Source organism: Chenopodium album, chromosome 7, assembly GCF_948465745.1.
Source record: "Chenopodium album chromosome 7, dcCheAlbu1.1, whole genome shotgun sequence".
Lineage (NCBI taxonomy): Eukaryota > Viridiplantae > Streptophyta > Magnoliopsida > Caryophyllales > Amaranthaceae > Chenopodium > Chenopodium album.
In genome coordinates, this window is record NC_137840.1 from 8,209,832 (window position 1) to 8,281,920 (window position 72,089).

The 72,089-nt window shown below is 34.8% G+C and overlaps 2 protein-coding genes, 2 long non-coding RNA genes, 2 other non-coding genes and 1 pseudogene across 7 annotated transcripts; all 7 read right to left on the minus strand.

Moving 5' to 3' along the window:
• Positions 1-7,976: 7,976 nt before the first annotated feature.
• Positions 7,977-15,947, minus strand: LOC145640871 (uncharacterized). Of its 2 annotated transcripts, XM_081692104.1 has the most exons (6): positions 15,493-15,940; positions 14,784-14,832; positions 14,636-14,687; positions 14,194-14,369; positions 12,215-12,328; positions 7,977-8,396 (listed from the first exon to the last, which is right to left on the minus strand). In XM_081692104.1, the coding sequence occupies exons 1-6, from the start codon at positions 15,885-15,887 to the stop codon at positions 8,229-8,231; spliced, it is 954 nt and encodes a 317-aa protein (XP_081548230.1). In that variant the 5' UTR covers positions 15,888-15,940; the 3' UTR covers positions 7,977-8,228. The 2 variants fall into 2 exon arrangements, with proteins under 2 accessions (XP_081548230.1, XP_081548231.1); XM_081692105.1 differs by lacking the exon at positions 12,215-12,328 and having other exon boundaries at positions 15,493-15,947.
• A 48-nt stretch (positions 15,948-15,995) lies between these two features.
• TRNAV-AAC (transfer RNA valine (anticodon AAC)) lies at positions 15,996-16,069 on the minus strand. The gene has a single exon. It is a non-coding gene; the product is annotated as a tRNA-Val (tRNA).
• Positions 16,070-17,713: 1,644 nt separating this feature from the next.
• On the minus strand, positions 17,714-18,791 carry LOC145640873 (uncharacterized). The gene is made up of 2 exons (XR_014114992.1): positions 18,265-18,791; positions 17,714-17,918 (listed from the first exon to the last, which is right to left on the minus strand). It is a non-coding gene; the product is annotated as an uncharacterized LOC145640873 (long non-coding RNA).
• A 308-nt stretch (positions 18,792-19,099) lies between these two features.
• On the minus strand, positions 19,100-30,763 carry LOC145640872 (uncharacterized). The gene is made up of 3 exons (XR_014114991.1): positions 30,285-30,763; positions 29,922-30,097; positions 19,100-19,328 (listed from the first exon to the last, which is right to left on the minus strand). It is a non-coding gene; the product is annotated as an uncharacterized LOC145640872 (long non-coding RNA).
• On the minus strand, positions 21,555-21,661 carry LOC145641127 (small nucleolar RNA R71). The gene has a single exon (XR_014115192.1). It is a non-coding gene; the product is annotated as a small nucleolar RNA R71 (small nucleolar RNA).
• Positions 30,764-35,948: 5,185 nt separating the features above from the next.
• Positions 35,949-36,894, minus strand: LOC145638884 (chaperone protein dnaJ 11, chloroplastic pseudogene; annotated as a pseudogene).
• Positions 36,895-47,990: 11,096 nt separating this feature from the next.
• On the minus strand, positions 47,991-54,839 carry LOC145638885 (protein PSK SIMULATOR 2-like). Its single transcript, XM_081689938.1, has 12 exons — positions 54,249-54,839; positions 52,678-53,003; positions 52,502-52,594; positions 52,312-52,402; positions 51,988-52,081; positions 51,222-51,319; positions 50,678-50,744; positions 50,052-50,155; positions 49,853-49,969; positions 49,521-49,597; positions 49,322-49,366; positions 47,991-48,870 (listed from the first exon to the last, which is right to left on the minus strand). Exons 1-12 carry the CDS (start codon positions 54,486-54,488, stop codon positions 48,372-48,374), a joined length of 1,851 nt encoding a protein of 616 aa, XP_081546064.1. The 5' UTR covers positions 54,489-54,839; the 3' UTR covers positions 47,991-48,371.
• Positions 54,840-72,089: the final 17,250 nt, after the last annotated feature.

The following is a 72,089-nucleotide window of genomic DNA, read 5'->3' on the forward strand; positions in this document are numbered from 1 at the left end:
TTTAGGATTTAGACAAATTGTGGGGCCTGAATTTCATGATACATATCGATTGACATGTTTTGTTCATGGTTGAATACTAAGTTGTATACCATAGTCCTGTAGAAACACTGACAACCTTCTTGGTTCCTTGGGGCTTGGGCTATTTAGTTTGTGCCATGTTTACTCTGTTTGGATAGCATCAACCTGCACTATATGTGTAATTATGTTGGAATAGGGCAAGTCAATTAGGATTCTAATAAGATTTGGAACTTTTGCCTTTCTATCTAGATAAGTGTCCAAACAAGGCAATATTTTTATTTTTTTTTTTTTTTTTTAAAGTAAAGGCACTGCATGATATATTGATATAAATTATTCGGACTACTTAGGGTCAAGAACAATGTAATAGGATATATTGGATGAACTAATCAATATACGAAGTATAATATAATTCCTTTCTAGTATTGTATTTTTTTTTTCTTTTCTAAACCTTGGAAGAGGGTGATTGAGAGTGATGAGTGTTTTGGGGATTGAGGAATATATGGTGTTGGATAGGGCGGTGGGGAGGGAGAAAATTCACGTCAACAACGTGTCATGATTAGATATGTATTTTTTTTTTTTTTTTTTATCTTTCTTTTATTATTTTACCAAATTCGTGTTTTATGAACTATATTGATTTCCTTTGCTGAAGTTTTCTCAAATCTTAATGTTTTTTACTAACACATTTTTACCACTCATATAAAACTTTCTTGTTTTTTACTTGGATGCTCTTTCTTTTTCTCACTTTACACAAGGCAACTTTTTCTACTGATTATCTTGTTATGTCCCTTTTTCTATATCTGCAATTCCTTATGAAGATTCATATTAGATTCTTAGCCGACCCCGAATTATTTTGGGACTAAGACTTTGTTGTTGTTGCTATTGTTATTGAAAATTTTAATTAGAAATTTTTGTACTTGGTCCTTTTGGTTAGATTTTAGTGATTCAATTTTGTTGTTCACTGATATTTTGATGTCTTTATGACTTGATTCTCTGCTTTGGATGATTTTATATATACAAAACTAAAGCTTCTTACTAATGGGGTTGACTTAGTTGCAAAATATGATGTAAATCTAATATATCTAATATAAAGGGGAGTTTTTTTTCCTAGTTTTTAGAGCGCCACGTAAGATTTTATTTTTTAAAAAATTATTAGAGCGCCAATTAGGATTAATATTTTTAAAATGCTATAATCGGATTATGCCACGTAAGATTAGTTTTTTTTTAAAGCGCTATAATAACAAACCACCACATAGGATTGATAATTTTAAAACACTATATTAGGATTATGCCACGTAAGATTAATTTTATAGCGTCACATAGGTAAATCTTATATTTTATTCAATAAAAAAAAGAGTTGCAATTTACTTTAGATTAAAAAATTTATATTAATTATAAAAATAACATCACCGTGTTTTTTGTGTAACTGATCATATTATGTGGTCGGCTGAGACACACCCAAACACTGACCGAGTAACCTCTATCAATAAAGTAACCCCTATCGATTGAATAACCCTTGACTAACCAAGTAACTAACTCCTGACTAAGTAATCCCGACCACACTGTATAACTAGCCACATATGAAACTTTGTGAAATAAAATATTATCTTTTTAGATTACGAATCTTATCTAAATATGAGAAACAAAGTTAATAATCCATTTTTTATAATAGAAATTCAAGTAAAATATATATTTAGTAAAATATTTTATTTGAAAAAATACAAACAAATCGTGCGTCGCATGGGCCTCATCTAGTTAGCCTATATTCTGCAGTTTGGGAAGTCTAGATATGAATAAGAATCTAGGGCAGAATTTGAAGTTGTGTTTGGATTTGGATATGAGGTTGACTAGAATTTACTAGGATAGCCACACCCCTAGCTTCTTGGTCTTCCATCTTTGTAATTCTTCTTGGCTTCATGAGCTACTTGGCTGTGCTAATATGATAGTTCTTTTTGTTCCAGGTTTGTCAAATTCTGAAGGATTAGTAGTTGCAAGTGACCCTCTTTCTCCCATTGTTTTTCTACAACTATCAAAATCCACAGGCTCTTCAGAAAAGGACCTGCAGTTGCTCGAAGATATCGTCGATGAGGTATACATGCCGCTGAACAATTTATTTATTTATTTATTTTTATATATATATATATATATATTTTTTTTTTTATTATGCATAGATTTAAGATTTCTGAGCTAGTTATACTTCATGCAGCTTTTGGAGAAGCACAATATATTCGTTGTAACTTCTAAGCGGTCAACACTTGATAAATGTCCTATACCTGTTGGTATAAAACTATTTGTTTCTGCTGGGCATGGTGAACCTGATATAATGAAAGTTTGTAAAGCATTGAAGATGGTTGTGCCATCAGTGCTAAATAACCCTGCTGAAAGTTTGGCTTCTGAAAATTGAAGTCAAATTGATTTCTGCTTGTGGATTCAAAGCTTAAGATATAGTTAGGAAGACCCCTATTAGAGACTCCTACAAAAAGCTTTATCTATCTGAAATTGCTGAAGAATACATACTTGCCATTTAACAAGATGTTCTCTGGAAGTAACGGAAACATGGGGTTGGTATCGTGCTGTGGAAATTTTAGGGAAACTCGCAGTTTTGTAAATCTGAAATGCTGTGCTACTGCACCTTGATTGAGGGAAGTAGCTTCTAGTACAATGTTGGCATAACTTGTCATACTTTTGGGTTTGGCTCTTTCAGGACTGGCATGTTATGTAGATTGATTCTTCTTCCTACAGTCCAAGAAGCATGTAAGTATAGTGATTGTGTTTTAGAAAACCATCTTAATAGTCTTTAAGTTCTTGACCAGTATTGTTTATTTTTTCACATTGTGTCGTTAATGTATAAACTATAATTCATTTTAGCAATTTGTTTATCACATAATCTTTTCTGTTTCTGGCTCATTACTACTGTTGGTGGTGAAATCTGATTTTGTCGGCAAGAGAATAGTAAATTCTTATTACTCCGGCAACACAATTTCAGAAAATGTATTGTCAAACAGAGTAAGCTCATTTCTGACATTCTGAAAAGAAAATTTTAATTCGTCCAGAGTACGAAGAGAGAATGCAGATTGGAAAAACACATTGTTTTTGCACTTGTAGACTTGCAGTGATTACTTGTAGATTGAATATGTGTTGTAATTTACTAAATAAACTTAAATATTATTCATTGTAAGAAAGGAAAAAAAAAAAAAGAAAAAAAAAAAAAGAAAAAAAAAACCCTTAAATATTGTATTATATTTACCCAACAAATCCAAATACAAAGTTCACTTCTTGCAAATTTAGAAAGTATTATTTATCACTACGAAGAAGAAAAAAAAATTACTCCCTTTATTTTTTAAATTGCTCCATTTCTCCATGCGCGGAGTAGAGATAAACTAAAAGTAATAAAAATTGGGACTCACTAATTGAGAGAAATGAATTAATTATTATAAAAGCTTTCCTAATAAGGAAATAGAGCAAGTACTACCTCCGTTAAATGTTTTCTGCAACTTTTGCCATTTCGGAATGATCGGGGTTATGCGCAACTTTTCATTTTCTTCCTATTTTTAGTAAATAAAAAAACTGGAAATTACTATCTTACCCTTAAATTTTTTTATCCTTAATCATTACCCTTATTATATCATAATCTAATTAACCTAAAACTAATCAGTGACATATAATCCAATGATTCCCTCCCTTTATTTTCCCATCTCCCTCCCTCTCTCATCATTTACTCACTTTCCCAACCACCAAAAATTAATTTCTAATGGTTGTTTCTCTCTTTAATTTCTGGAGGCTTCTTCATAAGATGAACCCTAGTTCATCCCCTGTCACTTTCTCTCTCCTCTTCTTCTTTGATTCTTCCTCTTCCTCACTCCAGATCTACTCTTCACCACTCCAATTTCTCCCAAAAAAAAGTCCCCTACGACAATGGTTGACCTTGATCCTTTAAAGGACGCGTACATGGCCACAAATGATAAAAGTGAGGAGAATTTGATCTAGAACCTCATCCATTGCTTTGAGACTGGTTCTCCTTTCCCTCGTCAATTCTATGAGTCAAGTGAAACAGGTCCCTACTGTACTTTGTATACCTACAGAGCTTTGGGTCAAGTTCTTAAGAGTATCGACGAGGAGGAACGAATGAAGAGGGATGAGGGTCAGGGTGAGTCCCGAGGCAAGAAATCGCTTGATTTTTCTGATGTTGCTATAGATCTGGTTGCTGAATCTGCTGAGGGGAGTGTTCTGGCTCCCAAAAAGACCAGATCTAAGAGGCCAAGGCCACCCCCTAAGGTTCGTGCTCCGAGGAAAGCGGCGCGTGTTGCTCTGAGGAGGATGTGTGGGCTTCTAGACCATGAGCACATCGTCCTCTCTTCTGATGAGGATACTGAAATGGAGGAGGCTTCACCAACTCCTTCCACGAAGCCTGAATCAACCTCCAATTATGTCCCTGTTGTCAAGTGCTATGTGAGGCGGATGAACCCTACGGTTCAACCCTCTGAGTGACTACATTCGTAACGATTTCTAACCCTACCTTCTTTGCTTTTTAATTTTTGAGTCCCTCATTTTTGTTGATTGTTCGAATTATAAGTGACACTTCTGTTCTGGGCTTGTTGGTTTGTGTATTGTTGGATTATGTTGTTGATTGATGAATTATGTGAGTCCCTGTGCGCATATGATGTTGGATTTTGTTGTTTTGTGAAAGATCTGTTGGATTATAATGCATGTGCTTCAATTATTTTGCATGTGGTGTTGGATTATTATGCATTTGTTGTTGGAATTTGGGTGCTGGTAATATTGTGAGTTCCTTGTACTCTGTTATTGGTTGATTATCCTGGATGATGTTGTGTATTGTTTGATGTGTGGATGTGATCTTGTTGCCTTTTGTGTGGGCTTGGTTGAAAGTGTGTTGTATGCCTTTTTTGAAAAAAAAAAAGGGAACAAGGGATTATGATTGATGAATGATGACAACAAAGTATAGTTTGGTGTATTGGTTTGAATGTGTGGTGTATATAATGTTCTCAATGATCATATGATGTAGAGAACACTGAATTTGCTTTTTGGTTTGTGTTTAAGTACATTCATGTGCATTAAAGAGTCCCCCTTTGTGTTATGTGCAACAGTGAAGGTGTGGAGTCCCCCTTTCCTGTGTGAAAAACAATTTACTTTTACTTTCATGAGTCCATATGATGAAGGGACTCCAATGAATTTCATGTCACACATTTGTTTTGCTATAGCAATCACCTTTTTGAGATTGTTGTTGAAGTAACAATGTTGTGAAGTGTGATTACAAAAGTTCATGCACATCATCAAAAGACATTACATTTGACTGCCTAACATGTTAACTCATTATAAATCAACAAAATACACCTAACCACCTATTCAGAAACATAAAAAGCAAAAAAAAAGAGTTAAGTGGTTATGTGTGATAGTCCATGTTGTTCATGTGCATTTGCTGTCTTGATTGGGGTCTCCTAGTCTGCATCAACCTCCATATCCTCTGCTGCTTCTTGAGTCCCTTGAGTTGCTGGCCTAAACATGGTGTTTAGGTACTCTACACTGCCCAACACTATGTCCTTCTGTACCGCTACCATGTTTGGCAAAATTCCCAAATTTTCCAACTTCTTTTTGTTCATGTGAAGGATTTTGTACTTGTTCCCCCCTCTGCCTGCAGTATCTTGATCATGAACTTTTACAAAGTAATCCAAATGTACTTATTCACCTTAGGTTTGAATGCTTGAAAAGATTCAATGACCTTGTCTACTAGCTTATTTAGTTTGCTAGGAAATGATTGATATTGTAGTGATTGAATAGACTTGAATAATCCCAAGTCTAGCACATTCAAATCTGGTGACTGTGGTGGTTGGAAAACTAGTTGAACATTAAATCCATTAGCAGTTGCTGCAATGAATTCTTCATCTCTTGGTATCTAGTGTGGTCTTGCATTGTCCCACTGTATTGTGACATTTTTTGGTAGACTTTCTGGCCATTTTGAGATAATTGATGGTATGACTTTTGTGAGCAACATCTCCCTAATGACCTCCCTATTCACATTTTGGACTGCTTTGGTTTCCAAAGTTCCTGCTGGCCTGTTTTTGCTTGATTTCTTAGCTCTTTCCTTCAAAGTAGATGGGAACATGTAATATTTCCCATCATGTAGCAATGCCCCATTTCTGTCATACAATGGCTTCCCAATTACTGCCATAAACAGTGCCTTGAGTTTGAATCTTCTTGATTGTTAAACCCTATGTGGATCTTCTTCACTTGGAAGGAGATAAAATCTCTTTTTATCAGGGTTGAGATAGAACCATTTCTCATCTATGTGGATGGCATGGTTCATATCGTGGGGTCTTCATTTCCTGTGATTGGATTAATGTGTGACAATATCCATTTCAGTCTTGCAACTTTGTGGTCTGATGTGAGTGTTGCCTTGTTACTGCTTGTATGTGTTCTAAGCCTGCCTTTTTTTAAAAAAAATTGTGAAGAGTCAAGTGAGAAATTTTCAAAGCAGCTGCATAACTTCTCTCTGTCTGCCTAAGGTGCAGAGGTACTAACTGTAGGAATTCATTAGAAATTCCCTTGGTTTAGGACCTGTTTTGCCAAACTTTTTAGACCTGACATCAATCACATTACCTTATTCCAACTGTTTTTTGATGTGCTTGAATACCCTTGTGATTGTTGACTTGTGTACACTGAATTGGAGTGATAGTTGTTTCTTGTAACCCCTTGGTAAATTGTCATTTTGCATTTTGAGTAAAATTGCATCAACAATCTCTCTCTTCTTTTGCAAACTGAGATATGTTCTGCTTGTAGCTTCATTTTGTTGCATTTTGGTAGTTTGTTCTTCTGTTCCTTGCTACCCTTGTTGTGCAAAGACCTCTTCTTCCATTTCTTCATCATCAGACTCATAATCATACAAGCCATAATCTTGCATGTGTTCTTCATAGTCATAGTATATCTCTTGCAATTGTTCCTCACTTAACAATTGATCAACATCCAAAAACACACCTTCATCTAATTCAGCCATGTGTGGTGCTTAACTTGTTTTTTCACCTCAGAATTGATGAAACAGGGCTGACTGCTTTTTTTTTTTTTTTTTTTTTTTTTTTTTTGGAGATAAAGCTGCCTGTGGGTTTCTATGGATGATGGAGGTGCCAAGCCAATGAAGCATCTGATTTGTGAAGATGTGCAGCACTAATTGTAGTTAGGCTAATTTTTTGGGTAATTAAGGGGTAATCAAATGTGTTTAGTGATAAATTTTGGAAAACTTTGTAATGTTTTGAACAATTTCATGGCTTGTACTTTTGGGTAAACATTGAATGCTTATAGTTAATGAAGACTGCTTTTATAAGCCTCATAAATGAAGATTGTCACTTGAAACAAGAGACAAGACTGTTTTTTTTATAAAAAAAAAAATCAAGTGGGAAATTTGAATCTCCCAAATTTTAAAGACTAAAAAATTTGGGTGAAAATTTAAGTGGGAAAATCCCAGTCCCTCCATTCATGACAAATTTCCCCACTTAAATGCAAGTGGGGTGGGGGGGGGGGGGGGGGGTCCTACTTTATCTCCCCTCAACTTCTAATCAATTATCTTAACTTTCTCTAATTTTTGTCATCCAAATTTTGCTTCGTGAACCGCAAACTCATTCAAAGTTGCAGAAAACATTTAACAGAGGTAGTATTTAAAAACGGCCGCAAAACAAAAGTGGAGCAAGTATTTAAAAACGGAAGGAGTAGATAACACTAAGACAATATGAGAAATACTACAGGGGAGAGTCAATAAGGTAATCTGAATGCCTGCCAGCCAGAATCACCAAATTGAGGCAGCCACCGCCACCACCACCATCTGATAAGCGGAGAAGAAAATTATATGGCTATGGTTTTTTAGAGAGAAAAGAAGCAGCCTTGGGTTTATGGAACCACAAGAATAGGCAACTCAGTTTTTTTTTTTGTTTGGTAGAAATAGGCAACTCAATTACTTGTATATGCAGACCCATTTAACATGGAAAAAATAGTTTTCTGCTGCCTCTTCTTGTTTTACTGTAATGCATTTTTATTCGGGCAAAGGATTAGGTTAACTATCATTTCAGCATCTTGAGGATGGTGTCAGCAGCCATGCGGGTCAGGGCTGTCAGGCAACTGAAGAATCTACTGTCTTGAGAGACCAAAACTGACATACTATTTGGGAACTCAAGTGAATGAACTAATGATGTTGCAAAGTCTAATTTTAGCTATACATCTACATTTTGGGCACTTGAGTGACGTTTAGCTAGAGAACAAAGGAAACGATTAAGCGACTTCTTAGCAGCAATCAATCCGGCACTCTTTTCTGCGTCTTCTTCTGTGCTATTTAGGCTTTCTTGCACACTGTGCACTTTCCGGACAAGTTTTCGCAACTCCTGCACACACGATTCATGTCACAATATTATAATAAAAAGTAACAAAACATGTACAACTACTGAAACTAAAACAAAGATGAAATTGTTTCATAAAGTTTCCGAACATGACGCAAATTTAGCTAAAAAGCCTAATTGAAAGTTTAGGGCATAAGAGTATAAGACCCACAAAAACCTGTTCAATTAGGAGATTGCAAATATTTTCAAATTAATGCAGTCATGCTCAGATTCTATCCTATGTTTCAACTTACCCAACCACTCACAAAGTCACAAGCAACCATTGACAATTATGAGAGAGTATTTCTAGTTCTATGTGTATATATCGATAGATTTCACTTCATAACAACCAGTGGCGGATCCAGGATTTTCGAACTTATGAGTCACCATCAATAATTGATCACTTGTTTCAATCCAAAAATTATATAAAAAAATTATATTTCACCAAAATGATTTCAATCCAAAAATAGGATATAAAAAAACATAATATAAAACCATTACGTTAAACTAACTTTATGATTTTTTACTTAAAAACAAGAATTATTAAAAAAAAAAGTTAGATAACTTAAGAGACCGGTCTCTTTAATGAAATATGAAAGCAGCGCAAAAAATTATTCTAATTCAATGCTGACAAAAAAAGACCTGCTATCTAGATAACAGGTTTTTAATGGCGTGGTGGCAATAGCAGCAACAAAGAGACCACCTATCTGATATTTTAATAGGCGGTCTCTTTGATATTTAAAAAACAGACAGTGGGCTAATCTCAAATAGAAGCTACAAAGAGATCGCCTATCTGTAATAGGCGGTCTCTTAGATTTTTTTTTTCTTTTTTTTTTTTTTTGTGCTGGTGAGTCACGTGACTCATTGTGCACCTTAATAAATCCGCCCCTGATAACAACTAGTTACACAAATAGAAGTGCCTTAACAAATTTAAAATTGCATGTATGTGCATCACTGTGTTAACAGGAAATAAATTTCAGATTTTTTTTTTTCATTTTCTACTTTTGATTTTTAAAAAGGTAGAAATAGTGTCCCAAGGACGGAGAACCTCTTCCTTTTGAAAGGAAGGAATGCCAAATTTTTCTCCTAACATCTCCTCTCATCCAACTTCTACATTTCACTCCCATTTTTCTCTTCCTTGTTGATAATTTTTTTTAAAGAAAAGGAAAACTATTTTTAAAACTGTATTTTACCTTGAAAATTTTTCCAATGGAAAATCACTTTCTTGGAAAATATTTTCTGTCAAAACAAACGAAGCCAAAGTAATAGCCCTGGGGAAAAAAAGTACACCTCATGGTGCTGCTAACAGCTAACTGACCTTCATTTATATTACTCAGAACAGAATAACAAAAGATTGTGCCTCAACTGAGACCAGATCAGGTGAGTCACATGAGTGTTGCTATTTCCTCTCCTCTCAGGCATATGAATTTAAGGAGTATCCCTAAATAATAAGCCACACAAGCAGAAATAATAGTATAATTCCGCAGGTGGTTTCCAAAAAAAAAATAAAAAAAAATAATAGTATAATCTATTCTACCTTTTGATAGATATAAGTCCAGATGCAATGCACCCACCAACAGTCACCTTAGTTTACAGCAGGTATAGCAGAAAATTGAAAGAGTCCAAGACAACGGCAGCAGGTGTAGCAGAAAATGGATATGAAATTGAATTCTACCAATGTTACAGACTACAGAATTCTTAGTACCTACTTCTGCAACTCTCTTGATGTTTTTGTTCAGTTAGTAAATATTTTTAAGAATGATTAAGTGGGGCCCAAGTGACTAGAAGACTTCCCCTAATCAGACATCTAGGGCTAGGTGATCTCATTGGTTACAGAGGAGAACCTTGAGGTGATTATCTTCTCCCAAAGCCTCATCTTAAATTGGTAAGTGGTGTTCACTTCCTAATTTTTCATAGCTAGACCACCAAGGTTTCAATCGCGAAAAGATATTCAAGAAACATTAGATGGAAAAACAAGGATGGAGACCAGCAACAGCATAGAAGATGAAAGAGCCACAGTGATGAAGAAGAATCTCACAAGACTGATGAGAGGAAGGGAACAATACTGTGGAAGGGTAATGATGGTTGGTTTTGGAAGAAATTGCAGGGGCATAAGTTGAAAAATTTTCAGCAAGTAGCTGCCAGGAAAACATTTCCACTGTTATTGCTAGCAGATTGACTTTGGTCAAATAAGCCGTAGTTCATTGATCTTTTATTTGATCTTTTGGGTTTTCCAATTCCTATTTTACCCTCTTTTCTTCTTTAATTTCACCTAAATTTTCCTTCCGGTCTTTTAATTCACTAATCTAATGATTTTAACACACTTTTACTATTTTTGGTTGTGTTTCTCGTTGTCCTTGTTTGTGTAGTGATGAAGAGAGGTAAAACTAATGACCTTTAGAAAACTTTTGACACTCCTTATGCGCAATTTGGAGGCATTTTTGTGATTAGCACAATTGCACTCAACTGCAACTGCTTGTCCATGCCTTTACTTCACACAAATACAAGAAAAAGAGGGGAGGCAGACTACTTCGCACAGGCATGCAAAACACGGCAGGGGAGTATTTCGGGCCTTGTGCGGCCGCGCAACTCCCATGGTGCGTCCACGCCTGCCCTGTAGTTCCGCAGCTTTATTTTCAAGAGTTATATCGTAATTAATTTCTATGTTTATATAAATAGAGTGAGACCGCCAATGAGGAGAAGTAGTTAGTCTATCACACAATTCTAGGTCTAGCCTCTACTTTGCTTTTTTCTCTACCTTTTTCTCCTTAGTTCATGTAATTCTGGATTGGAATCATCGAAGTTAATCAAGAAGTGAATTTCAAGTATTGAAGCTCTTAGTAATCTCTATCTCTACTCTATCCTTTGTTATCTAATTGATTCAGATTGCTCCCCTATCATATTAAATAGTGATTATGCTTGAATAAAACTTAATCTTGGTTGATCATCTTGATTGCTTATAATTGATCTATAGAGTATCCATGGAGATCAATTCTGCTTGTATGTTGTGTTAGATGACTAAGTATGATTAGTAAGTAGTTGGGGTTGGGTGAAAGCTCAACCATTCTATGAGTCAAGATCATCTAAATATCGTGGAATATGTATGGTTGGATGTTGTTTGTTAAATTGAGAGTTGTTGGTGGATATTATGAACATATGGATGCCTAGTTGCTACCTTAATCATTGACAGATGATGCTAGATTGTAGGCTCTTGGCTTAACAATTAAGTTTGGTTTTTGATTGTTGATTTTGTAGCTGAATCATTAGCATGACATGGTGAGAGATCCCAATTATTTGTGCTTAAACTTGCTTAAAATAGAATCAAGAGATTTAATCGAGCAAAAGAGTCCCCTTACTATATCTGAATGCTATTCGGTCTTGCTTTCATATGCCTAACCAAGTTATTGTTTATGAATCCACAAGATAAGACATGAATTGAGTACCAACTTATATGACTATGCTTGTTCCCCTTTCGTATGATCGAATTGGCTTGTACATTGGTTGTGTTAGATCCCTTGCCCTCCTAACATTTCCCCTTACTTATGACCTTCGACATTATTGTATTTTCTTAATTCTAGATCCTTGTGTAGCTTTATATTAGTGATTCTACCAATTTGTCATACTTGATTGAGTTAACTTGTTGTACTTGCTTATTCCAGTGTCCCTGTGGATTCTATCTTGTGCTTTCCAATTGCTTGTTTAGGTAGTATAGGTTGTTAAAAGTGTAGCATTGTCCAACTACCGTTTTATCACTAATCACTCGTTCGCCACGACAAACAGGCTCTAAACATTAACAATGGTAATAATTGGAAAGATCATCTTACTTGGCGGTCAAAATCCACGCTGTCGAGAGAATAGACTTCATTACTTGTTTGGATATCCTTTCTAATAAGACCGTCAAACCATTTTCTCGCTAGCAAGACATGATCATCCGACTCCTGTAGAGATAGGAGTTGAGCAAGTTAGATACATAGAATCTTGGTAGGTTCTAAAGACTCACAAAAAAGGTGTGCCATCTTAATCTCATTTCTTGGGTTTCTTTTGAATTTACAGATGTTCCCAAATATACAAGATTTACTACCATCCTTCATGCATGTGATTGAGGACTCAAGCTCTTACTAAGGTATCTAAGTACAAAAATATAGCAGAAAGATTACAAGAAGCATATTGTAGTTTAAGATAGTTACCCCACAAGAAGGTAAAACATGCAGTAAGGAAAGTTTAAGGAAGAATTCAAAACATTATATTTTGGAATTTTCAATTCTAAGGAAATTTGACGCCGACAATCCTAGTTATGAACATTCTGCTTTACATGGTCCCAACTTTCAAGTAGTCAAAAATGAACCCAACAGTACTGGGTGTCTTCATCCCTTTTCTCTCTCTCTTTCTCTCCCGACCCTACTCCCTCCATCTGCTGCTCTAACCCACTCGACCACTAAACTCGGAGCACACTCCCCTTTCCCTTCATGGTCAGCTCCAAGTATTATTTAAAATAACAAAACATCTATGACTCATTAAAAAACTCACATGCAGGTGATACAGTAACTAATGCATACTACCATTTAGCACTAAGAAGACTCTTATTTCCATTTGACAAGAATATCACTAAAAAATTTGCATTTTTTTCCCCCAATTTAGCAAACAAAATTAGCTAAGGTTGCTGAAATCAGTTTAACACAATCATTTCACACAAGTTAATAAACATTAAACATCTACACATTCCTAAATGCTCTTCCTAAAAAATGCCCATAGCTATACTTTTAAACTCACCCAATAATCCTATATACAATCAATCAACTATTCACCGGCACAATAATGACACTTAAGTAAAGAACTTCAAATATTCAATACTCACATTTAATACAACTAAAATTAAAGAGGTAACAAGCACTGAAGATACATTGATTAAATCGACATATTGAAATAACTGTACAAATTAGGAAGACTGAATTTTGCAACATGAACTGATGATGATAATCAAGTGGCAACTTGGCTTAGTTAAACTTTCTTATTGATGAATAACAATATAATAGGGCTGATGCTTCTTTTTAATATGATAAGGTAAAGGAGATCATGGGTTCAAAACATGGCTCAATCATTATAATTTGATAATATACTAGAGGGTGAAATTTGTTATTTGGTGTTGTGTGCTAATGATTACATAAGTTGTTCAAGGTGTCAGGGCTGCGTCCGCTGTGGTGACTTGGTGGGTAGGAAGGAGACAATGAAGGAGGAGGAGGATAGGATTATAATATTTTTGACAAATGAAACTCAGTTGCCAATTATTCTAAGTTGAGGACTAGTATGAGAACAAGGCTGCCAAAGTTGAGAGTTTGAGGCCATTCCTAGTTAATAAAACTTGGGTCTGTTAATGCTGTTAAGAGCAGAATGATCATAGTTGGGACTATTGAACTCACTTTTACTTCAAATCTAAATCCATAACAAAGTTCCTCTTTATCTTTCTTCACACCATATTAAGTTTAAAGTTAAACATTGTGAATGCACATTGATAGTTATCCATCAGAAAGCAAATAGATGTCACTTTGTGGTTAAATATCTTGGCAAATTTCATAATAATCCAATTACCCTTATCACATTAAAATCTATATCAAGAAATCAGAACAAGCTTGTATTAAAAAAATCAAAATAAGGTGAGAAACTGATTCTATAAATGCTTGTAGTCACATGATAATTTATTAACCCTATCAACAACACCTAGTTTGACAAAAATATTTATCAATGAAGTCAAAGGTGTAGTTAATTTTCACAAATGCTTCACAAGCATCCTGTGGACGTTAAATACCTCATCTTCCTGCTCAGATTCAGATTCAGATTCATGGAGCTCCTCTTCAGGACCTTCATCAACCAATTTCGCAGAACCTGCTAAGGCCTGCAATGTAGACTGGTCACCATCTTTGGTAGCTTGAATCAAAGCTCCAAGCAATTCGGGCTGTGCATCAGCATCCCGAAGCAATCTCCCTGCCACACCCAGTCTGATTATCAAGCATATCCATGAGAATATACAGATTGCATTCATCGAATATCTACTGTAATTAACCTATCAAATAATCATCCTGTCATAATGAATAAGCACACAATACATGACATTCTCAACACACTCTCAAGATAACAAAGCATTTCATACACCAAAGCGCACAAACAATTAAATAACTTAATAAATTCGGACACATTAGATAAACAGTTCCAGGATCCTATTTAATTGAAAAAGTAATGATAGCAATTACCTATATAATTGAACTGCCTGCGCTTCCCTTCACGAACATCAGATCCTAGTCTCTGCAGCACAAATTCAAACACATTAGTACAATTTGATCCTCAAATTGATTGCGCATCCAAACACTTATATTAACTACATTAGAACATCTCCCCCACCTTAACCACCATCAAAGCCTCAAATACTTCTTCCTCTAATGAAGCCGCCCTGCAAACAAATTCCACCCAAAACAACAAATAAATACACTTACATTCATCACTTAATTACTATTACTTACAAAAACATAACACCACTTCAGCATCTGCACTAACTTCCACATAGTATAAATAATGGGAAAAAGCCTCAAAAATAATCATCAGTGCAAAATAATATAAATTCTATTCCATTCCAAGCACCAAATCAATAACAACCCAAAAAAAAAAAAAAAAAAAAAAACACATCCGGCAACTAACTTAAAATTCACAATACCCACTTCATAAATCCTCATTGATCTCAATAAGCATAATAGTTAAGTCTATTTGGGTAATACCCAATTGACTAAAATCAAATTCCGTCTACATCACTGCATTTCATATCATGCCAGCTTAACAATACAGCAACAACAAAATAAATTATGTTATAGTCCAAACACTAAATCAATTTCTCTAAAGAAAAACATATCTGGCAATCACCTAAAAATGCACAATACCCACTTCATAAATCCACTCTTAAACTCACATTGATGTCAATTAGCTTACTAGTTAAAGTCAATTCGAGGTAATACCCGAAAGACTTAGGATTAAATCCCGTCTACATCACTGTCTTTTATGCCATGCCAGCCTAATTCCAACAACAACAACAAATAAGAAGAAAGAAGAGAAACTAAACTTGAGAATACGTTTAATTTGAGGGGTAGAGAAAGAAGCGAGGTCCATGCCCCAATGAAGAGTTTGACGGGCTTTACGCTTCATCTCATTACGACTCCTCCTCTGCTTCTTCTTCTTATCCTCCGATGTTTCATCATCATCAGCTTCATCTTCACCGTCTGATTTATTAGTGTTTATCTTTTTGGTGCGGTTGTCTTTTAGAAGGTCGAGTTGTTGCGGAGGGCGGAGAGCGCGGGGTTTGAGGTGGGCGTTGCGGCGGTGAGAGAGGAGAGAGAGGCGGGGAGGGCCGGAGATTGCGGCGGTTGTTGTGGTGGTGATGGGTGGTTGAAGGGAGAGAAAGTGGAGTAATTGACGGTGATAAAGTGGGGTTACTGCTGCTTTTACCACCTGCGCCATTTTTGTGAGTGTGTGTTTATCTGTTTCTGTAGTTTCCGGCGGAGAAGTAAGTAATTTGGAATTGGGAATTTAAAAAAAAAAATGTGAAATTTTGGAAAGAAAGAAAAATGGCGTCGCCTGGACTCGAACCGGAGACCTTCAGTGTGTTAGACTGACGTGATAACCAACTACACCACGACACCGAATGTTGCAGAAATTATTATGAGTAGATTTGGTTTTCGGTGCTAAGATAGCTAAAATTATTGCGTGTTACATAGTTACATCTGATTCAAGGCATGTTCACATTTATTAAACTGAAATTAAGCTGAAGTGAACAAATCCTTAGATAACGTGTAACGAGGAGTTTTATCTTTTAAGGACTGTTTATAATTTCCTGCGAAATACTGTCTGGATTCCGATATTAGGTTTCCTTGTCCTAAGGTTAAGGCAAGTACTCCTTACTTCACTAGTGCAAGCTTCCCTCCGAAGTAGGCTAGTACTCCATAAATTATATGATTATTCATATGGATTATGGAATACTTTTGAAAGATAGTACAGGTAACTATATAAATTTATAAAACTACTTCATCCGTTTATAAATACTTGTTTCATTTTTTCATGTGCGGAATTTTAGGATAAATTAGAGAAAATAATAAAATATGGAGGTAGTGGAGTAGGTGGAAAAATAATAAAAGATTGTAAAAAGCAAAAGTAGTTGAGAAAATTAGAGGAGAGAGAATATGATTTATGTTGGTTCCACTAGTTAAGATAAATGAATTAAATATTGTAAAAACTCTTTGTATAAAGAAATAGAGCAAGTATTTAAAAACGACCGAAAAAGGAGAGTGGAGCAAGCATTTAAAAACGAAAAGAGTATATTAATTTGTTTAAAAAAAGGGGGAAAGAGTATAAATTGAGCTTATTTGAATTATTTCAAATAAAAATATGTTTTGATAGCAATATTTTATGAATTCATTAGCCTAAGATAAGAAAATATAATTAAAGAAGTAATTTATTCGAAAGAATTATAGCAAATTAAATATTTTTCAACCAATGTGCACAAATCCAGAGTTTTATTGCTTATCTATCTTACATTTTACGTGATTTACAAGTTTAAACTTGCTGATGATTCATATCACTAGTGGAAAAAACCTCATCCGTAACGGGCAAAAAGGGGTCATCCGTAACGGGCAGCGTTCGTTACGTATGCGGCCGTTACGGATGGCCATTGTTATTCGTAACGGGCACTGTCCGTTACAAATAATGAGTTATTCGTAACGGACATTTCAAATGTCCGTTACGAATAACTCATTATTCGTAACTGACATATCAGATGTCCGTTACGAATAACCCATTATTCGTAACTGACATTTCAGATGTCCGTTACGAATAACCCATTATTCGTAACGGACATTTTAAATGTTAGTTACGAATAAGGGGTTATTCGTAACGGACATCTGAAATGTTAGTTACGAATAATTTTTTTTTGTATTAAAATAAGTCCTTATTCGTAACGGGCACCTAAAACGCCCGTTACGAATAAGTGATTATTCGTAACTGACATCTTAAATGTCCGTTACGAATAGAGTTTTATTGTATATAATTTAACACTTATTTGTAACGGGCAACAAAAGTGCCCGTTACGAATAACTAGTTATTTGTAACTGACAATTTTGCTGCCCGTTACAAATAATTATTAAATTAAATTTTCATTTTATTTAATTTCGACAGCATGTATTTATATATAATTAATATATATTAATTAAAACCTGTTATAATATACATGTTCCTGTAAATAAGCAATTATACCGAACAATCTTTCGTAAAAATTAATACGACGTAATATATAAAAACTGAAGTAGTAACACATTACAAATAAAAACTTGTATAAATTTATCCAACATATACAACAACACTAAAAATATTACGTTGTTCTACCTAAGCTAATAGTTATGCATTCAATAAATATTTACTTCTAAAGTATTGCGCCCATTGTTCTCGAACCACATTCAACTCGTCAACATCATACGGGGCGGTCCTTGGACAAAAATCCTATTGAAAAAAAAAAACATATGAAAGAGGTTACAAAATAAAAACAATCCATAATAAAAACAATCATTAGAATAAATGTGATGAACCAAATTATAGAAATAAAACTCATAATATAGAAACAAAACACATAACATCCTTAATTGACTTATATTTTGATTTCTATGAGTTGAAATCAATAAAAAGTTAACATTTACTCACTTTTGGGAGCGTATAGAGCAAAAAAGGCTTCAAAATTGTGCTAAAGGACTTCTATCTTTCCCATCTTTCAAGTATTGGTTCAAATTAACACAATGTAACACATAACATCCTTAATTATCTTATTAAAGGTGATTCATATAATGGATACCTGCCAACCAGCTTCAATACTATTAAGATCTTCACCGAAGGAGCCTCCCAAAATCCAGACTTGAGACAAGCTAAACTCATTGGGCTGCTGAATTTTAGGTTCCCAAACGTTTATGGTTGCCTTTGCTCCGTAATACTTGTCTCCTTCAACATATGCAATTGCATGTTGTTAACCAAGTCAAATGAAAATTAAGAATTACGAATTAAGAAATAAAATGAATATACTAGTATTTATTTAAGAAAAAAGAGTGCAATGTAGACATATAAGAATAGCAGCAGTACTAGAATTAAAAAGGAAGGAAGGAAGAATAGACATGATGGCCGCTTTTGTTGACAAGGTCGGGATCTGGAGACCTGGGCTTGGCAAAGCGGTGATACTTCTTCCTTCCATATCTCTTAACAGAAATGGCCCTTAATACATCCTCCTTCTTGGTTCTCCTAATGGGGATAGTACCCTCAGGACATTTACCACTGGCGTGCCACAGCTGAGTGATTGGATTGCTTTGCGGTTCAGTTCTAGAATTAATATTGACCTTGCTCTCACTAAAAAGCCCTTTAGGATGGTAATTAGGCCTCATCTATGAAGGGAAAAAAGGTGTTGGTGTCCTTAAGTATTATTTTAGAATATTATAACCCTTAGGAACCCAAAATCTCACCTGAAACATATTCAAATACTTAGAAAAAAGTACAGGCAATAAAGGCTCCCATGTAAGTGCGTCATACTTCAAAAGTTAAAGAAGCAGAGAATCTCCAAGATAATAGCAAGAGGAGCATGGAGCATACCAAAAATAACAAGCCTTACTGTGAAAAAGGCTTAACAATCATGATATATCACCAACAACACCAACGGTATAATGAAAAAGAAATCACATATAATCACAGCAGCTGTTACTAGAAGCAATAATGATTATAATAAGATAAAGTCAGCTCTGAAATGTAATAATCATAGAGTCTTGTTTCAATAACACAAGATAGGATGCACTAAACTATATTTCTGAATATTACCAGATTTAGGATGGCGAAGAGAGAGCAACTGCCCTGCATCTGTCCCAGATGTACCATTGTCTGTAGATGGATGTAAAAAATGTTACACCATGAAAACAGTAGAACAAATATTTTATCAAAGGTATCATATTTCCAGCAACAACACTTTGAGGGGGAATGCATTGTAGATAAATGATGTGTCTATTTTATATAGTATTTTACCCCCGTCCCTTGGTCGTAATTAGTAGTGTTTTTGGCTCTTTAGAGCCACTTTTATTACTAATTGGTGTTTTCTAGTGTTTTCGTAGATTTGGTTGACTTTTGCAGGGATTTATGCTTTTGGAGTATTTTCCCGAGATATATTGGAGCAATCACGAGCATTAGAGAAACACGACCAGATTTTATAGCCCAGGGCCGGTTAGAGCCATCGAACCGGTGATTAAGGGCTCGGTATAGGTGATACCGGGGCATTTGAACCGAGTATTCAAGACCAGAAGAGGAAACCCAGATTTGCCCGAAGAATTGGAGCCCAATCGTAGTCCAAATAGTGGCCCAATTGAGCCGCCCGGCCAAAGAGGCTGGCGCCCGGAGGCGCGCCCGGCCGGGCGGGAGAAGCTTAGGCTGGAGCCCGGTAACGCGCCCGGCCGGGCGCGAGTTTAGTATTAGGGAGCAAAAAAGGCGCGCCCGATCGGGCGGTGCCTCGCCCGATCGGGCGCGTGTATTTATTAGTTGACGCTTAACGTCGTTTTAATTTGTTTTAGTTTAGGATTTTTGTACGGAGTATAAATACTCCTCCGTAATACGATTTTAGGATATCTTCTTCTCCTTTTTACTCTCTTAATTGTTCTCTTAGAATTCTTTCTCTCAACTTTTGTTCTTAATTCTTCCATTAATTCCAGATTACTTTTTGGTAACAATTTCTTCCCCTCTTAATCTCAGTTATTTTATTTGCTTCCTTGATTATGCTTTTATTTATTTATTTGATTAGTTTAGTCATGATGATTTGTGAGTAGTTTAATTTCTAGGGTTTATGGGGATCTAATAAATAATATGAAGGGGTAATTTGTTGTTGTTAATTATCAATGCTAGATTAATTTCCTATTGATTGGATTAATGCTCTGTGACTAGATTAGGCCTGATCTTTTATGCACGAGTTTGGCAATATTAATTCGAAATTCGACAGATGAGAATTAATGTTTAGGTCTAGTTTCAATAGGCAGGTTAATTTATAAATGGTTAGGTCGAGATTCGAAAGATGAGATTTAATACCGGTAAATTAATTATGTGATTATAATACGTAGCGAAAGCCCTTTATAATCTGATTAATATATGCTTTGATGAATGATTATTATATCCTACCCTGGAATATTATTTATTGGTGAACCTATGCCCTAGATCCTTTCATATATTGTTTTCTCCCTATTCTTAACTTTCGTAGTTTAGTTTCACATTCAACTTATATATTGGTTACCTAATAATCTAGATTATATTAGTTAATTATGAATAGAAAGACTCGTTTCTCTGTGGATTCGACCCTACTTCCCTATCTACATTAGTTAGAGGATTTAGGAATTGTTTTTGATTAGGGGATACGACTTTACCCTGTCAAAATTTGGCGCCGTTGCCGGGGAAACGGTTTTATTTTTATTTCTGATTGTTTTTGTAGTCTAGATTATTTTCCCTTTTGTCTCAGAGAGCGTTAGTTCTCTGAGACAAATCTCACATTTGCTTCTAGTTTTTTTTTTTATGCCCAGGTGTTCCAGATCAGGTTACATCCCATTCGATCCTGAGATCGAACGCTCCTTCCATAGACAGAAAAATCTCTACAAGCAAATCCTGGCGGATTCTGGTGATAATAATAATAATCACCGAAACCCTCCAACTGGTTCTAGCGATTCAGAGACATCATCATACGCATAATCAGAGATGACGGCTCCAAAGAAGCTTAGTGATTATTCACAACCAAAGCTTACGGATTTTCCACATCTCACCCCTACTCCGGCTCTTGATGGGGTTCAATTTGAAATTAAACCTCAATTTATAACGATGATAGAGAGGAAGCAATTCAGTGGAGCCAAGGGTGAAGACCCGAATCTTCACATTGCCGACTATTGTCAATATTGCAACACCATCAGGCAAGTCGGGGTCACTCAAGACCAAATCAGGGAGATTCTCTTTCCCTTCTCTTTAACTGGAAAAGCTAAATTATGGTTTAATGGCTTAAATAGAACTACACTTGGTATAACTGACTGGGAAACTCTTGTTTTAAATTTCTATAACAAGTATTACCCTGCAGAGAGAACAACCGTACTACGAAGTGCAATCCAGAACTTTGCCCAAGAAGCCGATGAATCTTTATATGAGGCTTGGGAGAGGTTCAAGGATTTACAAAGATATTGCCCCCACCATAATTTAGCGCAATGGCAGTTAATCCAAGCCTTTTATAATGGCCTTGGAAATTCTTCTCGAATAATTTTAGACTCTGCAGCTAGTGGGAGATTTATGAATCTTGATGTTGATGATGCAGGTCAGGTTATTGAAGACATGGATATACACAATTCCCAATATGGGAACCCTAGAGGATTTGCTAACAAGGGGAAGCATATTGTCGACTCTGTATCCTTTTTGCAAGCTCAACTAACCTCTATTTGCCAAAAATTAGATAATCTGAGTACTGCTAATGTAGCTAATGTTTCTGCGATTAATAATAATTCTAATGAGGCTTTCTGTGAAAATTGTGGTATTGTAGGTCGTTGGGAGCAGGATTGCAGGAGTTCCATGGAGCAAGTTAATGTCTTCCAAGCTTATAGGCAGAATAACCCATACTCCAACACTTACAATCCTGGGTATCGGAATCATCCATACCTTTCCTACCGAAGCACTAATGTTCAAAATCCACCACCACAAGAGCCACAGGCGCCGCAGCAACAGCAGCAGAAATATTATCATCCCAATGCTAGCCAGAAGAACCAACCACAACAACCCTCCTCATCTTCTGACCCTTCTCTGGTGGAAATTAGAGCAATGTTGGCCAATATGCAAAAGCACATGGAGAGCAGAGATGCGACAATTGATCAAATTCTAGCGCATAATAAAATTGTAGATAATCAAATTGCGCAACTCTCCGCTACTTTACAAGCCCGCCAACAGGGAGCTCTGCCGGCACAGCCGACTAGGCCTACGGATCAACCATTTGCAATTACTCTGAGGAGCGGTTCAAACTATGAAAGGCCCTCTATGCCCTGAGTTGATGAACCTGTTTTATTAAATAATGCTAATCTTAATTCCGTTAAACCAAACAATGTAGTTGATAGCCCTGCAGGGCTAAAGGAGAATACTAACATATCTAATTCTACATTGCAGGGTACAACTCCAGAGAAGGTGGCTACTCCAGACAAGAATAATAATGCTCCAAAGCCAATTATCAAACTTCCTTTCCTCAATCGTCAATTGAAGACAAACTTGGATAAGCAGTTTGGTAAGTTCCTGGAGGTGGTAAAAGACTTGAAGGTAACAGTTCCTTTTACTGAATTGATTACACAAATCCCATCGTATGCAAAATTTATGAAAGAAATATTGACGAGAAAAAGGTCTATTAGTGAGGTAGAGACAGTAGCTTTCACTGCAGAGTGTAGTGCCGTACTTCAAAATAAGTCTCCACCTAAATTAAAAGATCCGGGTAGTTTTTCTATCCCTTGTCATATTGGCAATCTCTTGATTGATAATGCATTATGTGATTTGGGTGCTAGTGTTAGCGTCATGCCATTATCTGTGTGTTCTAAGTTGAATATGGGTAAATTAAAAGCCACCAATATAACTCTATAAATGGCCGACCGTTCTTTCAAATACCCCTTAGGTGTTTTAGAGGATGTCCCCGTTAGAGTAGGTAAATTTTATATACCTGTAGATTTTGTTGTTCTTGACATGGCTGAGGATATGCAAACCCCAATTATTTTGGGTAGACCATTCCTTAACACTGTAGGAGCAGTCATAGATGTACGAAGTGGTAAGTTAACACTATCACTAGGGAACGATAAAGTTATTTTTAATCTGAATAATACCCCTAAAAGCTCCATGACTGAGGAGAAATGTTTCAGTGTTAATATGGTTGTAAATTATTCTAACAAGCCCCAAGCTCTTGAAAAAGATCCCTTAGAGGCGGTATCTTGTGTTGCATCCTTTTCAGATGAGATAGACAAATGGCAGAAGGAAGTCGATGCAATAGAAAGAGCACTCTACAATGTTGGTCTTGGTTTCGAGGATGAACAAGTGGAACCGATCGAGCAAGTTGTGCGAATCGAGCCTACGGTAAGTGTTCCGCCAAATCGATTTGCAAGTGTTGAACGCAATGACAATTTGAAGCAACATTCGATTGAAGGAGGATTTTTAGTGCATAACATTGAAGATCCCCCAGTCCAAGTCAAGGAGGATCCGCCAGATAAGGAGATTTGGCGTCCCACAGGGTATTTCAGGAAGCCGTATCGCAGCCTAAACACCGCTAGACCGGGTGAGAAACCACCCGATCAAGCGTTAGGCCAAGGGTCCTAGAAATTGTACTTGGTAAAAAGGTCGTGCGGGACCTAGATAAACCAGCGCTTTGCGGAGGCAACCCGTATTTTTAATGCTTTTTAGTCTAGTTTTCTTTTCTTTTTCTTATGAGAGGAGAGATGAGGGAATTTAAAGAGTTCTATGAGTGTTTGTACAGGTTTGAAGGAAAAGAGTTAGCCAAATTTCGGAGAAAAGAAGAAAATTAATATTTTCGCCGATTTAGTCTCGGGCCCGACCGGGCGAAGCTCACCCGATCGGGCGCGAGAGCAAGGATCTGAAAATAAGTAATTTCGCCCGACCGGGCGAGTGGCTCCCGACCGGGCGCGAAATTCGTCGTATACGGACTAATTTATCCGCCCGATCGGGAAAGCCTCGCCCGACCGGGCGCGAGAAGAGCCAAAAATACGATCGATAGATTGCCCGATCGGGCGAAGGGCGCCCGACCGGGCGCGAGAGTTGGAAGAAATCGGATCTTCAGATCGCCCGACCGGGCGCGAAAGGGTACGAAATTTGAGTGAATTAGATCGCCCGGCCAGGCGAAGTCCGCCCGATCGGGCGCGAGAACCAGCATGCGAAATAACCCAGATCGCCCGACCGGGCGACCCACCGCCCGACCGGGCGCGAGCGGATCCGGCATTCTTTTTCTTCTTTCTCTTCTTCTTTCTTCCTCCTTTTCTTCTTTCTCCATTACTTTGTCTCTCTAAAACTCAAATTCTCTCTACCTTCTCTCTAAGATTTCTCCTCCATTTCTTACCCAAATTCAAAACTCTTCACATATTTGTGATCCTCTCTTCATCCTCTTCACTTTCATACAAAAAATTTTCAGTTTTAATTCAATAAATTTTCATACCCATTTCTTGAACATGGCTTCAAAGAGGGCTAGGTCCATTTTTGGTAGGAGCTCCAGTTCGAGGGAGGAATACGACCCGGACTTGCAACTCCCGTACTGGCCGACGATCCGGATTGTGAGTCGGGAACAAAAGGAACGGCTAGAGCATTTGGTCGGTCGTGAGGTAATTCCTTCTCGGTGGTTACACCGCCCTACCCTAGAATCATTTGGTTTGTATGATTTTGTTAAACGATTTTTGAATGACATTGGCATGAGAAAATTTGTTGACATGCACTATCCTACATACCGAGAACTTACTTGTGAATTCCTGTCCACTTTCCATGTTGTTAGTAGTAGAAATGGGCCAAATTTATTTTTCAGGTTAAATAATAGAAATATTAGTTTAACTTTTGTAGAATTTTGTAAAATTTTTGAATTAAATTCTGAATTATCTCACCAGTGGCATGCGGACTATAAAATGGGTGACTTATATTATGCTTTGACTGGTTTACCTACCCCCGACCCCCAAAATGCTAGTACCAAACCTATTCACCACCCTGTCCCAAAAATCTGGCAAAGATTTGCGGGTTTGTGTTTTTTAGGTAGGGCCGAGCCTCATAACGCTCAATCTAACGAACTAGCTGTCATAGGACACTATGTGTACGGGTACGGGAAATTGAACATAGGTAGGTTTATAGTTCACCATTTGAGTAGGCATGCCACAGCCAGCACTACTTCCAAGTCCCCTATCCGTTTAGGTAGCCTTATCACTCGAATAGCGGTGAAAAAGGCCGGTTTTGTAGTAGACGGACCCCACCAGCTGACCAACTGTGGACCAGATACCTACATGACTGCTAGGTATTTTGAGAATGTGGGGTGGGTTAGACCGGATAGCGAGCAGACACCATTTTGGTGTATTCGGACTGGGAACGAGCAACCTTTGCCCATTTTTCCCCTACCCAGTCCAGACTTGACCGCCTTTTCCCCAGGGCAACCTTCTTACACTTATGATGTTTTAGTTGCCAACGCTAGGGGGCATGCACCACCACCACCAGTTCCACCGCCCCAGCCTCAGCCTGAGGTGGCTCTCTCTCCACCTCGTATGTCCCACTCCATCCCTCATGTTGACTCTGACCCAGTTTGGGATCTTCAGAGTATAGGTCAGGCCCTATGACGTATCGAGCATTCACATACTGACCTTAGGAGGATGGTAGGCTCCATAGACCAGAGGTTAGGGTACCTAGAGAGGAACCAGGGTAGAGCTCTCTACCCTATGTACGATGATTATGCTCGTCGGGGCAACATTCCCGACGACGCTATTCACCCTGACTGGTTTCAGCCTCCACCCCAGGGATACGATAGGGATCCCACTGCCCGTGGTATTTACACTGACTATTCTTCTTTCTTCGGGTACGGGTAGGACATTCCTTTCGGGGGACCGGCGGGGGGGGGGGGGGGGAGTTTTCACGCTGATTATTTTGGTGGTAGCTCTTCTGGTGCAGGTGGTGCAGGTGGCAGTGGAGGTGCGGGTTTCGGCTCGATGGATGAGGATGATGAGGACTAGCTATGCAAGGCTAGTTTCCGAGCCAATGAGGACATTGTCTGATTCTGACTTGGGGGAGATTTTGGTTTGGTATATTTTTTTCTCTTTTCTTTCATTTTTGGTGTGTTTTCTTAGGTTAGATTTCTCGCTTTCTAGGTTAGTTTTATTGCTTTCTTATATATATAAAAATACAAAAAAAATTGAAAAATAAAAAAAATCCAAAAATACGTTCCAATGAATTGTAAATTATGCTTCCCTGTGCCCCTTACTTGAGAAAATTGTTTTGATTCTTGGTATTTGATGATAAGCATTGTGGATTAGTTGATCATGATTTGATGTTTGATTGCCCTGAAACCTTTACATGCGTCAATTTTGTCCAACTACTTGTGAATATAGTGCTTGACTAGTTGATTTGGTAAGGAATGTGTGATAGTTCCATAGTTCCTGGTATGTCAATGAATTTGAGTATTGGTTTGCAACTATATTAGTAATGTTTATATGATTCATTATTATGCACATTGAGGAGGACGAAGGCATTTGTTCTTTTAGGTAGCCTCCAGATATTGTAGATACATTTGTTCCCTTCTTGCTACCCATGTTGTTGCCTTGACCTTTTATTGTTTATTAGCCGCATTACAAGCCTATTTTGCCCCATTGGTTACTAGTCCCAAGCTTGGCTTGGGGGAGCTATTAGTGAGTGAGGTGAGGGAGCTTGTAGTGTGCTTATTATTTGCACAACTTGAGTGGGCTTTTGAGAAGTTGTTTTGTTGTTATTCATGTTTATTTTTGATGAGTTTGAGAGTTATATTTTCTTGAAAAAATAAAGCATGATATTATAAAAAAAAAAAAGAGAGAAGTTCAAGAAAAAATTGTGAAAAAATAAGTGAACTTCGAAAAGAAAAAAAAATGTTCAAATGTTCTAGTTGGAGGTTGATCAAAAGAAAAATAATAGAGCTTCAATGAAAAAAATTCAAGTTTGGAAAATAAAGTTTGTTTATTCACTCTACTTCTTCATTATTATATCTTATGAGTGAAATTGTAAGAGTTGGGATTATTTATTATGATCGGAGTATATTTGGTTTTTGTTGGAGTTGGTTATGTAGGAGATGTATGATCATTATTTATTCTGATCATGGGTTTTATTAGGATATGGCTCCTTTAAGCATAGCTTTTCTCTCACTTATTCCCAAATTTATCCTACCCTTTACCCTAGCCTTACATTACAAGCTTTAAAGACCTTCCGACCTTTGTGCATAGAATTGTATGAATGTGAAAGTGTTGTTTATCAATGCAAGTTATGATTTGGCATATTTCGAGTCGACTAGTAGGATTGAGAGTTCATTGTTTTATACACACGAGAGTGTGAGTTGGGAGGGCATTGTTCACATAAAGGGGTTGGATGGAGAGCGATCGAGTACATCTTTTACTCGCCACAAAAATGAGAGTTTAGTGCGTGAGCACTAGTCTTGAATTCTATATGCTCTTGTGGTTTGCTCTGTTTGACAATTGTTAGGGAAGATTGGTAATTAGAGGGATTTGATTGGTTGATTTTGAAACATGTTTATTGGATTTACCCTGGATTGTTTGTGCTTGATTTTTACTTTTTGGGGTGAAGCATATTTATTGATTCATTGATGAGATCTTTGCTTAGGGACAAGCAAAGGTTTGGCTTGGGGGAGTTTGATGTGTCTATTTTATATAGTATTTTACCCCCGTCCCTTGGTCGTAATTAGTAGTGTTTTTGGCTCTTTAGAGCCACTTTTATTACTAATTGGTGTTTTCTAGTGTTTTCGTAGATTTGGTTGACTTTTGCAGGGATTTATGCTTTTGGAGTATTTTCCCGAGATATATTGGAGCAATCACGAGCATTAGAGAAACACGACCAGATTTTATAGCCCAGGGCCGGTTAGAGCCATCGAACCGGTGATTAAGGGCTCGGTATAGGTGATACCGGGGCATTTGAACCGAGTATTCAAGACCAGAAGAGGAAACCCAGATTTGCCCGAAGAATTGGAGCCCAATCGTAGTCCAAATAGTGGCCCAATTGAGCCGCCCGGCCAAAGAGGCTGGCGCCCGGAGGCGCGCCCGGCCGGGCGGGAGAAGCTTAGGCTGGAGCCCGGTAACGCGCCCGGCCGGGCGCGAGTTTAGTATTAGGGAGCAAAAAAGGCGCGCCCGATCGGGCGGTGCCTCGCCCGATCGGGCGCGTGTATTTATTAGTTGACGCTTAACGTCGTTTTAATTTGTTTTAGTTTAGGATTTTTGTACGGAGTATAAATACTCCTCCGTAATACGATTTTAGGATATCTTCTTCTCCTTTTTACTCTCTTAATTGTTCTCTTAGAATTCTTTCTCTCAACTTTTGTTCTTAATTCTTCCATTAATTCCAGATTACTTTTTGGTAACAATTTCTTCCCCTCTTAATCTCAGTTATTTTATTTGCTTCCTTGATTATGCTTTTATTTATTTATTTGATTAGTTTAGTCATGATGATTTGTGAGTAGTTTAATTTCTAGGGTTTATGGGGATCTAATAAATAATATGAAGGGGTAATTTGTTGTTGTTAATTATCAATGCTAGATTAATTTCCTATTGATTGGATTAATGCTCTGTGACTAGATTAGGCCCGATCTTTTATGCACGAGTTTGGCAATATTAATTCGAAATTCGACAGATGAGAATTAATGTTTAGGTCTAGTTTCAATAGGCAGGTTAATTTATAAATGGTTAGGTCGAGATTCGAAAGATGAGATTTAATACCGGTAAATTAATTATGTGATTATAATACGTAGCGAAAGCCCTTTATAATCTGATTAATATATGCTTTGATGAATGATTATTATATCCTACCCTGGAATATTATTTATTGGTGAACCTATGCCCTAGATCCTTTCATATATTGTTTTCTCCCTATTCTTAACTTTCGTAGTTTAGTTTCACATTCAACTTATATATTGGTTACCTAATAATCTAGATTATATTAGTTAATTATGAATAGAAAGACTCGTTTCTCTGTGGATTCGACCCTACTTCCCTATCTACATTAGTTAGAGGATTTAGGAATTGTTTTTGATTAGGGGATACGACTTTACCCTGTCAATAAACTTTTAACATTTAAGCATGATGTAACAGACCCGAGGTAAATAGTTTTAATAAACATAATGGAAGGTGCTAAAGTAATAGTTCCAACACCCCTATAAAGAGATCAACAAGTGCCAATCACAAAACAAAAATACAATATTCTGTTCTAATACTCCCTCCATTTTATTATATTTTTATTCTATCCATGTTCCATTTTAGGTTTTTCTTTTGTTCTATCCACTTCTACTTTACTCCAATTTTCGTAAACACTTTTTACCATCATCCCCTTTATAGTATATCGACAAGAAAAATGGTAGTTTGAACTGCTTAGTGTTTGAATTTGTGCTTTTATAGTAAATCAAAATAAATTTTGCAAAATTCTTTAGTAATTATTTTGTTCGGTCTATGTTTTGCTAGTTTGATTAGTTTTGATTGTGATTGAGGGAGATAAAAGTAAAGTGTTCATTCCAAGAAGAGTTTCAAATTAGGGATAATACTGAATTTCTCCACAAAGGGTCTTCAATTATTTTCATATTACTATGATAAATATGTCGCTTGAATGAAGAAAAATGCAGGAGGGGTAAAATGCTCTAGTTGACAAGTAAACAAAATTCTGAATATTACAGTTTCTCAACTAATACTCCAGTATAATCCTAAACAGCTCCCAATCACTCACCGGAGGGAAAAGCATCTCAGTAGTGGGAGTTTCATACTCTTCAGTTCCTTTATAAGGCACATTCAGATTCAGATCGTGAACAGGAGTTATGGCAGCTCCCGGCCCGGCTTCGCCACTATCGACCTCTCACTGGGCTACAACACACTGTCGGCTTGCATCATTTTGAGTTCCCAAATCTGTAAACAAACCGCATAAAATAACACATCAATTTCACGAAAACACATCTGAATAATTTGTAACAACACCAATCTCACTCCAAATTAACACTAATGAAACCGAACACCCTAATTAAACACCAAAATCACATTTAAAAGTAGAAAAACGAATTCATTTCTTCTAATTAACAACACAAGTTACATAAACCTTGTAGTTCTTGGAGGACTTTTTCGCTGGGACCACCATCGGCAACGAACTCTTTGCGAACTTTCTCGATGACATCCTCAATGACATGGATGTAAACAACGCTACTAGTTGAGGCCGTCATTTCTCAAAAACTTCAAAAAAAATTCAAAAAATCCGAGATTCTCCGGATATCTCCGCCCAAGATAACCAAATCGGAGCGATTTAATCGAACTCGGACATAATTTCTCAATGACATGGATGTAAACAGCGCTAGTAGTTGAGCACCGCTGGATTTACGAACCCTAGCAATAATAGAATTTCCCACGATTTGGGGACCCTGGAAACCGACTTTGCTTCAACGGATCTTTGCTTCAATGGAGAGAGAAGGGAGCTGCGATTCAATGGAGAGAGAAGGGAGCTGCGCTTCAATGGAGAAGGGAGCTGAGCTTCAATATTGGAGAGAGAAAGAGAGGGGAAATATTTTGACAGTGAGAGTGAGAAAGGGGAAAATAAAAAATTAGGGCTTTGAAACTTATTCGTAACGGACACTCTTTGATAATTACAAATAATTGGGTCAAAATTCAGTTGACTTTTCTATTTGTAACGGGCAAAAGTTGTTGGTTACGACTAGTTGGTTATTCGTAACGGGCAGTATAGTGCCCGTTACAAATAACAACTTATCCGTAACGGGCACTAATCCGCCCGTTACAAATATGTCTTTTGCTGCTCAAGTCACTGCTTTTTTGTAACGGACATTGATTTTTCCCGTTACAAATGATGTAATTGTAACGGGATATTATATGTCCGTTACAAATAGCCTGTTACAAATAAGATATTTTCCACTAGTGTATGCAAAACAATACCATCAATCCAATATCAATTCAATCAAGCAAAACAAGTTTCCAATTTCAATTCTTGATTTATTAGTGACAAGCAACATTTATTATTTATTCCTTTAACTACCTCGGTGTATAAATACCTTGAGTACATAAAGCACCCCACAATCTTAACCTCGTCTTATAAGACTTAAATTCTTCCTTTACTCATTGTATCCCCATAATTATGAACGAGTAACAAATGAATCATTTCACCAAATCACATACTTTTGCCTCTAAGCGCATCTTGCATAATTAAAGCATAAATAATACTTGCAATATAGAATAGTGCACAACATACGGAAATCACAATGTATAACCAAACAATTTAGCCCAGTCTTCTCTATACATGATACTAAGTTCTTGATACATCCCTAAACATGCATATAAAGGCAAGGTTTCATAACTACTTGTACGTACCTTGAGTAAACAAATTGATTGGCCACTTTACTAACTAGAAATCACCTTCAATAATGTCCTCTCCTAAACCAAACAATAACATCTCAATCAATACCCAATCAATCAAATTTACAGCAATACTAACTTACCTTAAAACCTTCAAAATCCAATTAAACAACACTTTAAAACATCCCCTTTAATTAAAATAAAAAACTTATATATAGTTCTTTAAATTTCCTTCATAGAAACCTTAAAATACACCCTTATACATGAAATTACAGCAAGTTTAAAGCTTTATAAAAATTTGAAAATTTACTTTACACATGAAAACTCAAAATTATAGTAATCTTCGAAACTACTTACATTATATGTTAAGTTAGTAGGCTTTAAACCCAAAAATTCATCAATTCAATGCATTTAGAGACTTCAAGAACAATAACCTAAAATGAAAATTTGATTAAGTAATAGAATGTATAAATACAACAATATAAACTTGAAATATATAATTGGAATTCAATTAGTTTCATAAGAACTTAATCAAACCTTCAAACTTCACAATTTAAACCCTAAAATATACACAATTAAAATCTGAAAATTTATAACATAAATAAAATCTGAAATTATAAGTTTAAGCTATAAAAACATGAATTTGATGCTAAAAATATAATCTTTATACTATAAAATCAAAATCCAAAACTAATTATATGAACATTAAGCAAAAATAAGAAAACAAATGAGGAGGAGAGGGGGCAGCCCTGGTGGGCCGCAGGCGAGCAGAGGGGCGGCGGCAGGGAGGCGCGCCGGTGGTGGATGGCGACAGCAGTGGGTGGCAGTGAGTTTAACTCACGTAAGAAAGGAAAAAGAAAGAAAGAAAAAGGAAAAAGAAAGAAAGAAAAAGGAAAAATAAAGAGAAGAGAATTTATTTACCTTTTTGTATGGGGAAAATTTTGGGGATGTATGGGGTATTTATAGGAGAGAGAATGTAGAGTAAGTAGAAAGATTGAGCCTTATAAAATTAATGGGCCAATTAAGTGAATAATAATGGACTAGACTTTGTTTGTTTGGACATAAATTGTAGAATGAAAGTAACAATTTGTACCAAAATAATTTTCGACCCAAATTAATAATTTGAAACTTTTGAAATTAAATTTCGGAAAAATACAAATAAATATTATGAATAAAATAAAATTTCATTTATAAAATATTTTAAAATATGGAAGATTACACGGAACATATAGCAACCAACAAATGAAGCATATTAGCCAACAGAAGGATAATATCAGCAAATAAAAGCAACATGTAAGCCAACAAAAGAAATATATAAGCCAACAAAACATGCATATCGACCAATAAGAGGAATATATCAGCCAACAAAAGGTACTTATCAGCTAACAGAAGGAACATATCAGCCAACAAAAGAATGAAATCAGCAAACAAAAGCAACAGGTAAACCAACAAAATGAATATATAAGCCAACTAAAGAATCATATAAACTAAATGATGTCTGATATCATTTAACAAAAGGAACCTATCAAAATTTTTGTAAAAAAATATATCAGCAAACAAAAAAAATATATTAGTCAACACAAATGAAGTATATCAGTCAACACATGAAACATATTAGTTAAACTAACCGCACGAAAATTTGCGTGCGGATGGGTTCTCTTGAGTATAAAGAGGATTTAAGTAGAGCATATATTGAAAAACATCTTCTTAGAAAATCGTATTTTTTATAATCAACCAAACAACCACCCTTATCGTTAGAGATATTATTGAGATAGGAACATAGATTGTGATATGATATTATGAGAATAATGTCATATGAGATATTATTGAGAAAAGATACACGTGAGATATATTATGAATATATTTATATTAGGAAGATAAGATAATCAGGAATATTAGGGTTTTGTATTCATATTGTCTATATATATTGTAATGTAGCCAAAGAGAATGTATATTTTTTTACAATAATATCTCATATGATATTATTCTCATAATATCATATCACAATCTATGTTCCTATCTCAAAAGATATTAAGTGAAACTGATATATGTTAACATAATTCATGATGAAATATTTATTAAAAAAAACATATTCTTGTAGACATCTAGTGTTGGACTATCAAATCGAAAATACATTTTGGTCATTAGAAGAGAACGTTTTGGCAATTTGGTCACCATATAAAATCTATAACGAACCGACCTGTTTTATAATTCTAATTGTAGACTTGTAGTAACCTAGATTCCACTCTTTTAACACCTTGTGTTATTTTTCTCGAAGGTCGATCTCTTTCGTGGAGTCCACCAAGGAAAATCATAATCTTCTAGAACTACCATCTCCTTTCATAATCTTCGAGAACTTTGACAAATATTTGCCCACTCATCGATCGGTTGCCGTAGTTTACCATCTAACATATGGTCACGACGACAACAATGGGAATGACTAATCTTCTACTACGTATGTGAGAGGTGATATACCGATCGATATAGCATGCATAATTGAATGATGAGTGCATTATTGATATAAACTAAGGTACGAAAATGATAGGGGTAGATCGGTAGATCACAATTGTCAAAAATTTATTCGACCCGAGATTTTGACCTAAATTGACGTGCAATGATTTGTACTCGTATCTAACACATACCTAAACAATGGGTGAAATTAATACCCTATAATCAACACTAAGGTCGTGCTTAAAAGTCTTGTTCGAAAAAACACAAGTACTTAAAGGTAGTGTTGTAAGGAGATAAGGTGTTTATAAATGAAATAAGGTATTGTAATTTGTGGCGTGAAGGAAAGAGAGAGATGGAGGGATCTTTATCAACGTAAGCAATATTATTAACTAGATCTCGCAAATATGTCGAGTATGACTCTGGTCAATTAGGATATAGTATATGTATAATTGGGTAGGATTTTCGATTATTTTGGATTTCGGGTATGTTCAGGTCAATAGTAATTAGGTCGATGCTTCAGTTCAGGATAATTTCAAGAAGGGTCAAGTCAACATCCCCTTAGATGAGAGCCCTTATGGGCTTGAAGTGTGGGTGCGACTTTCTAACCGGACCCCCTCATACTTAAGGAAATATTCCACTTAAACGTAGGGTTGAATAAGATTTGAATCCGTGACCTTTATGTCATGTTGGCTTTGATAATATGTTAAACGACCATCTCATCTCAATCAAAGATTTAAGTTGATAGTAAAAAACCCGAGATCGTATTATGTACTCTAATACTCTATCACTTAACTCAGCATGATGTTGATCTGGATATAGTACGTGCTCCTACCATGGTTATGCACCGAAATGTTCATTTGGAATGACCATGTGACTGTATGTATGAGTACAAAAGACATAACTATTATAATAGTACGAAGTATTAATTAAGAAAAGGCCAACATACCAATTGGATGAATGAAAGTATGTGATGACGGTTAATTTATTTATTAAGGGATGATGTGTGCATTATTGATAAAATAAAGGAGTAATACCCAATTAGGAGGGAGGCATGTGGGATTGAAATCTCGAAAACTTTGATTAAACTTAAATTATTAATATAGAGTGTATTAGAGGTGACATAATAATGATAATGGTCGGAGAAAACGAATATAAAGATTCAGGCTAAACTTGCGATACTTGGCAACTTGCATGTTATATGCTTCTATGTCGATAGTCGGTGTCTAGGAAAGTAATGCATATAGATATTATTTCAAACTTTAATTTGCCTCTTCAATAGTGTGTAAAAGTCTAACTACTAGGGTTATTCATATATTATTATAAAGTCATATTTTAATTCCTTTGGGTTACAATTTTTTAAGGAAATAATTGCATGTTCATAGGATTATATTTTTTATACTCATTCTATTTCTTTTTTTTTTTTGGTAATTGGTTTTAGATGATACTCCGTATCTTATACTTCGTATCTTGTAGTGTGGGCAGTTGGCTAATTTGGCTCCGTTTGAAGTATTATTTATTTTAATAGGAAAAATAGATATTATCATTGCATTATGTATCTTTTAATTACAACGCTGAATATTTTACTTGTTAGAGAGTGTGTGTGAATAATGAAATTTTTTTGAGATTGTGATTAAAGATTGAGAATAGAAAAAGAATACAAAGTATATATATTAGATATTCCATAGAATAACAAAACATCCCAAATTTTCGCTTCTTTCCCTATTAGGAGTGTCCCAATACACTTATCTTATGGAGTATTACTGTATTAGTATTTTCTTTTAAGAAATTTTTTTTTCTTTCTAGAAATTGGGAATATTTATGGGGCCAAGGAAATATTGAGTCTCATAAAGAACAAAAGTGATACTTTTTTTTTTAAGAACAAAAGTGATACTTTGCTTCAAAAAAAAAAAAAAAAAAAAAAAAAAAAGAAAAAGAAAAAAAGTGAGATTGAAAATATTCGGATCCAAAATATTAATTGTGTCTTCATTATAGGAGTACTGAAGAGGTAAAAACATATCCTCTACTTGTAGTGTAAAACATTTCCTCCACATCTTACTTTACTTACAACTTACTCTAACTTAATTGATGTGAGGAATTTAATTTAATCTAATTCAAGTACAGTAACGCCTAATCTATCCACATCAAACTATATACGTAATTTTTTTTTTTAATTTTAACTTGATCTGCAAATTTGTACACAAGTAAAACTAACTAGATATGTTAATAAATTCTACCAGCACTGGTCAGTCTCCCAAGTACGGCGAGTATAACCGGAAAACCCCGAACACGATGTCGTTCCGCCACCATATTTGGTGCCAGAAGACATCGAACAATAGGTAGGGGAGTAACTCAACCGACGGCCTTGAAGCCACATCATCCGATCATAATCAGCCCTCTTCTTAGGATCGGACAATGTAGCATAAGCCTCATGAACCTTAATAAACTCATCAGCCGATGACGTGGCATTATTAGATGTGACAAGAGCAACATCAGGGTGAAGAACTCTAGCCAATTTCCTATAAGCAGCCTTGATCTCCTTACCGGAGGCACCCGCGGGGATCCCCAAAACCTCGTAAAACGACGAGTTCTGGAGGGAAGTATTAGAAGCAACGCCTACGGAAGAGCTTGTTGAATAATTTGTGGTGGTGTAGACGGCGGAGATAGTAGAGAGAGGCCGTCGGAACGAGACATGAGACGTGGATGTGGCGGCGTGGCGAGGATGATTGGTGGTGGAGGATAGGGAAGTAAATGTGTTAGAAGTAAAAGAAGATGAAATAGTAGATGCCATATATTTTTTTTGTTATAGTTTAGGTGTACGAATGTAGAGGTTGATTTAGATTGTGTGAAATATGAAACTTGTGGTATGTATGAGTGGTATAAGAAGAGTGCTGAAAGTTTGGAGAAATAAGGGGTTAATATAGGAATAGAGTTGGGAATGTATTGAATTTATGATTGGAGGGAAAAGTGGGGCCCATGTCGAAAAAGAAGAGGTTAATGTTGGGCTTATCCATTGGCGGAGGTGGAGAGACCGTGTGCTGACTCAGGAAAGTGTCGGTATCTATGGATTATTAAAATTGCTGCCACTGATTTTCTGCACTTGGATTATTAAATCGGCGCGTTCTTCTAGAAACATTTTTTGCAAAAAAAAAAAAAACATTTTATTTGTCAATTTGACAATTATACATGGATTTTATTTTTGCTTTTGCCTCTTGTGATTGTTGCACTTGCACTCTGTTGTCTAATGTATGGGCTCTGGTTTAGTTAAAGGGAAAATAGATTATTCGGAATGGATCTGATTTTTTAATTAGTTAGGTAATTGAACTTGTTTTGAGTTGGTTTAGGATATTTTGGACAAGAAAGGATGTACCATATACGTTATAATCGCATAAATTAAGTTATTACTCATGAAAGGATTAGTAGATTTTTAAAGTTGAAGCAATTTAATATTGGATTTTGCTCTGATATATTAATTTTTGTTAGATTTTGTATATTGATAATTGATTTGATGATCAAATACGTATTTACTTTTCTAAGTCTATTGTTGAGATCATATAACTAAATCTTAGGCTATAGATTAAAACCGATAGAAACCCCTTTAAAATTCAACAATGGTGACTAGGGTTTTGGAGAAAGGAAAAGAAATGGTTAGCTAAAAGTTCTATATATATATATATATATATATATATATATATACTTATACATAGTTTTAGATACTTATACATAGTTCTACAGAGAGGGAAAAAAAAATTCAGATTCATATGAAGACGGTGTTCTCTACTTCTAAATCTCTAATAATATAAAGACATGATTTGTTCACCTTATTGTCACTTATTTCGAATTTAATAAATTTAAAATAGTTTAGTTTAAGAAATATAAATTCTAATAAGATTACTCAAATTCAAATTTAGATAAATAAAAATAAAAATAAAATGAATAGAACATACTTAAGTCGTGACATGAGGTGATCCTATGCATAGTACTCGTACTACGTAGAAAATGAGTTTGGGAAGTCGATATTTTTATTGGATAGTTGGATAAGTCCGAATAGTGTGTGACCACTTTAAGAGTTTATGGGTCATGGCGTCACATGGGCCTCATGTGTCACGCCAATTAAATTTCAAGGATAAATGATAGTGACTAGATGATTAAATTGGGCCTTGGAAATTAGAAAGTGATGGTAATTTGATAAGGATAACTACTACTCCATCATACAATTACTACTAATATTATTATTCTTGGCAAAGATAGAATTTACCATCTATCTTAGTGTATTAATTACTATTAGAAAAACAATCAATCAAATGGTTAGTGAAAATGACATTATTTGAACAATTTGTATGTAATTTGTTAATGCAACTAGAGGCCTAAATGAGGTTTGACATTAATTCAACCCACATATCCACGTCAATGTTGTGTGTCCAAGTTATCTCTTCATAAGGAATAAGATAGGTGTTGCAAAAACAGCACCAAAAAAGAAAAAGATTTTAAGCATGAAAGATAAAATGAATACATTAAAATCTAAACTCCTTTAAAAGCCATTTTTCAAGCTAATTTATTATTTGTAACCTAAATTAGACCCCCTTTGCTTTTTCTTTCTTCTTCCATTTTCATATTAGAACGGACACCATCAATGACTACGAAATTGTTGCTAAAAACAGTTTCTTGTTGCAAAAAACATTGCAAGGTCATTACGAGTACATCACATGCAAAAGTCACAAAAAATGGAGGCAATGACTTCTGTCGTTGCTAAAAATTTATTTTTCACAACGACAACTGTTGTTGCGAATTGCGATAACTTTGTTGTTGCCATAAACCACCAACAACATGCCACGTAGGATCTAGATTGAAAAAAAAAACAAATGAATTAGATTAAAAAAGAATGATAAAATATGCAGAGTATGTTGACAAGATATGAATTAATTTCATTAAATTAAGATTTAATATTAAAATTTATGGAGTATGAGTACAAAAATTATAAATACAAATTTGGATTGAAAAAAAATCGTTTGAATTTTGATTAGATAAATACTCCCTCTGTATGACTGTATTTAAATACTTGTTCCACTTTCCTTTATCGGCCGTTTTTAAATACTTGCTCCATTTCCTTATTTGGAAAGCTTTTATAATATTTAACTCATTTTTCTCACCAAGTGGACCCAACAAATATCATATTTTATTAATTTCATATTCTCTCTCCTCCAATTTCTCCACTACTTTTGCTTTTTTCAATTTTTAATTCTTCCACCAACCCCATTACCTCCATATTTTATTACTTTTTCCAATTTCTCCTAAAACTCCGCGTATGGAGAAAAAGAGCAAATATTTAAAAACGGAGCGAGTACAAGATAAATTTTTTGTTAAGCCATATATACAAGATAAATAAGAGATTTACAGTGCCACATACATGGAAAAATAAGGGATTTTAGGCAATGAAAAAATAATTTTGCAATTTCTTTCGTAATTAAAAATTTTAATTGCCATATAAGCAAAAAAAAATAATAATTAAGAAGCTAAAATTTACCAAATTTTTTATAGTTATGTGACACTTGAATTTAAAATGTTACATCTGATCTAATTCGTTTATTTTGCTTTAAAATGTTAAATATAATTCGTTTATTTTACCAAGCTAAGCTTGGTTTAATGGTAAGACTAGTGTGTAGCCTGGGCGTTGCACCGGTTGCTACTTTAATTGTACCTTGATTGTGATTATTAATTATATGCATTTATTTTCATGTCTATAACATAGTTTATGATTGGCTTAGATGGTTAAGTAACTATCTTACTTATAAAAGGATGGGTGTTCAAATCCCCTTATCAAGATTATTCAAGTTATTTTCCTATCTTTTGTAGGCTATATATATTGGCCAAGATTATTGATACTATTCAAGTTATTAATTCTACATACATACTACGAAATACTTCTATCTTACAATTGAGCATAGGAAAATTTTGAATTCTCCGTAAATTCTTGCTTTTATTCTTCTGTTAATTTTAATACAGAGTATTTGATTATCAATTTCACTATTTAAGTATTTTATTGAGTCAAAGATTAAATTCACACGTCAAGGTTTATCATTATTTTGATCGTCAATTAGGGTTTATCGTTGATTTGTTTGATTATAGTCAATTTAAGTTTTCCCGTCCTATGGTCGATTATTGTACATTTGGTTTGAATTTTGGTATGCGTTTTTAGTAGTCGAATATCCATTTCTATAATTGTAAATGTTGTATTTCACAAATCTGGAGTTATAATTGTATTACTTGTTTATTTTATTTTAAATAATTGAATTTATTGTTAGTATAATCAATTTAGTGTTTTTTTGGTGGGTAAAGTGGATTATTGTAATGTTGGTTTGAACTTTATTGCAATTAACGTTATTATATATTAAAAAAAAAAAAAAATTGAGTCAAATTTTTTTCTATTACAAAGACTCCCTCCGTCCCTTAATATAAAGCCTCTTTCTAGCATTTATTACTCACATAATATAGAGGTTTTGTATTAAGGGACGAATGGAGTACTTTGCATTAGTACTAGCCTACTGCTGATAGTGTTATGTGTTGACCCTTATGAGGTTTTGATGATGATGTTAAGAATTGAGCAAACTTCCTTCTAATAAGGATTTTCTAGTGTTGTGATGTTTGCAGGTTTAGTAAGCAGTGGCTGAAGTAGGAACTGAGACAAAGGAACTTTAGAAGATCCAAGAGGATAAGTAAAGACAGAAGAAGAGTTCCAGCAATGGAACTACCCGAAGTTTCTCGACAGGAACTTCAAAACGGGTTGTAACGACCTGGTTCCGGTGTAATGCTGGGGCAAGCCTCAATAACCAAGGATCAGTGCAAAGATCGAGATATCAACCGAAAAAGATGGACTTCATAACTTAATAGTTGTATAAAAGATAAGTTTGTTTTGTAGGTTGATGTAAGCATATTAATGGTTGTTGTGCATGGAATTTATTAGAAATCAGATAAAGCTTGGCAAGCTGATTAATTCGTAAAAGATAACTTTAGTTTTATGAAAAAATACTTAATTGATTTTATCTTATAAAATCTGATTTAACTTGGTTTTATCTTTTTCATAAAATTCTATCTTTTAGTTAAAACGAATTTGATAAAATTGGTTTTCAGATAAAGCGAAATTAAATCTGTTTTGATTTCGATTTTAAAGAAAATAAGATCAGATTTCTGTTTGATTTATCTTATTTGTGAAAATTCTAGTTTGTGTAGCTGAGAAACTCCTATAAATATAGAAGTACTTCAGCTTAGCTAAATGAGAGTTTTTAAGCGTGAAAACCACTTAGTGCTTAAGAGTAAGTTTGCCAAAGGTTAAAGCTTTATCATTTTGATTTCGGGTTTCATGTGTAGCTTTCCATTTATGTGTTAGAGTGTGTCTTTGTGTTGTAATTGGTTTTGGTGTGAGATTGTGAATTCTCTTAAATTCACGCATGTGTATGAGTTTGAATTCTCTAAAATTCAAGTGGTAGCTGTGAGTGCACAGTGAGTGAAAGGAACCTGAGAGGTGTCTTGGGTCACCTAGGAAGTGTCCTGGGTAAAGGGAGAAAAGGGTCCTAGGAGGTGTCTTAGGTCTGGTAGGAGGTGTCCTATCATATAGTCAAGTGTCCGTGGTGGAACTTGCAAAGCAAAGGTCTGTGTAATAGGTTGTACTAGGAGAGTTGCCTATTATAGTGGAATTTGTTTATAAGTCCCAATAGGGCCGAGGTTTTTCTTCTAGTTAGGCACTGGATGGTTTCCTCGTAAAACTTGTTGTGTGCTTTAAGTTCCTTTACGTTTTGATTGTTTATTTCCGCTTAAGTTCCGCGATTGGAATCTACTACTATTCACCCCCCCTCTCGTAGTAGTTCATCTAAACTAACATTATGTAAATTTAACCGTTGTTTAAACTATATTTTATGTTATATTTAATTTTAATTTGATTGCAGGGGAATACAGTAGAATTAAATGGCGATTCCAAATATTGATGATGTTGAACAAGTTAACGATAGAGTCGAGTTTCATGTTACTCGTGGAGTTGCTGATTTTATTCTATCCCTGGATTACCTCCCTTGTTTTCAAGGAGATAAAGGTCATAGGGGCTACTGTTTTGGCCAAAATCTTCTCGCTAGATTCGACCAGGTTCTATAGGTCAACAACTAGATTAAAAAGTATGCAAATGGTAGCGTAGGTTCAATGAATGAGGGTAAATAACCTACGAAAGATGAACAAGGGGGAAAGGGAAGAAGAGACACAAGATGATGACGCAGAAAACCCCAGGAATAAGGGTAAAAACTGCGAGTGGTGTTGAGTCCACCAATCTACTAGTTTGAGAACGAATTACAGGTACAATACAGGTTGTTTTGTGACTAAAAATGAATTTGTAATTTAGTATTAATTGCTAATAACTATTAAATATGATGCCTAGGGCTCGTATCTTGTGTTTTTACAATGGTCTTCTATCCTATTTATAATAGGGGAGCCTTTTGAAGTCTTGTAACAGCTTCTTTGATGATTCCTTGAAAGTAGGAGTTAGCTGCCAGGTTCAGCTCCGAGATTCATGCCATGTTCTCTTTGTGTTTATCCTTTGCCTTTTGACTTGTTCCTTGATGGTGGTTAGTTGGAGAATAGTGGGAGTGTCCTCCATGAAAATAGGAGAAGTAGTTTGACTCCTTGATTTGGTCTTCAACGAATGTGGACTTATTTGTGGTGCCGATACATTTAACATTTCTAATTGACTTATACCTGGTGGGAAATATTCCCTCCTTGATTGTAGGAAAGCTTATAACAACTTTGACTTTGTTCAAACTTGGATTCTCTTAGAATATTCCTTGGAAATATCTTTGTTTGATTTTGTTTAATACATGGAACCAGGTAGCTGATCACGTAGCAATCTGTAACCTGTAACCTAGCAACCTGTGACCTGCAACCTAGCAACCTGCAGAAATTTGAACCTGTAATAAAAATTTAGGCACAACAGCTACATAGTTGGTTCTAGCAATGGTTTGCTTCTATGTTAGAATTACTCCGATTTGAATCGAGTCACATATTATGTATGTAACCCTGTCACCAAGCAATGGGCCTCTATTCCACCTGCCCCGCTTCCTTCATTTTCTCCCTGCTATCATGCCGCGATAGGTTTTGTTTGTGATCCCAACTATCGTATAGATGATCATCAAGGGGACTTTATTTTGAATCCTAATTGCAGCTTCAGGATTTTACGCGCCTTTGGATCTTCTTTCCCTACGCACTCTGAATTCGATGTTGTGATCTTTTCTTCAGAGACGGGAGAGTGGACGAGCAGTAAATTACTCCTCTCGACGAATGATTCCTTACAAGGGAAGGCTAGTTGTGCAGGTTGGACAGAGTATAGTCCTGTATGACCCTTTCACTTGTAAGGTTGATGCTGATATAAACCCACCTAAGGAGAATATATTCTGGGGTTCTCGTGAGGCCTGCAGGAATCTTATATTAAAAGGCGGTGTTGTGCGTGCTCTACAACTAGTAGAGGCGTCTGAGCGCACTGAGGAGGACCACGAGGTTATGCAGGTTTTGGATGGATTCTGGTATTCTCCTGGTTCCTTGTGGGCATGTCAGTTTCGTAATGAAGCATCTACATTGTACTTATGGAGGCTTATGGAAGACGAAGAGGATAGTTCCAATCAAGGGACGTGCTACTGGCGTCTAGAGAAACAGGTCGGTCTGTCAGAGTCGTCGTTGGAGGACACTAGCTTGGCTAAGAAGTGTATGGCGTATGGTAGAGTGCTGATCCTTGATCCTGATAATCCGATCATGGTGTATCTGAATCTTAGCTATCAGGGACTGATTGTTTTGTGGAACATTGAAACCGGAACATTGGCAGTGATCGATAGATGTGACAAGGACTACTACTCTTGGGCAGATGCTTTTCTCCAAAATTAAATCATCTTAATAGTTTTACGTGAATAGAACATTGTCTTAGTTTTCAAAAAAAAATAAATATAAATAGGATTAACATATATAACATCTAGAATTTACATATTACATACATACACACCGGATCATCATCTCATCTATGATCTATCTGATCATTACATTCTAAACACACCATACTTGGTTTCTTCCGAAGGCACCGGTGCACGATAGGTTCATTGAAGCAGAAACTCAGACCAATAATTTTTCATGTATCTAGCTACAGGATCAATGACATCAAGTCACCCGTCTTATAAAGAAATTGATATAGAGAGCTATCGTCGTTTATTATTCAACTAATTAATAGATATGAGCACATGATTAAATAAAAATAAATTTGGAATAATGGAATTACATTGATAAAAGCTCAGACACAAATCTACATTAATCATATAATAAGCTTATAATATGCACACGAGTACATGAAACATTTAACGTATAGACTTATTATGCAGTGGTTTAGGGAAGCACAAAGAAATTTATGACCAAATACATAAGAAATGAAGCCAACATGAGTGTTCCTAGGCTTGACTTTTTAGGTGCTCTATTATAAAAAGCATTAGGATTATTCACCCCTTTCTGATTATTAACTGCAAATGGCAAATTAGGAGAAAATTGCCTGTTATTAATATTATTGTTGTTATTATTATTAGCTAAAAATGGGATATTACTACCTTTTTGAGGGTTGCCCAATTGTTGTTGTTGTTGTTGCTGTTGCTGATAGCCTGTTTGAGATTGTTGAGTTGGGTTGTCAGAAGAAGCTGCCCCAAAAGAGGGAATAGTCCCATCATTTGTAGGGGTACTCAATTCATTTGCGGCACTTTGGAAGGGAAAACTTTTGTATACACCCGGTTTTCAGTAATTTACTGAACATCGGGTACACTTTTGTCAGATTTAGCGTCACTTTTGTCAAATTTAGTGTCACTTTTGTCAAATTTATCAATGAAGCATAAATAACTTTTATATATGTCAGGGTAACTTTTGTGCGTTTTAATGTAACTTTTGCACATTTTATTGTCACTTTATAACGGATGTTCAGTAATTTACTGAACATCCGTTTTATTTAAAAGTTTGTCCTTCCCAAGCCAGCTGACCCAAAACTATTGGCAAATGGTTGATCTTCTTGATTGATGGGTTGTTGAATTGATTCAACATTTTGAACAAGTAAATATGATATGGTAATTATAGCAAAGATGAGATTAGTGTTATGCTTGTGAATTGCAAAGATTTCCATTTGAAGTTTATTTGGAAGAGTGATTTGTGTTTAGATATGAATAATTTGATGGCACAAGAAACATACTAATATATGCTTCATTTAGTGCATTTGGTTTTAGTTTTAAATAGTAGTTGAAATGTTGTATGCATTTCCAACAACTTTAAGCTTGAGATTAATTAATTGACTAACGTAGAGGTTAAATTTATTGTTTGGGTTGAGTAGAGAAAGTCTAACTAATTCATTTGAGTAATTTAGTTGAGCAAAGTCATAATATAAAGAGAAGTCATAGATGATTTGTTTTATTTTGTATTATATATTCACATTTTTAATGGATTTGTTGATTATTCACTTAGATGCTTTATTCATCACTTACAACGGAAGAGCAAACCGTGTTTTAAGTTGAGTAAAGAATTAAACAACTTAGTTTAAGAAGTGGATATAGGATGGAGTTACGTAGTTTTAATGTTTTGACCAACTGATCAAAACACTACTTAATTCAAATAAAGTGTTTAACAACATATTAATTAATAATAACTTTTAGTATTTGAGTTAGTGTGTCGAAAATGGTGGTAAAACAAGCTTTTGAATAATGTTTGTCAAAATATATTAAATTTACCTACTGGTTTTCACTCCTTCACTTTTTTAATAAGTGCAAACATTTTCCCTTGGAATATTAAGGAGGTAATTAGAAAAGGTAAATAGACAATTAGCTATTATAGGTGTATTATGTTATTGGTGTTTTAAGTTTTTTTAGCTAATTTGTCCATCGACATTGTTTAATAACTTTCTTAAAATATGTGTAACAAAATAACAATAAAATGTTGCACATTAAATATAATCTAATATATATAAATAAAGTAGGCATTTTTCGGGAGTATTTGGCGCGCCACATAAGAAAAGGTATTATTTTGTCCAATGAAAAATTAGATTAATAATTTATTTTAGAATTAAAAAATTTACTCGCCACCTAAGCAAAAGTGACGAATAATATTTAAGAATTTTGACAGATATGTAAAAACAACGAATAGAGAATAATTTATTTTTTTTGACAAGAATAATTAAAATTTAAATTATTTTTAAAAACCAATAATTATCTTCACTTAAAAATAAAAAAAAATATTTATCTATATGAATGCAAATTTTTTATCGCAAATATTTTTAATCTTTTCCTAGCAAATATTATAAAACTAAATCTCATATGACTAATTTCCCATAATTTTTAATAGTTAAACGATTATAAATGAGACTAACATTCTAAACAGAACGGGTATATTAAATAAATGCACAGGCAAAAGACTAAGACGAATAAAAGTAAATCTCATATGACTAATTTCCCATAATTTTTAATAGTTAAACAATTATAAATGAGACTACCATTTTAAATAGAACGAGTATATTAAATAAACACATGGCCAAAAGACTTATTTTGATCAATTAAAAAAATAGATTTGTCATTTATTTTATGAATTAAAAATTTAAATTGTCACATAAGCAAAATTAGTGAATAAAGTTTGAGATTTTAAATTCAAGCGTCACATAAAATTAATAAAACAACAAAAGATAACTTTAGTGTTAAAATTAAAAATTTATCTTATGATATTAGAAATTTTATCCATATATTTAATGAATGATCTTCATAAATATACAAAATTTTAAATTAAATAAAATAATTTATTAGAACCGTGCATCGCACGGGCTTACATCTAGTAAATAAATAAAGAAGGTAATAAAATGGAAGTATTTATTTTACTATGAGCACCTCTACTAAACAATATATGATGATTAGCTAATAACATTTACTCAAAAATTAGCAACCTTCCTCAAAAAAAAAAAAAAAAAAAAAAAAAACTAGCAACCACTACATCTAATTTTGTCTAATATGTTATAAGACCATATCTTATGGTGGAGTGGGAATAGAATAGACAAAACTTGTAAAGTACGAGTACTCTCTTTGTATCTATTTAAGTGCATCAGTTTGACTTTTATATTACTACCTCCGTTACATGTTATATGCAACGATTAGACATTTTCCCTCTCTACTTTATGTCAAATCTATGTCAAATCGTTGCACATAACCTGTAACGGAGGTAGTATTTACATTCTAACTTTGACTTATTATTATATAAAGAATAAATGTTTTCAAGTAAAGCTTTGCTAGACTAGTCATTATGTATACTTTTTTTTTAAAAAAATACGAATAATATCCAACTCTTTATTAAATTTGTTAATAGAGGAATATATGCATTAATATTCAAAGTAGTGTTTTGACATGTATCAAACTGCCAATCAAACCAATATACTTGCCGTTAGAATACAATAGCTTGGCATACAATCATACACCCCTGATTTTAGAGTCACCTAATAATATACTAGGTATAACTTTTTTTTTTTTTTTAATTTTTTTTTTTAAGGAAATTACTAGGTATCACCATCTGTTAAGCTCATACCACCTGTTTTTTTTTAAGAAAAAACTCATGCCATTTTTTTTTTTTTTTTTTTTAATTTGAAAGAAAAAACTCATACCACCTTTGAATGTTAACCTTGACAACATTTTTACATGAATAAAGAAAATAGACATTGTATATGTAAGATATTGTTGTGTTAGTCTCGATGCTTATTTTCAAAATATAAATTTTTAATCTTTTTTATTTTAATGTATAAAAAAATTAATGGTTAAAAGTAGTGTTTAGAAAGTAATATACAACGTAGTTAAAAACTTTAAACAATTCATCTGTAGCGCAACGGGGTAACAACAAAAGAATACAACTATTCTTAATTGACAAGCCAAATCCAAAAGTAAAGTCAATTATGGAACAAAAAGGATATTAATAGAGCGCAGAGTAACGAAACATTATGGTATTATTCAGTCTCAAACTGCCAAACAAAACGACATACAAGTGGCTTAACCGACTGTTCGTCGGCCATGTAACCAGCAAGTTCAGATCCAATTCTCAGGCCAGCTACTGGAACCAAAACTTGAACCTGAGAAACTCCACATTACAACCATTCAACGCATCTGAGTTAACTATTTGACTATATATATATATATCTCCCATTTATATACCCAATCAAGAGTATGGTGTCAGTTGAATATAATGCATCTATATCTAAGTATGTACAATACAAAAACTCGCAATATGTGCCATTATATACATTAGAAATATAACGAATGAAGGGTGATGGTCTTCAGGCAAAATATTCAAGTAACGATAATGCAACTCCTCAAAATGGTGCTTCAATGCCACCACTCATCAAGTCCAAGTAGCCAACATCATAATAGCTCACAGTGCGATAAGATCTCAGCTCCTTGTATGGAGAACTTTCACTGCTCTTACTCCATGTCCAAGATTTGCCCATACTTTGAGAAGTCTTGCCAAATTCCTGACTTTTGCTAATTCCAGGAGTGCGTTTTGACTTGCTCATTATTTCTAGCAATTTTCGGTCCTCCTCAGTGAGCTCAACTCTAAGGGGCTTATTACCATCATATAGGGATGAGAAACTCTTCAATGGTGAATCAAGAACCAGGATCTTTTTGCTAGGAGATTGCAGTGGGTGTAAAGTCTTTAGCCCATAATCTCTGCGTTTCATCCCGCTAATCAGTTGATGTAGTAGTGTTACAAGCACAAGGATGTAACTATCCATCCTCTCCCTACTTGCATGATAGAGAGTTTGGAGACGAATTAAGGTGCCATTTCCTGCTGCCTTTTTGCTGTATTCAATGCTGCACAACCAGAATAGAGATCTTAAATCCGGAGTAATAATAAATCTATCTCCAAGAACGGAAAAAGTGTGATCACGATAGCATTTTTGCATAATAAAGATACATCTAAAGGCATTCTGGAGTTTTGTAATAAAAATAATAGAGACAAGATCATTTTTGGGAAATTCTCTTTGGTAACACTGTTTTTTTAATTCTCTCTTTGGTAAAAGAGAATTTCCCGTCATTTTTTTATCCAACCACTGATAGAAGACGAGTACCTTCATGAATTTTCTGTCTTATGGTGTACAAGTAGACATGTAGCACTATGAACAAGAGCTTAACAGTTAACACTATTGCCCCATACCCTCACACAACTGCTCATGCTAAAGATAAACACACAATAAAACTCAACTCTCATTTCAAACAAGTGGAGAATGAGCTTATGGAATATGAAAGCAGAGTTGTTACAAACCTGGAATTAGCCCACTCTCCAACCCAACCAAAACCTTGATGCATTCTGCTCCAAGTTAAAGGAAACAAAAGATAAATGAGAAACTGTAAATGTACAAGTATTGTGCAAATGAAAATTTAACTTTGAAAAAGAACAAATCAGGGTACACTAATAGAAGCATCAAAAGGAGAGGGGGGGACAAAAACAAAACATAGCTTACTTTAGAGTGTTTGTCGCCATGGGAGCAAGCCATTGAAGAGTCTTCTCCATTTCAGCTTTAATTTGAGGGACATCAACCTGCACAGATTATCAGAGCATCTTAAAATACAGTCAAATATTGATGAGTGCAATAAGCCAGAAGTGCTAAAGGCCTAAAGCTTCCAATGCCTCCCCCACAAAACAAAGTTCCAGTAAATTGCATAGACTTTTTTTTTTTGGTTATTGGTGTGAGAACGTGACAGAAGATCCATTTCGTTCCAAGACTTCCAACAAAGGCATACTGACATGACATTTTGAGGAAAAACGACATTTGTGAAAAGAATACTAATATACCTCCTCATTAGTACGGACTTTCTGCACACTGGAGCGCATAGAAGTCTTTACACCATCCGGTAATCCACGATACAATGTATCCCTTATATTAGGGGGAACAGAAGTGGGCCTGGACGCCTGAAGAACACATAGATTTGTTCAATATCATCATTTACATAAAATAAGGATTAATCACAAAGTAAAGGATAGCCAAACTTACAATGTTGTCGATTTGGTTAATAATATTTGCATAATGTAAAGCAAGACCAGCAGGACCTAGCCTCTGAGCATCTATACCGGTCTCTTCTCCAGCTTTTACTCCACCTGCCATTTCATAGTAACCATCATCAACCATTCACCAGTTGGGGGACTAGTATTGATGTATACCCAGGGGTTCTAGAATACTCCCTCTATCTGAAATGAAGCATCTAATAGGCTTCAGGCAGAATTTTGGTATAGTAAAAAGCGGACAGTAATTTTGGAACAAATTTGAAATAGACCATACATATTAGGAAGGAGCAGTTTCTAAATAATCAGTAAGGCCAAAAGACTGAGTTAATCCCATATAGCAACATATGCCTTGTCTTTTCCAACATGAAAATCAGTGTAATATTTTAAGTGGAACACCAGACACAGATGTCTCTGTGTCATTAATAAATTTTGGATCTTAACCAGCGTCCTGAGAAATCCATCATGTCTTTCAAAAACAGATAAGGAGTACCTTAGGCTTTTGTTTATCAGAAATATATAATTAAAAGAACAATAAACAAGATTCAAAAAGCCATATGTACATTAATCGAGATTTAGAAACATGTTCCAGTCCCACAAAGATTGATAGACATATACCTGCTCCAAACACTTCAGTAATCTCTTGATGTATAAAGGCAACAATATCGACAAGCTTCTCAATGACCTGCAATTTGGAAAGAAAATGGCAAACAAAAACAATGAGTTGATTGCGATTTAGGAGGAAGAAAACAAAAAAAATCATATCAATAATATAGAAGCAGTAAATGACTGAGGTTTAAGTATCCAATATTTGCATTCAGAAAGATCAAACTGTATCTTCTATTAGAGCAACAGAACCAAATTGGAAGTTTTCTGTACACGATGAGACAGACAGTTTACAATCAGGGTATATTCAGCTGTAATCATTACATCATGTGTTGAAAAGCAGAAGGCAATAGATTACTTAATACTTAACACTTCAATATAATGAGATAAAAATTTATACCATATGAACCAATGACTACTTCAGCAATTGAGATGACAATAACTTAAGATATTACACGAGTAAAAGAAAAAGAAATCAAAGAGAAATGCAGCTTGAATTCAATCAATTTGCAGATAATCCCAGGCTAGCATAAAGAAGTAGAGCAAGGTCCTTTACCTCCTCCAATTTTTTTGACCAAAGAGATTTCTTTTTCAAGCTCATTACAATCTTCTTTTGTTGTTTTAGTTCATTGTTTAACATCACGAGATGCTCTCCTACAGTACAAAATAAACAAATATACAGAGTATATCAGTAAGGTCGTACAAAAGACGACAAGATTTCAATCAAGCAGATAAAAAGTAATCAATTTAAATAAATATACTTCAAAGATTTTTAACAGGCTGATAGCAGTGAAATATTTTCTTTAGAGGGATCCTTGTGCATGATTAGAGATGTACTGAAACAATAATTCTTCAGCAGACCTCGAAGAAGTAAAAAAAAGAAAATTCAATGGTGAACAAAGCATTTTTGCGGGACATTCTTGACCATTTATTCAGTAAAGATAGATTTAGCAACTCCTAGCAACCCAAAAATGTGGCATTCAACGTCAATCAAGATAGATTTAGCAGCTGCTTGAAAGTTTTGCAGCTGAGCTACCTTATTTTTAAAAAGCAAATTAGGTTTAATGTGGCGTTGAATGTCAACCAAGCCACTGCCAGGCAGCTACATGTAGCTTATAATCATGATCCTTAAACCAAGTCCCCAATTCAATTTCAAGCTGCAACATCCCTTTACAAAAGTATGCTTTTTAAAGGAACCAACATAATCTAGCTAAGGTTATTGCTTTAAAAGTACTAGTTGAATGAAGTAACCAGAAGGGACATTAAACTCTTCAGATGCACTAATGAAAAAGGTTTCACATAGTCAATCAGATAAGACCAACCTTTACGAGGCAACTTTAAGGACTTCAATTCTTCAACCTTCTGCCGATAATCTTGCTCAAATCTATCATAAGCATTCAGCTCATGGTACAATTCCTACGCACCAAAAATAAAACATTGACTGTTTTCAGCACATGTTGGAATGCAAATATTCAGCTATTGTCACTTGGACAAGAAATGCCATAGCTACCCCAAAATGGGTAGCCTCCTTGCCCATCAATGTGTAAGGACGTCTTTTCATAACAATATTGAGCATTCAACATTTAACAATGCAGAAATAATGATCTAAGTCCCCACCACCCCATATAGATCTGAATGCAACTTACAGAGGTATTCTGAGCTAAAGTCATCAATTCTTGCATTTTTGCTTCGACCTGTTCTCTTTGAGGTTCGTGTACTGCATTTTCGGAATCCAGACTGAAACAATAGAGCCAGTTCCAAAGAGAATATGAATTCAGTTAGAATTAAACAACACAGCTTCAATAGAATTCAATATAAATAAAAATTCTACCTTACTTTTGAAAAAATCGATTTAAGTTGTGCCATTGTGGGTCTTTACAACGATCACCGAATCTAATCACTTCTTTGCAAAAGACATCAAGTTCCTCCCTAGAACCCAATAAAACATGTTATATTTTGTAATAGAAAACAAAAATGTGGTAAATTAACTATTTCAAGTTCCCTATAACAACCTTTTGTCCAAAGCAACTAAACTTAGCAACACCTTAGTGTCTGAAGAAACCAAAAGCTGAACCCCTTCTGATGGAATTACTTCCTCCTTTATGTACTTAACATTTTCCTTGGAGAGAGATTGCATGAGATTCACACCTCGTGTGATTGTGTTAGCTACTTCAAATGCCAATATCGATATCTTGTTCCCCTTGGCTACCTTTCCTGTCAAAAACCCACTATGACTCAAGTTTGTCATTCCACTTCCAAGTGCATCTATGACATCAACAGCCTTTTCCATTCCAGCAACTCTAGCTCTTCCTATAAATGAAGATCCTCTTGGTGGAGCCTGTAATAATAGTCAAATAAACTGAGAAGCCCGTAATCCCAAAGTAGAGGTATAAGGTGAGGGCATACGGCTTTAAAACCATATTCATGTCAAAAATTCAACAACAATGGCAACAACCAGCTAGTATATCAATCCTAACTAGTCAGGACAAAACGAAAGGCTTGTTCTAAAAATAAGAATCAATTTCTTATCAAATGCTTGATTTTTATTCAATTAGAAAATTAAAGTGCTAGTGAATAGAGGTGAGCTGTATCATTATGTCCAAGAAAGGCACAACTTAAGAAGATTCATCTATAACATAAACTATCATGTCTTTCCTCCCACAAGTAAATTTATCTTCAAAAAAAATTCCAATAGTGGAGCAGTGGAGTTACAATCAAGTAACTTGAATTTTGGTAAGTCGAAAGCAGCTTAGGCCAACAAACACTATATAAGTTTATATGTAGAAAGCTCCTCTCTTTTTATGGTACAATACTTGAATCTTTTGTGACTTTATACGTATATTTTTTTCATCAACTAAATATATTAAGTTATTAACCAATATCTATGCCAAATTTATAGGTTTTTTCCTTTCAAAAAAAAAAAATATAGCTCTTTTGATAACCAATATAAAGTTTTTGGAAATCCGAATAAAATATAATTTTTAAAAAATGCATTCTTTTCAATTAAATAAACCAAACAACTAAGTAAAATTTTAAAATATAAAAAATTCTAATTTTAGCAGGGAATTTGAATTCCTACTTTAATATAAAAATCAAGCTTTAGTTGGTGAAAATTACATATTTTTTTCATTCAGCCTTGGGTATAAAAAAAATAGAAAAAAACTCTAATAATAGCAGGGATTTGACCCCTAAATTACCCTTCTGCTTTATCATAACAATCAAGCTTTAGTTGGTGACAATTTTACAATTTTCTTTTTTTTTTTTTCATTTAAACATACATCAATCAACTACATAAATTCAGCATATTTACCAGTCAAAATCCCAATAGATCCTGCATTCCTGTATATTACACCTCTTCAAATATCAATCAACTCTATAATTCAATCAATTCACCAAAAAAAAACAATAACCCAATACAAAATTACTCAAAATACACCAATGTTCTCTTATTATTACTCAGACGGAATTCGATCACAAATCTTTCATACCCGCCCTCGACTTTAGCCAACTAAGCTAGTTACTAATCATCGTTACTCCAAATTTATTAATTTGCCATATAAATTAAAGAAGAAAGAAAATATACCTTGAGATCGCCGGAAAATCTCAACTCGCCGGAATAAAATCTCTGAGGAGAAGCAGTAATAGGATCATCATCGGAATTCTTATTTTTCTTCTTTTTCAAATTTCCAAAGCTTTTAATCCTCTTCAACTTATTGTTGATCGTATTTTTGCTGCTGCTTTTGTTATCCATCTCTAGTTTTTGCTCCAATTCTTCTGAACTAATCCTCCCTCCCATCGTCCCAACTGAACAAGCTCCTCCCATTTTGTTTATCACACAATCTAATCAAAATTGAAAAAACCCAAATCCCTAAAACCCTGATAAATGATTAAAATTGGGAATTTATTTCCCAAAACCCTGGAAATTGATTAAATTTTTTTAAAAAATCCCAAATTTACAAAAAAAAAAAAACAAAACCCTAAAAAAACGAAAATAAAAGAGGAGAATTGATTGAGATGATAAAGAAGAAGAAGACGCGTGAATTGAATAGAATGGGAAAGAGAGAGAAAAAGGAAGAAAGAGGAGAGAGAAAATTCTGGTAAGTAGAAAATTCCCTGGTTTTGACGAAGGAAGGTAGGTAGCAGTGTAGTCCGTAATAAAATGGGAGTTGAATTTTCAGCATTCTATTTCTTTAACAGTACCGCGCGCGTTTAATTAGTCGTCGCCCTAGTCCACGTCTTTTTTTTATTTTGTTTATATCTTGACTTTTTCATTGCTTAACTTTCATTATAAGCTTAGGGCGAGGTGAATTGAGATAAAGTGAATTAAACTGTATATTTTATGAGCTGAATTGAACTAAACTGAAAATAAGCTGAAGATTATAGATCCTTACTTAGGGGTTGTTCTCTTCTGCTTAATTTCAGTTTAATTCAGTTCAGTTTTTAATTGCCTTCACTCATAAACAATTCAATTCACTTCTACTCCAATTATTTTAGTTCAGTTCAGCTCAATTCAGTTAATTAGGATATGCCCTCACTCCGTAGTTCATTATTTGCTCCATTTTTCCGTGTGTACGTATGATAAAATTAAAGTTGGTTGAAGAATAAAAAAAATTATAAAACAAAAGTGAGTATAAGTGGAAGGAGAGAAAAATATGATATGAGGAGATTTTTAGTGAAGAGGAAAAAAAGTAAAATATTATTATAAGTTTTCAAAAAAAAACAAGCAAATTATAAAATACGGCCGAAAAAAAAAAAAAAAAAAAAAAAAAAAAAAAAAAGTGAAACAAGTACGGAGTAATAAAATACTGAGAACAGGTTTTTTTTTTTGATGAAAAGTTTTATACTCAGTACTCTATAATAGTTTTATGTAATTTTGAATTGGGAAAAATTAAATAACAATGATATTGAAAAATTATATTTTGTTATTGAGAAATATGCTATAATGTTCAAAATCTTGAAATATGTAGTGTAGTTTGTTTTTTCGTATCATTATAATAGTACTTCGCATACAATGGAATATGTAATAATTGGTCAAATATGTGTAGTTAAAACCATACAAAATGCAAATAAGAACTCCATCGGTTTTAATATTTGACATAGTCAATTTTACACACATAACTTTATTTTTATATAATTAAATATAAATAAAAATTATATTGTGAAATTTTATATTAATACCTATCTAACAACATATTTTATAATTAAATATATTTTTATTATGTTAATAAAAATTATGATAAAATCTAATACATTTTTTTTATCCTAGATATTTTGGAAGGGGAGGACGAATTGAAGAGATGGTGACGGAGGAAGAGGGGAATTAAATGTTGTTGTCTTGTTGATAAGATTTGTAAGGAGCAGTGAAACAAACGGAAAAAGAAAGAGTAAAAAGAGGGGCAAAATAAAAATAAAAGAGTTTCAGCTAACTGAAGAAACGTTTTTGTTTTTTTTTTTTTTTTTTGACAATTAACATGATGACAATCTGACATTATAGATTGTACACAATCAGAGTCTGACTTTCTTTCATTGGTAAGAGCAAGGACACTATTCGTGTTTGTGTTCCAAACTTGTTAATTAATTAATGATGGGGTCCCTTCGCCCCTTACCCACTAACCGTTCCACACCAACACTTATTCATTTCTTCCAATTGGAAAAAGAACCCCTATTGTATTCATTTTAACATTAACCATTTAATGGTGATGTCTCAATTTTATTTATTTATTTATTTTTTTTAATGTACGGACTATTAATGGTTTTAATTTGATTAATTTATTAAGGTCTGTTTTCATTGACTGAACTGAGTTGAACTGAACTAAAATGAATATTTTGTAAGAGAAGGAAATTAGGAGCTGAACTGAACTGAATTTCAACGTAAGAGAACAGACCATAATACTACCCCGTTACACATTATTTGCAACGATTTGACATAAAGTAGAGAGAGAAAATGTCTAATCGTTGCAAATACGGAGTAATATGTAACGGAGGTAGTATATAAAAAAATACGAGTAAATGTTTTTATGTAATACATTGTTGGATTCGTTATAATATCTTACCTCCGTTTTTTATTAGTTGACACATTTTGACTTTAGCATTATTTACATATCTCCCTTTGACCATGCTTTGTGATTCATATGTGAAGAAAAATATAGTCGGGTGGGATCTTGTTAGATTTGTCACAATGTATATTTTCAAAATATCAACGTTTTCTAATTTTTGCTTATCGATAATTAAAGATATTAATGATTGAATTTGTGCATTGGCAAAAGTGACTAAAGAAACGTGTCAATTAAAAGGAAACGGAGGAAGTATACTTTTATAACATCAATTTTCCTATGATTTTACTAACAAATAATTAGATAAATTAATGATCAAAGTCGTGTCTCGACATACGTATTTAGACAAAATGTAACACATATTAAAATACGAGGGAGTCACTAGTGTTTTTTTTACATAGTACTCTGTAATAAGGACCTAAAGTATTGAACCTTTAAAATAGTATTCATTTGAAAATGCATATCAAAATCACATATCAATTGGTGTAATTAATACTACTATATTGAGTTAGTGTTTGTTAGTATTTGCTTTTTAGTAATACTCTGTCGATATTGTTTAAAATTTGCATGTCTTACAATAGCTTAGTGGTATAATAGTACATGTATAAATGTATAAATTTGACCTTATACATTGAGACTACTTCAATAATATGATTAATATCCTACACAATAACATACTTGAATCGTTGAATGTGATTAATAGCACATGTTTAATATACTTGAATAAAGATAAGTTCAAAGGTAACATCATATGACTACGGGCCTGTTCCGATTGACTGAACTCAGCTGAACTGAACTGAACTTATTAATTAGTGATTTTTAACTACGGATTAGTGATCTTTGATTATTTATTGATTATTTATTACTATACATATGTGTATATACAAATGTACATATTATTATTATTAATATTATTATTATTATTATTATTATTATTATTATTATTATTATTATTAATATTATTATTATCATTATTATTATTATTATTATTTTTATTATTATTAATTATTGATTATTATTATTATTATTTATTGATTATTATTATCAGTATTATTATTATTATTATTATTATTATTATTATTATTATTATTTATTGATGATTATTATTATGATTTATTGATTATTATTATTAGTATTATTATTTCAATTATTATTGTTATTATTGTTATTATTATTATTATTATTTATTGATTATTATTATTATTATTATTATTATTTATTACTTATTGATTATTATTATTATTATTATTATTATTATTATTATTATTATTATTATTATTATTATTGTTATTATTATTATTATTGTTGTTGTTGTTGTTGTTGTTGTTGTTGTTGTTGTTGTTGTTGTTGTTGTTGTTGTTGTTGTTGTTGTTGTTGTTGTTGTTGTTGTTGTTGTCGTCGTTGTTGTAATAAGAGCTTAAAAGAATGAAATTTGGCTTTATATCATTAGCAATATCATTAGACGTAAATTAAGAGCTGAACTGAACTGAACTGAACTGAGCTAAACTGAGCTGAACTGAACTGAACTGAACTGAACTGAATTTCAACGGAAGAGAACAGGCCCTACCTTTTACTACCGCTACCTCTACATTTACTACATATGACTTTGTGGTACAAGTTTAAATAAGGAAAACTCAACCCTTAAAAATGGTAAATAAACATATGAGGTCATCTATATAGTTAATCATATTACCTATACAATTAACCATATCATTGAGACGTTAATCGCATCATTTCAACCTATACACTTAAAGATATCATCCATACAATCAATCATTAATCATATTATTAAGACAATTAACCATGTCATTCACTCATCCAAATAATCATCCAAGTAATTATTGATATCATCTAGACAATTAACCATGTCATTTAGCCAATTAATCATATAGAATCTAGCCTATACACAAAAAAATAAATAAATAAATAAATAAATAAATTTCATTCAAGTAAATACTTATATCATTAAGACAATTAACAATGTCATTTAGCCAATTAATCATAGAATTTAGGCTAAACATTTAAAAAATATCATCCAAATAATTACTAATACCACCAAATAATTAATCATGTTATCTAGCCAATTAATCATATCATCTAGTCTATACACTTAATGATATCTCCAAGTAGTTCATGTTGTCATTTAAATCATTAACCATTTCATTCAGCTAATTAATCATATCATCTATCTTAGGCTCTTAAGAATATCACCTAAGTAATTAATGATATCGTCTAGACAATGTCCTTATTAGCCCCTGATTTTAAAACCCTGGAAAAACCGTGCATCAGAATATTCATAAAAGTACCAATACTTGCAATAAATAAATGGAAAATTTGTCTAAGACAACCTTTTAAAAGACAGTATTTTTCTAGGACAACTTTTAAAATTTTCTTGGCAAAGTCAGACCCTATTATAATTTTATTTTTTTTTAACGACAGCCAACCCCCACTTTCAGGCGTTGACCCACCGGAATCCGGCATTGAGCCTCACGTGACTTGCACGTGACCCTTATTTCTCCTAATTGCACCCCACCATCATATACCACCGTCATCATTGACCACCACCATCATCACCGACAACCATAAGAAACACCGCACCAGACACCAACACTATGAACACCTTCGACACTAGACCACCAACACCAAGGCCACCATAAACACCTTCATTCGACATCGGACCATTACAACCACCAATCTTCTTCATCTTCTTTACGGCCGCTACCACCACCAGGTGCATTCTTCTTTGTCTCAATTAAGGATCTCAGATCGACACGAAAGAGAGAGAAATGGGTGTGCAATCTTAGAAAAACGACGGAGATCAATTAGATCTAAAGCTAGGGTTGGTATGTTTGTGGTAGATTTCGATTTGATGCGGTCTGCGAGGAGGGTGTGTGAGGTGGGTTGGATTCTTGCCGTGGGGTGGCTTTCGATTTGCTGCGAGGAAGGTGATTGTAGGGTAGGGTTTCGAGATTTTGTTGGTGGTGGGATTTGGGGATTTCACTACTGGTGGGTTTTAGGTGGTGGTGGGGTTTCTCGTTATGGTGCTGGTGGTGGCCTGGTGGGGGTGGTGGTTCGAGTGGAGTACGAACAGCATACTGGCGGTGAAGGGGTGTCAACGCCGATTTCCTGTGGGTTAACGCCTGAAAGCGGGGGTTGGTTGTCCTTAACAAAAAAAATTATAATAAGGTCTGACTTTGCCAAGAAAATTTTAAAAGGTTGTCCTAGACAAATTTTCCTAAATAAATTGACTAACCCCATATTATGTTCTTCATAATTTAAGAATGAGAAGAATTACCATCCATGCAAATTACAGAATTCCACATAAAAAAATTGAAATTAAATTGCCAAAAATAATCATCAAGCTAGTTAGCCACTAATTGCAAAAATCCATTAAACCCCATTAAATCACGCATCACATGATCCTAGAAATATAGAAAAGACCATATAAAGGTCACACGACTGATTCTAAATTCTCTATCCCACTATTGTGTTCGGCCTATTCCATGTACCGCTCAACATTATTTATCATATCTTTTTAATTAGGAAAATTTGTCAGAAAAAACCATTTATAGCAACTATTTTGTTGGGAAAAACCTTATAAAAATTTTTTGGCAAGAAGAAACCAGATTCTTAAATTATTTTGTTGAAGACAACAAATGGTGAGAATCTGGCATTGACTGAGTGTTTTCCGGCGTTGACCTCACATATGCCGGTCACATGCTCCTTTTTTTTTTACTAAACGCATCCAATTTCTCCTTATTCCCCCACTAATTTCCATCTTTCCTTTTAATTTACCCCCTTTTATCTTCTTCTTTCCCTTCTTCTTCTCTCTCCTCTCTTAGATCTCCTCTCTCCTATGTCGTCTCTCCTCTCTCATGTGTTTTTCCTGGTTTTTTGAATTAATCCCAAAAATAATTTTCTTCAATTAAATTCGACCAAGGATACAGTGAAAGAGGTGTTTAATGGTTGCCTAATTCTTTGAATTGCAGGTGTTTGAAAAATTAGGTCTTTTTTCCCCCTTTTGTAATTTTCCCTAATTGATCTTATTGTTCTGAATTTAGCACCATTCATGGCTCCATTGAAGGATATCAGATGTTCTTGTGGTTTGGACATCTTGGACCCACGACAATCCTTACGCTCTGGGTTTATATATAGCTTAATTTGTAATTGGTTCCTTTTAGCTTCTTCGAACACGACACAACTCCAACACTTCCCTCTTTCCTTGCTTTGTTCTTAGCCATTGCAGAGAAGATTGAAAAAAATTTCAGAAAAAACTTACCCAAAAAAAGGAAACCCAAAGCAATTAGATAGAAACCATTAAGTGAACTTACTGTTTAAGATGGGAAGAAATTAACTTTTTTGATTGATTTCTAGATTGAGGAGTGACGCCATGGCAGAACGCGCAACAACCATTAATTACCTCAAGAGATGAGAGAGAAGAAGAAGGGAAAGAAGAAGATAAAAGGGGGTAAATTAAATAGAAATATTTAGAGGGAAATTAGGAGAAATTGGGTGGGTTTAGTAAAAAAAGGGGCACGTGACTGACACATGTGGGATCAACGTCGGAAAACACTCAGTCAATGCCGGATTCTCACCTTTGGTTGTCTTCAACAAAAAATTTTAAGAATCTGGTTTCTTCTAGCCAAAAATTTTTTATAAGGTTTTTCCCAACAAAATAGTTGCTATAAATGGTTTTTTCTGACAAAATTTCCTTTTAATTATCACTTATCTCTCTTTCTTTTCTCGTATACAATTACCTTTGATTCAACTCCATTATTTTTTTTAAAAAAATTATACTACCTCTCTACAATGAACCCTAATTTTGTGTTTAATTACCTTAATTCATTCTTTCTCTAATTGCATCCACATATATCAAAGTATAAAAAATTCAAGGAAAATTTGCCGAGAATAACACGACCTTAATTTAAGCGGCCTTCCAAAAATAGCACCACTTTCGATTTTATTTCAAATAAAACGACCTTTCACATACTTCTGCTATAAATGGTACAAAAAACATGTAACATGTTTTACAGGTTACCCCATGACACATGTCACACAGTCATTAGTTCAATTATTTTTTGTACAAATTTGATTTAAATAAAAACCTATTAATAAATAAAAACCCCTAAAAAACTTAATATTAAAAAAATAATAATTAAACCCCCCGTTTGCCCTAGCCCCTCTTTCACCGGGAAGTCGGGAACTACCACCCTCACCAGACCATCCCATCACCTGAAACCTCCCTTCCCCAATCACAATTTCAGCCCCCTCCCCTCCCCGTAGCAAATTTCGACCTCCTTCCTTCATTTTCCCCAATTTTGAGCTCCTTGCTTGCTCAAGATTGACTTGTATGCCTCTTGGAATGAACATCATGGCATCCCTTAAAAACTTGACAAGGTTTGTAGTTGGTGGAATAAGCAATATTTAACAGGAAGGAAAGGGAAGGGGGGATCGAAAATGGAGAAGTGAAGGGGAGGTCCACCAGAATGAAGAAGGGAAATGGAAGAAGGTCGAAAATGGTAACGGAAAAGGGCAGAAACGAGGATGAGAAGGGGAAGGGGGACCAGAAATGATGACGGAAAAGTGAAAGGGGATTGGAAATGGGGATGGGGGCTGAGATGGGGTGGTTTGAGGTGGGGTAGATCGATGGGGATGGTGGTTTCCGATGAAATGGGGGGCTAGGCAGGGGGTTTATTTTTATTTTTTTAATTTTACGGTTTTTAAAAAAAATTTAAAAATCAGAATTGTTAAAAAAAATTGCACAAAGATATTGTGACACGTGTCACAAGTAACCTGTAAAATAGGTTACCAACCGGTCACGTACCATTTTTAGTGGGAGTATGTTAAAGGTCGTTTTATTTTGGAATAATCAAAAGGTGGTGCTATTTTTGGAAGACCGCTCAAAGGTTGTGTTATTCCCGGCAAATTTTCCAAAATTCAATATAATGGATACTAAATGATAAATAATTTTGTTATGTTTTCATATCCAACTCTACATAATCCATGATGTAATATGTGTACTAGCGTTGCGGCAATTATATGTGTTGTGGGTGAATCTAGTGACTCCATTGTACATGGTTAAGTATAATAGTGAGAAAATGACTTATAAAAAACAATCATAAGAATTTTACATAGAAAGATTATGTTAAATATTTGAAGAATTTTTAAAAACTAAATAAATAATAGAGTTGAATTAAACTGAGACCATCTATAATAAATAAGCGATCATCTTAATTTTCGAAAAATTGAGACCATCTATTTTAAATAAACGGTCTTGTAGGGAATAATTTCAAGCCTTTAAAATCCCACTAGCTTGAACCCCACTGTGATCATACACTAAAGTACGGTGGCGTCCAAAAGGGAAGAAGATAGACCAAAAGAGTCGCCAACAAGTTTTTTTAGGAACTTGTAAACCGTTCATAGGATGAAGGTTACACCCCTTAACGATCCAAGAGATCGTCAACTCCATAAGGTCATGAACCAAATAAGGGTTCGAGGATGAAGGTACAAATCCAACCTAAAAGAGATTGAACCTGCCCTAATAATAGGCCTCTACTTTATTCTGATCGTATTCATGTGCGCTTTCTAATTAACATGCAATCAATAGGATTAACCCTAAACCTGTTTATCTATGTTGGTTAAATTTAATGCACAAATAAATCTATTATTGGCGATCACTTGAATTATAATCACAATTAACCCTAACAAGATTATTAAATATTTTATTAAGCGTGATGACAAGTACCAATTCCCTTTAAACACGCATAAAAGGCGTGATCAAGCAATAAAATAATCATTAAGCAACAATAATAAATCATCAATAATAATAATCATGGATAATAATTATAATCATAATAAAAATAATAATATTCATAATCATCATAAATTATAACAATTATAATAATAATCATGATCATGTTAATATTAAAGCATAATAATAGCAAGATCCTAGGCATGATACTAACAAGATTAATAACAAACCCTAGCATGTCACTAAGCAATAAAAAATCAAATCTTTAGCCCTAACATGATACTAACAATCATAAATATTGGGAAGAACATAGGAAGCATCGTAACAATCATATTTAACGTTAAAAATACCCTAGACATGATACTAGGAATATCATAACAACAATATAAACATGATTTCTACATCATAATATCAATAAATCAATTAAAGCACTTACTTTGATGTTTCGTACCTCTTTCTAATAACAAAATACACACGTTAGTAACTTCAAGGAAAATAATAATCAAACAATTAAATTAAATAATTGAAAGAGAGATTTGGGACCAAACCCTCAGAAATTGAACCTTTCACGTCTAGGGCGAAGGCAACTTCGAATATGGCTAGGTGTTTCTAGATCTTGTGAATGTGGAATTTTGTATGAAAAAGCAAAGTAAGAAATAAGAAAGAGATGAATGAAAGAATTGAATGATTAAGGAATTAATGATTGTAGATGAGAACTTGTGAATGATGAGAGTTGGTGAATGATTAGAGAGAATAGATGAATGAAGATAATCGGTGAATGAATGAATGTAGATGATGAATGAAAACGGAGTTTTTAATACGATATTTATAGAGAAAATCAGCCAAAAAGATAAATTAACAAAACAGAGTTTGACGCTCAGAAAACAGAGCTGGCGCTAGGCACCAACACCAGCGCCAGGCGCCAATGGCTAGCGCCAGGCGCCAGGCCTGGTTCTAGGCGCCAAGCTTAAATTTAACGCGTTTTTGAAAATTCGATAAGTTTACCGTACTGGAGGATAAAATCATATAATTTCTTCGAAAATGCTATTTGATTTTGATTAAAACTCTGAAAAGTCAACAAAAGTCAATTTATCAATGCTAATTGAATTAGGAATGAAAAGAACCTTCTAGAAGAATCTAGAAGACTAAAACCATTCCTAATTGCATTAGGAATGATAAATCATATTAGGCCCTCCCCTAGATCATTGGGCCGTATATAAAGCTCAAACCGGGCCCAGTTTAGTAAATTGGCCATAACTTCCTCAATATTCATCGGAATTGGGCTTATAATATATCGTTGGAAAGGTATTTGCAAGCCCCATCCAACTACACTACCATTGGACCCATATCATGGACCAACCAAACTGGATTGGCTGTTTTCTTAAAATAAGTTTTCAAAAATAGAAAGAAGAGAAAAGAAATAAAAACTTTCCGCAACACTAGACTTTCCACACTTTCATTTCATTTGATTATGATTCGACGTGAAAGGTACTCATCACTGGGTTTGGTTTTGGGGAGACACAAATGGGTGTCTACAGAAGCCCCCACTTTGACTGAGTTTGGAGAAACGCAAGTTTCGAAAACAAAAGTCAAAGTATCGACAGGGACGGAGAATGATTCAGAACGTTCTGCGATCCTAAATCAATCTTGTAACGCCGATACCTGCAAAACTAGCATTAGTTAAACAGATAAAAGAGTTAAGAAACGTGTATCTTGCACCGTCGAGCACACGTCTCTGAAAGTAACCGATTCGCTGCCGCTTTATTGTTTTTGCTGTTTTGATGACCTCCTGCAAGCTAGAGAGTGCCATCCCGCTTGAAAACCGCTACGCCTGTAACTGTTTCCAAATTTGGAGGACTGCTTCGCCTGAAACGATCCTCCTCCGCAATGATAATATTCCACATCCTAGGGAATACCATCGAAGATTATTTCTCTTGAAACAATCCTCATCCGCAATGATAATATTCCACATCCTAGGGAATATGATCGAAGACAACTTCGCCCGAAATTACCTTTAGTTGTTTGTGACAACTTTCCACAATCTAGGGAATGCCACCTTGCTGCTTCGATGTTCACTCATCTCTGAACAAAGAGCTTCTTTTTCCGCTGTGATAGTCTTCGAAAAGATCACTGCTTTTTAATGTTGCTATGCCAGTACGTCGGTGCTTTGCTGCTTGTGAACCAGTATGTCGGTGCTTTTGCTGTGATGGCAATCCTCTTTCTTTGGGAATAGTTGCCAACATAACTCTTGTATGATGTATGACAATCCGATTTAGGGAAAGTTGTCAATGCTTCGTAACAATCCATCCTTGGAAATGTTGCCACGATGAAGCGACAATCCGTATCTCGGAAAATTTGCCAAAATCCAATCTTTGGAAAAGTTGCCAATGCTTCGTAACAATCCTATAAGAACTTTGCTACGATCGACAATCCACATCTTGGAATATAACTCTTGAAAGCAATCCACCTTGGAAATTTGCCAACGCTATGCGACAATCCTTTTGGGGAAATATTGCCACTATTGACAATCCGCGTCTTGGAACATTTGCAAAAAAGAGTCGACCGATAATCCACTTCGGGAAAATTTGCCACTTATTGAAATGAATGACAATCCACGTTGAGGAACCTTTGCCGAAATTTATGATGAATAGAGACCTACAACAATCCTTTGGGAAATTTTGCCGTAGGGAACTGGGTGCATGACAATCCAATCTCGGAAAACTTGCCAAAGATGCATGAATGTATGACAATCCGAACTTGGAAAAACTTGCCAAACAAAGAAGGAGCACGACAATCCACGCTTGGAAATTTTGCCAGAGATGACAATCCAATCTTGGAAAAATTGTCGTTGCACGACAATCCATTTTTGGAAATATTGTCAGTTGGGGATGACAATCCAGTTTTTGGAAAACTTCGTCGTTTAATAAGAATGCGCGACAATCCTTTTGGGAACATTGTTGTTTAAGTGCTTGATTTTGAACTGATGCTTTGGTGCTTGTAATGAGCCAATACTTAGGCGCTTAAGCTAAGTGAGACGATCTTTCGTCAGGTCGATCACTTAGACTGTAATCAAGTCGACTACTCAATCATGTCAAATTGCTTATAGGGGCTAACTGGCGTACCAAGGAACCCGAAATTGCTGTATGAAGTCGAAATCACCTTTTTGAGAGGCTTCGAGCTCTGTCGCTGCTGAGATATCTCTGGCGCCAAGAATTGGAGTAGGGTCTTCCCTGTTCTGCTGCACCTGTATTTATTTTGACTATAGAACTTTGCCAAATTCTTTAAATATCTTAGGGTTGACCTAAGGTTTAGCGTCGCTTGACTCATCGACTTGACACGACTCAAGGCATAAACTTGACTCGATATGATTGACTGACTCGAGGTTGACTCGACTCAAACTGTTTGACACATGTGTTAGACTCAAATCAAAGTGATGTGACACGACATGACTCAATGTGTACATGACTTGTGTGTGCATTGTATTGTGACTGTGCGACTCAAAAAATGCAAAAAACAAAAAATTTCCGTCATTTTTGTGGAGGGTACCGACTTTCTCCCGAAAAAGAAAGACGCGAAAAAGAAGAATCGAAATTTGAAGGTGCATGTTGAATGAGCTTAGTCAAATGTTGTTTGATACTATCTCTCAAGGTGCAAGGATTAATCCATCCTAGGCTATCTCAATGGTTGACTCTATGATGAAAGTATTTGGGTAACTTAGGCACGGAGGCTAAGCACTTCATACTTTGTGATGCAATGATGATTATGATTGATGAGTGATGTTGATATGACAAGGCATGCTTCAACGTTGTGTTAAGATTTCATGACAAAGGGTTCCTAAGAGAAGTATATGGTCATGTATCTGTGCGGCGTGTGAAAGTGACACTAAAGTTAGGCCGCAGGAGCTAAGTGTGTGGAGAAAATATTATTATTAGAAGAGTCAAATAATGATGACTCTTAGGCTAGGTAAGCTAATGATTGTTGAGTCACTTAAGGTTTTGAGTGATGACAAACAGCTGACTAGCTGGTTCTTGTTGGTTTTATATCATATCAACTGACATTTTGAACAGGAACAGCTATCCCAAGTACTTGAGGCAATATGAAGTCCTTTTGAATCAAAGCATTCAAGAAATATGTATCAGAATGTTCTATCAAGGAAGGCCGTCAAGACTTGAAGATTATGAAGTCTCTCAGATTAGGATAGTTGATCTTTGTAGTCTTTATAATGTTAAGTGTGCATGGATGTTTGTACGTGAGCTATCTGTATCCCTTACTTAGAATATTTAGTGTTGTAGAGATCAGGAAAAGTTGACCTGATCTCTAGGACACTAACAGGTTAGGAAACAGCTGCTTCGTAGCTTGTTTCATGAACCTGGACATTAGTTCAGTAAATATTTTCTGGAATATATATTTCCTATCCTTAGAGAATATTTACTAAACTAATTGATTCAGTTTATGCAGAGTTGGAGATGAATTATTTCGCATATAACTTAGAATATATTATTTTACCCATTTATGGAAAGTAGAATAATATCTTAGAATATCTCTTATTTACAAAATAAAAGATATTCTATTTACCTAAGTTATGATCTGAAAAGATCACGAAAGAATTCATCTCCCAACCTTATAAAAGCATAAACTCGATCAGAATTTCGAGTGAGCTTTTCAGAAAAACTTCTCTATCTTTGAAAGCTCGAAATACACTCTAAGGGAAATAGTTAGTTCATCTCTTACAAACTATTTATGCACACAGTAAGAATTGTTTTGTAATTATCTCTTGTAAGCTTTGAGTGGAAGCATTTAGAGGGAAACAAAGGGTTTGTATTGAATCACTAAGAGGTTAGTGATTGGGTAGCATTTACGAGTGTGAGTGCAAGTGCTTGTGAGTTCAAGTGCGAAGTGACACCTAGAGTTAGGTGTGGGGATCACGAGTGTGATCATTTGTAATTGCTTTTGTTTTTCAGAGTTGATTAATAAAAGTAATTAGGGTAGTGGAGGACGTAGGCTCAGAGTTGAGCTGAACCTCGTTAAATCTTTGTGTTGATTATTTATTGAATTTTCTGTTTCCGCTGCAGGACCAGTTCATCACCTGGTCCCCCTACATAAATAGAGAAGAAAATCCAATAATTCTTAACACTGCCCTGTACTCAATTCAACCCCCCCTTCTTGAGTACCAGCTGCACTTTCAATTGGTATCAGAGCCTCGGCTTCTTGTAAGGGTAATACCTAGAGAAGTAGATCATGAGTACTCAGGAAATGAATGCTATGGGATATGACAACAAGACACCAAAGTTCAATGGGAAGAACTATGCATGGTGGAAGAACATAATCAAGAACATCATCATTGGCATTGATTATGAATGCTGGTTGGTTGTTAAGAATGGTCCCTTGACCATTGAGAAGTCTGATCCAGAAGGGAAGCTAGTCCCAAAGACTGAAGATGAATACATCTCCACTGATTACAAAAAGCTGGAGAAAAATGCTAAGGCTATGTCGATACTGCAACAGGCCATTGCTGAGAATGAGACAAACAGGATCTCAGCATGCACCACTGCCAAGGAGATCTGGGATACCCTTGAACTTGCCTTTGAGGGTACCAGTGAGGTAAAGAGGTCTAAAATTGATTTACTTATGTCAAAATATGAATCTTTTAATATGTTTAAGGATGAAGATATTAATACTTGTTTTGGTAGATTCATGACTATTGTAAATGATTTAAAATCTCTTGGTAAAAGCTTTACTGATGAAGATCTTGTTAGAAAGATTTTGAGAAGTTTGACAGGTGAATGGACTCCCAAGGTTACAGCCATTTATGAAGCAAAGGATCTTTCAATTCTTTCAGTTGAACAGTTGATAGGTTCCCTCATGACCCATGAAATGCTGGTTGGATCTAAGTCAGAGAAGGTACCAGCAAAAGGAATTGCTCTAAAGGGAACAGTCGAAGATGAGGATGATGAGATAGGAATGATGGCTAGAAGGTTTGAAAGAAGTTTCAGAAACCAGAAGGGAAAATTCATCAAGGGTAAGTTTAATAATGCATCAAATAAAAAATCTAACAACTTCTCTGCAACAGGATGCTTTAAGTGTGGTGAGAAGGGACACCTTGTGAAGAATTGTCCTCAATGGAAGGACAACCAGTCCAAGGAAGCAGACAAGATGGCCTACAAAAAGGCCATGGTTGCTGCTGTCTGGGGAGATACAGACAGTGATGAAGAGGGAGATGATTCAAGTCAGTCAGATGTATGTATGACAGCAATACTGAATCAAAGTTCAGAAGAAGGTACCAGGAACAGCAGAGGAACCATCTCAGATGTCCACTCCCTCATGGCAAAGAAGCACCCCTTGGATCAACATCAGGTAAACATTGATCAGATCAAAAAGGATATGCTCTTTTATGATAGAGAAAACTTGATGGAATGTGCTAGTAGTGCTTTAGATCAATGTTTAGAACTTGGAATTGCTTATCATGATTTTAAGAGAAAGTTTAAAGAAAAGTCTAAAGAATATGATATTGCTAATTCAAGTTGTGATTTGTTGGAAAGTGTCTGTGCTAACTTGAAGCAGGAAGTGGCTGAACTAGAGATTGCTTTAGATCAAAGCAAACTTGAAATTCAGAGAATAAAATCTGATATGGGTTTGTGTGATGACAGTGATGATGAATGTGAGAAACAGTTTACAAGTTGTGTCATTAACGTGCTTGATTATAGTGATGATGACTTGTACGACTTTGATAGTATAAAATCTAGGGCAAGTGCTCTAAATAGGTCTAAACTGTTAGAAGGATTCAACTTGTTAGTTGATGATGTAGAGAAACTATATAAAGCATATGTCCTAGTTAAGGACAGCAAAAGTACTGGTTCTGAAACTGTTTCTAGTAATATGCATGATGAATGTGAAGCTAAAATTTGTAGCTTGCAGGTTGAGTTAGCCCAGCTTAGAAAGACTAATTCATGTGATTCTGTAGTTTTGCATGATTCAAGTATTTCAAAATTGCAAGCTGAGCTTGAAAGAGCTAAGCTTGACTTTGAGATGGTTGTTGACCAGAATTTATCCCTGCATGAGAAAATGAACTTAAAGGACAGAGAGTTCATAGAATTTAAGAAGAGAATGGATAAAGTCCTCCAATCCCAGAACTCATTGAACCAGTTAACCTTAACTGCTGGAAACAGTGGTAGAAGGGGACTTGGTTATACTGGGAAGGGGAACAGGAGGAACTGGTCTCCCAGAGATACTACATGGTTACAGGAGTATAAGAAAGGTAAGTATGTCTTAGCAAAAGACATGCATGTGTGCTATCATTGTGGCAAGAATGGCCATAAGAAATATGAGTGTAAAGACAGGAAAAGTAGATTGGATAAAAATGAGAAAAATGTTAAACAGATTTGGGTTAGAAAAGACTTGCTTGAATCTGTTGTTGGAAAGGGACCCAAAAAGATTTGGGTTCCTAAAGCTAACGTTTGAATTTTTCCTGTGCAGGCTGAAGTGAGAGACAATACCTACTGGTATTTGGACAGTGGCTGCTCAAGACACATGTCAGGGGATAGGAAACAGTTTCTCTCACTTACAGCTCATGAAGGGGGAAAGGTGACTTTTGGTGATAACAGCAAAGGTACCATTCTTGGAATTGGTAAGGTTGGTAAGTCACTTTCCCATGCTATTAGTGATGTATATTATGTTGATGGTTTACAACATAATCTCTTGAGTATTTCACAATTATGTGATAAAGGTAATAAAGTTGAGTTCAAAGACAACCTTTGTCACATAGTGAATTTGCAAACAAATGAACTTGTCTGCCAGGGATTCAGACATGAAAACGTTTACATTACTTATTTAAACCAAATCCCTGAGAACAAGTCCATCTGTTTGAGTGCTGTTTCTGATAGGGACCAGTGGCTTTGGCATAAAAGGATGGGACATGTCAGCTTTAGACTTCTTAACAAACTCAGGTCTCAAGAATTGGTGATAGGCCTGCCTAACATCAAGTTTGAAGCAGATAGAGTTTGTGAAGAATGTGCTAAAGGGAAACAAGTCAAATCCTTTTTTAAGCCAAAGAAAACTATCAGTACCAGCAGACCTCTAGAACTTATTCATATTGATTTATGTGGACCCATGAGAGTCCAAAGTAGAAATGGTTCTAGATATGTGTGTGTCATTGTTGATGATTATTCCAGATACACATGGACTCTATTTCTGTCTTCTAAAGATGAAACTTTTGATGAGTTTATTGTATTAGTAAAGCAGGTTCAGAACAAGATCAATCATCAACTGGCTGCCATAAGATCTGATCATGGATCAGAGTTTGATAACTCTAGCTTCATAGAGTTCTGCAGGGAACATGGAGTTTCTCACAATTTCTCTGCCCCAAGAACTCCTCAACAAAATGGAGTAGTTGAGAGGAAGAACAGGACTTTGGAAGAAATGGCAAGAACAATGCTCATTGAGAGTTGTCTCCCCAAGTCTTTTTGGGCAGAAGCTGTAAATACAGCTTGTCACATGTTAAATAGGTTGATGTTAAGGCCTCAAATGAAGAAGACTCCATACGAACTTCTTAGAGGAAGGAAACCAAACATAGCATACTTCAGAACCTTTGGTTGTAAGTGTTATGTGCATAATAATGGTAAGA

Bases quoted from the DNA above. Each gene is read 5' to 3' on its own strand.
- LOC145638885 (XM_081689938.1), bottom strand. From the start codon at position 54,488: ATGGGAGGAGCTTGTTCAGTTGGGACGATGGGAGGGAGGATTAGTTCA. The intron at 52,082-52,311 runs GTAAGTTGCATT...TTTGGTGCGTAG, and splicing joins CTTTAGCTCAGAATACCTCT to GAATTGTACCATGAGCTGAA. The intron at 48,871-49,321 runs GTTTGTAACAAC...CTGGTTGTGCAG, and splicing joins GGAGAGTGGGCTAATTCCAG to CATTGAATACAGCAAAAAGG.
- LOC145640871 (XM_081692104.1), bottom strand. From the start codon at position 15,887: ATGGCGCAGGTGGTAAAAGCAGCAGTAACCCCACTTTATCACCGTCAA. The intron at 12,329-14,193 runs GTATTTAACGTC...CTATCTCTACAG, and splicing joins AATCTGAGCAGGAAGATGAG to GAGTCGGATGATCATGTCTT. The intron at 8,397-12,214 runs GTAAGATGATCT...TCGTGTGTGCAG, and splicing joins GCGTGGATTTTGACCGCCAA to GAGTTGCGAAAACTTGTCCG.